At 33.7% G+C, this 72,089-nt stretch overlaps 1 protein-coding gene across 1 annotated transcript; it reads right to left on the bottom strand.

The window, feature by feature from the left end:
* Positions 1-28,682: 28,682 nt before the first annotated feature.
* Positions 28,683-70,128, bottom strand: LOC137926014 (homeobox protein Hmx-like). The gene is made up of 4 exons (XM_068769534.1): positions 70,070-70,128; positions 52,206-52,516; positions 34,581-34,684; positions 28,683-29,323 (listed from the first exon to the last, which is right to left on the bottom strand). Exons 2-4 carry the CDS (start codon positions 52,484-52,486, stop codon positions 28,683-28,685), a joined length of 1,026 nt encoding a protein of 341 aa, XP_068625635.1. The 5' UTR covers positions 52,487-52,516; positions 70,070-70,128.
* Positions 70,129-72,089: the final 1,961 nt, after the last annotated feature.

Genomic DNA, 72,089 nt, shown 5'->3' with positions numbered 1-72,089 from the left:
AGGTTTTTTATTTAATCAATATAAATTTCCCGGAAATCATCAACCGTTCCAGTAATGAAAAAAAATGTTGACAAAATGATGATATTGATACATACTGTAATGCGGAATAAAAAAGTTATTTTAAAAAAAAAAATTACATTAGTCATGTCCACAGTTTCACTAGGCTAACTAAAAACGCAATGTGTGTGGGTAGATGTGTATCAGATGCTTGTAGGAAATAAATTGTTTAGAGTCGACCACGGTTGACTCCGTCCGTTTTGAATATTAATCATTTTATATGTTTAATTGATTTAGTAGACTCGTTATTTCACTTTATTGAGGTCATGAATCATTGTTACATGGTTCTTCCACGTTGTCAATCTAAACTTAAACAAAAGGTTCTATCTCAAAGTACGTCTAAAAAAACATACGGTTTAAAGTATAAAGTAGTAAAGTCTAAAGTATGTCTCAAAGTACTACAATGTCTTACCTAAACGAATATATGATCAACTACTAATTTTAAAATTCTCTGTTTGATCTAAAATGGAACATTTGAATCTAAGCTTTTTTTTAATACACATTTATCCAATATTGTAAAACAGTTTTTCGATTTCAAGGCATTAAGGGGCATGAAAGTTCTATGTTGTTCTTTTGTCCGCATTCATCTTGAATACTGTTACATAAATATGAAATACAAACTACAATGTTTATATTGACAAACTTGAAAGTATTTGGAAGTTCCTGAGATTCATCCAATATCGCTCTTAGAAGCGAAGTTCTTAAACTTACCTTCCTTATTTAGGAGAAGCTGCAAGATACATTACTCCATTGCCCATCATGTACGTAGGTCCATTGCTAGCCTAGACTATATTTTGTCTGTAGGGAAAGATACGGTCGATTATGGCGCGGTGGTAAACTAGCGGTAGAGTACTAAGACTTGCGAATGTAGGTCACGTGTTCGATTCCCGGAACATAATCTTATATGTTAGAGGAACCGAAAAGTAACGTCGCTTTCTTAAGTTAAATTCACACAACAATATTTTAACCAGTTTTTATTTCTATTAAACAATATATTCATCTTCGTTATCAACAACCTTTTGCCATCTAGTATCTTCAATGCCGAAGTGGTAAAAATCAACCGCTTCTTCTGTGAAATTTGTTGACAAATACGACATTACTTTTTGGTCAACCTAATTATTCACACTATGGATATTTTATAGGATTGCTTGCTCATATACTTTATGTATTCATCAATGGTCAAAGTGAAAATAGCTTTATTATATACGATCTTTACAATCATCCTGTAATCGTCAGATAAAAATTAAGTTCACGTTAGTTTCTAATGCGACTTTTACTCAAAAAACTAACAAGAAACTCCGTGGTGTCTGTATTTTTTGATGGTTGTATTAACAACTTTTTTTTCTGATAATTAGAACAATCCACATCTAATCATTTTTATGGTGAAAAACTCTGAATTTGATTAATATGCCTTATGGAAGAGCTAAGTTTAATAAATTTCTTCAATATACCCAGATATAGATTTACTGTGTCGCTTGGTAGATTGTTATAAAATCGAATTTTTATTTTATTATTATAATTATTATTTGTTACGTTGATTAAGTTCACTATTTGTTAACTAAATTTACTAGAATTTTATGTACATTATGTTATAGTATATACATTTTGTGAGTGTAGTGTATGGTAAACTATATACTGTACTCTCACCAGTGTTGCTAGCAATAAATATATATATGTTTCATATAATTCTTCCTGACTTTTCATTTATTTATTTATTATTTTATTATACAAGCTAGTGTTCAACTATTTTATCTCGTATAGTAGCATATTCAAGGTCATCGCAAGACGCTGACGCAGGCTTGATTTCCAAAGGGAACACCGAGAAGCCTTCTATTTGGAAATCATTGGGGAAGGCATATTTTTAGATCAATACGTGTTAGAAAGACTCGTATAAATTCGTGTAAATTTTAGGATATTATCATAGTTTCTGCCTCATAGATTCAAACAAGGACCAGCAGGAACTGATCACGTTCTACCTACTTCCGATGACTTTATCAAGGTAGTCTATTCATCTTGTGTCTCCACTCTTGAAGCTTAAAGTTCGGGAGGCATTTGTTCTACACTACGTAGCATGCCAACTGCCGCCTCAATTTGCCAATCCACTCGGCTATATACATTTGTTTGTCTACGACTCCTACGACTTTATAATCCTAAAAAAAAATTAAAAATGGATCATTTACTAATAAAACCATACGTTGAAGCCATCACGAAACTATTTTCACTAAGATAATAAATGCATTTACATCGTAAAAGGCATACGCGCTGTAGGTGACCATTAACGGCAGATGGTAAGTGGTGTCACCATTAATTTGGACAGTGACAATGTTCCCCCTAATTTGGCTGTTTAATTGCCCATCGCGCACGCTCCACTATAATCCTATTATCGCGGTACGGAAATAAGAATTAATGTTTCCATTTTTCTAATGTCAAATCGAATGACGTTTGTGTCATGGCGCCAATTAATTTCTTTTTTTTTAATAGGCAAAGGTTATCTCGCACCAGTGCCTAAGAATAATGATTGACGAACTTACAAATCGCTTATCCTTTATAACAATTCATAAATTTTTAATCTAAATACTGATTAATCTTTTAATGTGTTTGCAAACACATAATTCGATAACGATTCGGTAAATCCGGTAATTATAATATAGATAGGTTATTTTTTATATTATCGCTAACGCATGACGGCTTTTTATTTATTTTAAAAAGGCACGTCAATAATCACACATACTAAAGAGGTACATTAATTTCTAAAATATAAATAATAAAACATTGTATATAATTACATATGGTTTCCTATTCTAAGCGTACATAGTCCTGGCCATATGCTAGCATATATCTCATTGAGCAATGGTGGCCTAGCAATAAGGACTGAAACATGCGATAGTAGGTCGTAAGTTTGATTCCCGTTATACTTATATAATTATATATTGCCACTGCTCACAAACAAATTTCTAGAAGATGCGCTGCAGTGTTCTCAGCGTATCATATTATTACACTGCGATCACCAATCCGCCTCCCAAGCGTGTTGATGATGGTATATCCCCCCTAGATATCTCTGGAGGATGCCTATGTCTTGCAGCAGGCGTCTATGGGCTAAAATGGTGATTGAGGTTAGATATATGATGTGTCCGAGAAGGTAAACACACGATCTTGTTAAGATGGTTAAAAAACACTAAATACAGACCTTATCAACGGTCTTATGGGAAAAATATAAGGCAGGCTTTGTCCAGTAATGGACTTCCTATAGCTTCAGCATCGATATTATGTGTCTTCTGTTGTATAGGTCTTAAACTGTTACCCGCTCTTTTAGTGGCCTAGCGAATATATTCGCCTTCTATGAGCTTCTATGGGCTGAACAACGAAGACGATATATAAACGTTAATAAATGAAAAATAAAAAGAAAAACAATATTAAATAGCTCTCTAAATAATTGTTACTCGCACATTTTATTAAATTAATTATAGCAATTATTTTACACCTGACGATCTTACAGAGAATAAAATGAGAAAATTGCAACGAAAATTGTAAAATCAACACTTTTTTCGTAAAAATGACAGAAAAATATAACATTCCTTCACGTATATAACACAGTACAAAAAAAATATAACGACATTATTATTAAAGCATTAGAAAATACCAAAATGAATAGTATTTTTGTAAATCGATGTTTGATATTAAAACATATGTTTTTCTAAATAAGAAAGGACCAATATCTAGCCACCTCCGCACATGCAGTGGTTGTCGTGCATGAAAGTGCACCGCCCGCCAGCCCGCTCGTAAATGCGCATGCGACAGACAATGCCAACTACACAACCGCCACCGTAAATTAAAAAAAACACTCGGTGTTTAGCACTAATCTGTGTAACAACTCCTGAAGATGCCCCGTGGAGGGGTGAAACACGTGTCGAGTGAATTTACGGTGGCGGTTGTGTAGTTGGCATTGTCTGTCGCATGCGCATTTACGAGCGGGCTGGCGGGCGGTGCACTTTCATGCACGACAACCACTGCATGTGCGGAGGTGGCTAGATATTGGTCCTTTCTTATTTAGGATGGACTTCCGCAATGTAATGCCTGAATCCATTAAATATGTTTTTCTTCTACTACGAATAACCATTAACTTTTTTTTATTACCAAGTCACTTGAAACTATATTATACTTGGTCATTTATCTTCATTGCTAAAGATTGCGCACGTTCTATGCCTGCACAGGTCTCTATGAACTGCTTTACTAAGTGCTTCAGTTATAGTGATAATAAAAGTAAAATCAAAATCAAAATAAATTTCTTTCACAACAAATAATACACACATACATACACTCCCACACATGCAAACGTCAATACCATTCCGTACGGAACAATTAATAAATGTTTAATGTGCGTGTTATTTTTTTAAATTTGGTTTGTACTTTCAAAAGCTAAATTACTGTATTTATCGTTTGAAATAAATATATGACCCCTATACAACTTAACCAACATTATTTAAAACCAAGTTGTTTAAACTTGACCAATAACTAACCTCTGTCAAAATTTAAAAAACGATAACAACAAAGTAACGGCTGAACGGAATGTTCATTTCGAATATTCATTTAATAATATAAAGGTTGTATGGAAACGGGACTTTTGAACGATTATAGCGTAAAAGCTTTAAAAAAACGTATGGTTCAATTGTCAGCAAACAACTATTAAGATTTTATACCTATTTCTAATCATCCTGTATAAAGCGACCACTCCCAAATGTGTTATATCAATTTAATTTTCCTATTGAAATACGACAGGCAAATATATTATGGAAAAAAAGACTGTTTAACTTAAATTTTTAGTAACTAGAACTTAAAGCGCTTTTTCTTAATAAAGTTATTTATTATTTCTGAAACAAAGCATTTTAAACCCTTACCTCTTTAAAGTTTTTACACCTATAAGCAATCAACCTGTATGATTAATACTATACTATAAGTTGCACAGATAATTTATTATAACTAATCGGAGGTAGGCAATTCGAAAAAAAATTTAAACGTCTCTTCTCTTTTGTACTATTAAAATGTTCCATATGTAATAAAGAGTAAAATAAAAAAACTTTTTATGAGATAGATTCGGTCTAAAGATCGTCTAACACAAACCTTCAGTTCAATACAAATATAATGGCGTACAAATTCACAGTTTATTTTATATCTTTTGTGACTTAAATACATTAACTATTGAGTCGCTTTGCAACATGACCCGATTGTATTTACCTATTCATTTTTCAAAAAAGGAACTTAACGCCCAAATCGACACGTTAATACTGGACAAAGAGAAAAATAAACGGCTTTGTATAAAATCGCAAATGTTTTCTTGCATCTCGAATTTACATAATATATTTTATTACAATGACTTAGAGTTCAATATATATTTACGCAATACACACTTATTGGTTCTAAGTAAAAGAAAAAAAATGCTCCCTTCGTTTTTTAAAATTGTAATTCGTAGGTTCAAATTGCGAATGCGGCGTTCTTATTTCAAAACATCAGTGAGGTGTCATTGGACACTCCCCTAATGTTATTGAGGCAAGAAAGTACTGATAATTTTATTACACTATTTAAATATATTCATTTATCATAAAGAATGGTATTAATATAAGAACACTATTTATTAGTGATCAAATAGACATAACATTAATGTATTAAGATATAAATACAACATTTGATAACCAACCTGTTTCGTCAGAAACGAGATCGGATCGTATGCACAGGGAATGCTATTCCACGATCATACTAGATAGAAGCGTTGCTGGAGTTTTTCTTCCGCCATTTCTTCTCCCAGCGCTAAAGCTTTTAGAAGTGGAAGTTATTACATTAGCCAGGCAATATCAACCTGTCAAGCCAAAGTTCGGCCCTCTCGGGTGCCCTGGTGTTGGAATGCTAGGCTAAGTAGGTTTTAATGGCAAGTGACAGCCCAAGTCAAAGTCTTCAAGTCAGAGTGTTTTCCGAAGTAATCTAGAAGCTCCTCGGCCTCCTGGTCCAGTAAAATAGTAGAATTTAAGATCCTCCGGGAACCCTCGTGTTTAGCTAGTATAAAAGAGGTCTTAGGGTAGGTGCCCTCTGCACTCTGCTATCCCAAACCCGCGGAATTTGCAAATGTCATTTGGGCAGCAATGATAGTCCGGTTCAAAAGAAATTTAAATAATATCTATTATAAAAATTCTATTGATTAGGAAAAGTTTTTATTTTAAATAAAATTATAATTAAATGTCATTCACTTACAATCCGGTAACTGAAAAAATCGAAATATAAAAAAAAAAACGTTTTTAAAATTAGAACAGCTTATCACGGAATAAATGCAGAATTATTTATATCTTCGTAGATATTAATAATAGGAGGAAGTCGCTGGATGCAGGCAGTGGAAGACCGGACATCGTGGCGATGTTTGGAGGTGGCCATAGGCATTGCAGTGGACGTTCATCGGCTGAAAAGAAGAAGACATTAACAAAAAAATTATTGTCAAAATAAACAATATGCATAACTCCATACATAAACTAGATGCAGAAAATCATACACGAAAAACCGCGTTGTAACATGTCTTTTGACAAAGACGACCCTTTTTTTTAATTTAAATCGGGTTGAATAGATTAAAATATACATTTAACAATGACAATAAAAATATTATATAAACAAAAACACTGCACGTATTTTTTATGAACAACTTTAATTTTTACAAAATTCGGCTACAAAATTTGTCAAGTACTTACGTGCGGCTGTGCACAGAATAGCGCATTTGTAATTGGAATCGAATGTTTTTGAACGTAACGCCTAAACTTCGTTCGAATTGTCGTCAACTTATCGCTTCAGATTTCCGAACGCATTTAATATTTGTGAAGTTTATCTCTTAATAGAAACAGCTCATCGGATTATTGGACAAAGTGATTCCAATCATGGAATTTAGGGACAGTTTTTTTTTCTCTAAATGTTTATAAAGCAAAGGCGTTTTAGATTTTCAGTCTTTCGACTTTTCAAATTAATCACGTCATAGTTTATTGCTCTTTATTTCAATTTGGGTGACAAGGTAGATAAATCGCTTACGAATAAATTTTTAATGTTATTATGAACTTAAAAGCCATTTATCTATTTTTATTGAAACTCTTCTTATACAATATATAATACGTCTATCGGCGAACTTAATTTCAAAGGCATTTTATACCAGTTAACTGTGTAGTTGGTGCAGAGATAAATAAATAAAGTTAGGTGATATACATAAATATAATAAAAGAGATATAATCTGTATTTTGTAACCTTATAAGTGTACAGGCCATATAACGTGCAGAACAGATGGTCGGTAGAGCCTTCAGGTTCACAGTTACGGTAATTCGTTCATAAGAACAAAGGTATTACAATGTAGAAACGATACACAAGCGACGTCCCCTAATTGGATTTGACTAATTCGCGTCAGTCCACGCGCTTTACATAAAATAAACATTATCATTCCAGCCCTCGCGCGGATACGACGTGCGCTGTACGGCAGTGTGACAAAAAACTGATAAATTTTAATCATTAATTTATTTCCAAATTAATTTAAAAAAAAACTAAACAAACTTACAAAAGTTGGATTGATAATAAAATATAAATATATACATTTACCTCCTTTAAAGTTTCTACAGCAATAACCAATCATCCTGTAGGTAAATAATTATTTGTTACTTAAAAAGAGAAAACACAGATGTGTGATCTTCTTGAGTGAACGCAATTCACATGAGAACGCTCCTTATAGTAACACCTCTTTGGTAACAATACTTTTTATAGTTAAATCATTTTTACGAATTCAATTTAGATTTAGAACGTCATCAGTGAGACAATCGCTGCAATTGTGTTGCAGTCAAAATTGTAAATATTACACAATGGTAAGCAATGGTAGTCCAGCGGTAAAGGACTGACACTTGCAATCGCAGGCCGTGTATACAATTCCTCGGGATACAATCTTATATAATTCACTGTTTGTGCATTTCCTATATTGGATTGCCACTGCTCTCAAAACTAGTTACCAGAGGATGGGTAGCAGCGTCCGCTGCATACCATAATAGCATATTGCGATCGCCAGCCCGTCTGCCTAGCCTGGCGATTATGGTATATCTCCCCATGTATATATTTTCAGGAGGCCTCGTGTCTTGCTTTGGACGTCTATCAGCTGAAACGACGTCGACACAATTGTTAATAGTCTCTGTATATACATATATACTACGTCCACCTGGCTTTCATATTCCTCGCTAACGAAGAAGGAACGAACGCGCATGGGTGGTCTCTCAACGCCACCTGCTTAACGGGTATGGTATGTAAATTAAATGTACTTTTTTAAAAATGTCCGATGAAAGATATTTTCAAAATGTCACATCAAATGAGATGGATGAATTTATTGCGATAAAAGAACGAAATCTGTACCATACTAAATAGAAAAATATGCAAAACCGAATAAAAAAATTGTAAACAAATTAATAACTGTAAAATAAAATTTTGTAAAATAAAAAAAATTGTAAAAGTAAGGAATTAGTTGACGGAAGAAGGGAATTGGAAGGGAGCGAAATGAAATGAAAGGGTGAGACAGACGAAATGTGGAAAGTAAGAAAAATAATGAGAGAACTAAAGATGAATGGATGTAGAGAAATAAAATAAGATTGAATGTAAAAAATTATCGAAAAGAAATGACCCGAACAAGATGCCCAAAATAGCGGGGGTTCTTAAAAAATAAAAAAATATGAAGGGGGTGTCCATGCAACAACCACGCAAAACGGATATAGCCCGAAGTGTTGGCAAGTTGAAATGCAAAACGAAGAGGAGAGAGTAGCTGATTCAGATATTGCAAGAAATTAAATTGTAAAGAAAGCACCAAAACAGTAAAAATAGTAAAAGAATTAATTAATGTGTAAAATAAAAATGGCGTAATAAATAAAGTGGTGCAAAATTGTAATAAATAAATAGAAAATGTTAATTATAGAATAATTGCTATGTAAAGATAAAATAAAATTGTAAACAAGAATTAGCATGTAGCGGCTGAAGATGGATGTAAGACTAACGAAATGGAAGTGAAAGACTGGAGGAAAACTTTAGAAAGAATAAAGAAGATAGATAGATAATAAGAAATATGCGAGAAGAGAATGAAAATAAATAATAGAATGTGAATAAATCACTAAAAAATTAAAAGTCCCTGTCCCACACAAGATAGGGGAACGAGAGGTCCCCAATAACGGGGGCCATAAAAAAAGTGGAAGTGGCATTGAGCAAGCCATATTGCGCGCAGGATAAATGGCTACTGGGGGCTTAAGGTTAGAGTGGTGACGACCGACAAGCGTAGCATTAGTTGTCCATCAAACAATTGTTTTATTAACACGTTCACTGCGGCTTGAGGTCGATTCAGCCTCATGGTAGACTTTGCACTGGTGCGGCGCGTAAAACTCGTGTTTTCTCTCTAGTGCGGCGGCTGTTTACACTCAACCGTATGAGGTATGACAAAGACAAATATAGCTTTCTTTATGTCTGCGAAGCATTGACTCAATATTGTAAAACAAATGATTGAAACATGAGACAGAAAAGGCCTCAACCGCACTACTAGGAAGTTCAGCTTGAGGCTGATTCGACCTCAGCCGCACCAGCTGAAAGTTCTTCAAAATTGGGCCCGCAGTGAACGTGTTAAATACGTAGCACATTACCCTAAAGGTCCCGGCGGCTACTTGATCTACGCGCTGTATCCTTCTCACTGCTTTTTCGACCAATTCGTTAGGCTGTTAGGTTAGATATCGATTATTTTGTTTCGTCTAGGTGTCTATTCATTCTTTATTCGATTTCGTAGATGAATATCGATAAATAAATCTATACATATATTACACAAATTGGTTTTATTTACACCATTTATTACTTAAGAACAGCCGAACAAATATGACATGTGTTTTTGGATTTATCATGTAGAGTTATGTGTTACAATGTTATATTCCTGAATTAAAAATTACAATCAATAAATTATTTTATATTTACTTCATTGAACTTAATAATTTTGCGTAAATTTCAAAATCCGAAATCTGTTCATTCATCGACTGTTACTCGGAACTAAATTCAAAATCATAATATTCTTTATTGAAACAACCTATTACAAGCGTTTTCGAATTGTCAATCAATAAAAAATGACAGTATTGTCAGTCTTACAGGAAGTTACCAGAGGCTCGGAAGGCAGTTCTGCTAAGAAGAGCCGGCGAGAAAATCAATAAGTAAGAAAAGGACCAATATTTAGCCACTTCCGCACATGCAGTAGTAGTCGTGCAATAAAATGCACCGCCCGCCAGCCCGCTGATAAATGCGTATGCGGCAATGAATGCGAATCACACAACTGCCACTGCCAAATCACTCAAGACGTGTTTTACACCTCCACGGGGCATCTTCAGGAGTTATGTTACACCGATTAGTGCTAAACACAGAGAAACTCAATAGTTGCTCTTCTCAAATATAGTTTTACAATGAATACATGACAATAATTAGCTTCCTGAGTGTGCATCATCATTTAATTCCATACAACATCATTATTCTTAAATAATATACTTTTAATTTTTTATATTAAATCTCTTCACAGACCCATCTATACTGTTTTTGGAATTTTATTATACATACGTAAACCTTTTGCCTTAAATGATATATTTAATTTTTGAAAATGAAAACTAGGAGTAATCAGCTTATTTTTATTTCTATTAAAACTGTGTCTGACAGTTTTTAAATTGTTTTGGGTTTTTAGGACAATTAAAACATTATAATAGATATATTGTGACGCAACCGTAAGAACACCAGATTTATTAAAACTCCTTGCAAATAATCCCGGGCTCCCAAACGGTAAATAGACCGCACTTGTCTTTTTAAATTAAGAATATTGAATCAAGATCCACAGCGTTGTCCTGGAGTAATCATCCAACGGGACAGCTATTAATAAATAAATAGATTTATGCTTTTCTTACTTGTCATCACAAATGGTAAAGAAAAAAAAACATTTTATTACCTAATATTCTTTATTGTACACGTTAGGATACATTTAAATAGTTTTACAATAATATACAAAATAGTACAAAGGGCTGTCTTATCACACAAGGCAATCTCTTACAGACACCGATAGTATGAAAAAGGTAGAAGTACTAATAATGGGTAGTTGATGTGTACAAAACATACGTATTTACAAATAAACGTACAACATACATACATACATATGCACATAACATATATATTTATAATAAATAAGGCATAATACATATTATAAACATAATACAATAATAAATAAAAACATCTAACTTATTTCGACCGCAAACAGAGGAAGAAAAAGAAATGAATTGACAGATAGATAATCATAGGTCTAGTAAATAGTTCTTAACCATTTTCTTGGAAATAGGTAGTGAGTTAGCACGTCTTATATTCAACGGTAAATTAATCCACAATCAAACGGCCTGTTTGGTGAAAGATTAGGCTATAAACAAGTAAGATTGCGCCGGTATTTTTAATTCAAGATTCTCTGATGATCTCAAAGACCTCTCACGTGTATCCTAAATAAATTTTGTTTAAAAAAAAAAAGCTTTTTTTAAATTTGATCGCATTACTCAACCATGCTGTAACGAAGCCCACACGAACATTTACCTGGATATAGCTTCCCTCGTAAGGAAGTTAATTTATTGTCTAATTAGATATATCTCCCCAACTGTCAGTTCGTTGGATTAAATCGATGCAAATTTATTCCCGAAAACAAGAGCCATGCACGCTTTTACGCCCTAACATTATACTAATCGTTTTAAAATTTAAAAATAAACATTCATCAGTTAAATTCGGTTAATATATACATATATATGTCGGTGAAATATATATTGTAAAACAGTATCTTGATTATAACAAAAAAAAAATTAAGTTGAATTCTCTACAACCAGCACTAAGTGTTTTTCAAATACTTTTATAACATCACAGCCAAGAGATGGAACAACCTATCGGCATCGCTGTTTCCAGCTAGCTATAACTTAGAAGTCTTCAAGTCAAGAGTGAATAGGTATCTTCTAGGCAATATTTATATCGTAGACCTCGTCATTACTTATCATTAGGCGAGACAGCGGCCACATTCTTTGCCTATAAAAATAAGGTTTAATTAAGATAAATTTGCAAAATACCGGATGATAGATTATTGATTTAAAAGCTTTAAGGGATGAAGCTAATTTTGCTGACAATTATGTATTAAAAATAACATATAATTAATAACATTTACTACCTATCTCTTCAGACTTAGCAATACCGGAAGATATTAGCTTATCGAATTCCAAAAGTAAAAACAAATTTACGTATTATGAGTTGATCTATGCTAATAAATGAACTATATATTTATTATCTCCTTAAAGCTACACATTTACATCTATTTCTAATCATCCTGTATATATACGAAGAAATAAGTACTGTACAATGAATGTCTCTTGTATTTGTCATTCTGTATATGACATAAATTTTCCATACAGAATAAGTTATTCTGAAAAGCTTTCAAAACAAATTTCAATTAAGTATTGATACTATAGCTTTTTTATAAACAAATATATTTGACTTGCTTAATTTTAATGCATATGTCCAGCGCTGATTCCATTAGACATAATGAAGATCACAGAAAGTCACTAGACGTGAGCAGCGTAGCACACGTCATTGTGGCAATCTTTGGCGGATGCCTATGACTTGCAATGGGCGTTCACCGGCTGAAAAGAAAATATACAGTTCATTTGTGTGGAATGGCAGGCGAAAATCGTGTGTCGATATATTTTTATTTTCCATATTTTGCTCCGTTATTTGTCATTTGCCTATGATTTTAATGAAAACCGTAAAGGCTTTGTGGCTGCAAAATGTTCCAACATGATCATTATTTTACCAGCAAGACATCCATTGCTCGTCAATATAGGCCTCCCCGTAGATTTCATTTTCAGATCAGATTCAGCGTCTTACTAGAACCTTAACAATCTGACCACTTTATGGATGGACGTCCAACGCCATTTTTGCCGGTCCATGGTCTACACCCCACAACCTTCAAATCCCTGCGGCCTTCTGCCAGCTATATTGCGAGCTCACTAGCATTTCGCCTTGCAGATCCGCTGAGCGATATCGGTTATTTTCTTGATGCTGTCAATATTACATTATACAAAGACTTCAATTAAATTTTATATACCAGCATACTGTGTACCAATTATATTCAGCGGGCTGATATTGTGTTACGTATCTAATACAACTATGATCAGGTGTACAACCTACGCTGTTCCACTGAAAAACCGTGGTCGCTACTCTAGAACCTTAAACCCCAAGCGGCTATTTATTCTGTGCGCTATGTAAATTGTCCACTGCTTCTTCAAATTGCTAACCTTTTGGACTATGTCAGTTCTGCATAGTTATGCTGTGTATATATGATAATGATTGATGAACATGATGAACAGATTTTGTTACGTTGTGCAATAGATTTGCTACCGTAGACATATTTGCTTAAATTTAACCAGTGAATTGTATTTTGAAGTTAAAAACATGTGGCTTTCATAATTATAACATCGAATAATCATAAAACAGTTTATGTTTACGTTATTAACAAAATTAATAGGTTATCAATTTCCCGCCAAAAAAGCCATAGATTATCTATGACATTAAAACGTCAAAGCGTAATTCACAGAACCCGCCACCCGATCGCTTCGCGTGCTCGCAACGCATAAATTATGCCTCTTAATATGAACTCGTGTATTTTATCGACGCGTTCATTAAAATTTCGCCCGAATTAAAAAGCATCGGACATTCGCGCACGTGGCCCCAAAAATGTTTTGACCATTATCGCCGGGTCGTTCTGTGTGATCTAACCGCTAGATAGGCGCGTAATGACGGCTTGATACGCCCGTTATTTGAACATAATGCCGTCAAAAAATGTAATTTAATTATTTACTTTCGAGAATAAGTAATGATGCAAAATTAACAAGAATTGCAGTTTGTTTTTGAACATTTTTAATTATAATGTTGATAAATAATTTAAAGGGCTATTTGTTAAAAACAGACTGCCTGTTGTTTTCAGCCCATAAGTGTTCACTTCAAGCCTTCGGCCTCCTTCATAGATATCCATGGAGTATATATCAGCCGCCATGCTTGCAGACAGGACGGCGGTCGTAGTATAGTATTATGGTGCGAGCGAGGACGCTGCTGTCCTCAGAAAACTCGTTTGTGAGTTGTCAATCCTATATGCACAAAGTGTGATATGTAAAAGAAAGTGTTCCGAAAATCAAACCCGTGACCTATGATCGTGAGTCTCATTGCTCGACCACTGAGCTACCATTTTACTGACTTGATGGACTCTACAGACCGCAGGACTTTTATTATTAACTTTTATCTTCTTTATTATTTTCATGTTTTCTCATTATTAGTTATCTCATATAGTTTTATGTTTTACTGTAATGTTTTGTCCAATTAGACTATAGTGAATTAGAAAGCCGTGTTCATATTTAGAAGTTGAAGTAAGACCTACACATAATATGGATGCATGTTGTCAATTTTTTGTTGTTGATTACCTTACCTATTATAAGCAAAGCAGTATGACGAAGGATACCATTATAGACGAGCTGTATTTGATTTTAGTTTTCCTCATATTGGTCTTTTCTGGCAGTCTTCTCATAACGTTCTTTTGTGATAAATTCCATACAGTTTTCAGTTTCTTATAACATCGCTGAATTATCATGTAATTAGGAAAAGTTTATTGAACAAAAACTCTTTTTTTTTAACTAACAAATTTTTTGTACTGTTCTTGAAAGATTGTGTGGCGTTCCTTAGAACGCACCCAAATTTATTATCTACGAGTATGAACGCATCTGTTTTTGCATGCCCCTTCTTACACTCGATACATCTCGCCCTCTCTCTGACGCGCCGCGCTACCGAGCGGACGTGTCGCTTCAACCGCTGTTCAACAAAGAAAATACTTGTAACTCAGATCGAGATTTATTGTTCTGTGATATTATAAATTTAACTATCCGGCAAGTGTGTTTCTTTACATCGAATTATCTATTACGGGACGAGGGGCCCGTACTAACGACTAGTCCTCAATCGCAATGATGACCGGTCCTGCGCTGTCCGCATCAAGCGACTTCAATCGATCTTAACTACGTGGTTAGTCCAACTAGTGGGAAGCCTACCCACGCCGCATATACCGGCTCATGGCTGCCATTCTAGAACCTTGCTGCTGTGTACCCCGCCCACTGCCACTTCAGACGGGCAATTCTTTTAACTACGTCGTTGATCTGGGTTCTTCTGTAGACCTTCTCATTTTTGATTCGATTTCGCGACAGAGCTACATTGCTACCTGGGTGACCTTGAGCCCTCTTATGAAGGCTGTCGTAAGTGACCACGTCTCGGATTCGTATATCATCATCGGCAACTTTTGCATTTTTACTATTACAAGAGACTTAATTCATTAATTGTTCTAATTACTTAAAAAAATTATAAAACTTTGTTGGATTAATCACATAAAATCCTCCCTATTTTGTTATGAGTTTAAAGGTTTGGGATCATTATAGGGATGTTAAATTTATTTTATTTTCCACCAAAATCTGCTTGTCTAATATTCTTCTAATGATGTAAAAAAGTGATCACTACAAATTATCTAAAGCGAATAGAAAGTATTATTATGTTAGCAGATGGACACAATCCAAGACCTACGTTACGCTGTCCACATCCAGTGACTTCTAGCATGTCTAAAGTGGCAGGGCATATTGCTCGTGCAACCTAAGGCCGTTGGGGCTAAAATAACTAACTACTACTACTACTAACTACTACTACTACGGCTAACGAGCACGAGCAGCCGGTAGTGGCAATGTGAATATGGGGTATATTCACGTTTTTATCCAACAAACGTGAAACGAATTATAATATGTATAACTGAATAAGCTGAATTACAATATTATAATATTAAATACAATAGTATCTAAATTTTTTTACTTGAATTAAATGAATATGTACACTAAGTCTACACGGAACGTATTAAAATCTTTTCGATAAATTATATGGGAAAAAATATGAAAGGAACACGTCAAATATCAAAGCATTTATATATATATATATATATATATATATATATATATATATATATATATATGTGTGTGTGTGTGTGTGTGCGTGCGTGTGTGTTTGTGTGATTTGTGTGCGTATGTGTGTGTATCTAATATCACCGTAAGTGTGTGCGTATGTTTCTTGAAACTATTATAGATAACGCTGAACGGGACAGAAAGCGATAATTACCCAATAAGGGGGCCATTAAAAGCGCGACGGTAACGAGCGGAGCGGAATGCCATATCAAAGCACTCCCGTTTATTAAACGAGTGAAAATTAAGCTCACGTTATTAAGGGGACGCCTGTGTTTAATGTAAATCTATATTTCTCTAGCTCTTTCTTTTGTAAATGTCTTTTTTATCGGCGAACATCGAAGTCACTGCAGTATTTTATTTGTATACTTCTGCTTATCACTTACACACACAATATATTATCATCATGTAAGCCGATAGACTCCCATCACAAGGCATAGGTCTTTCGCAAAGATGGCTACGATGGCCGGTCTTGCGCAGACTCGAAACTTCCCGTGTCCTCGACTATATCGACAGGCTACCTAGCGAGGGTCCTGCCAACGTCTCGTCTACCAGCTCGTGGTCATCACTGGAGAACCTTTCGACCCTTACGATCACCGGTAGCACTAATTAAGAGCACGAGTACTTGCCTATATATACATATTGTATTTTAACTGTGTAGTTTATTTATTATCGTCGTCTTAGCCCATAACGCAAAGCCCAGGCCTCCTCCAAACATATCTATAAGGGTATATACAATAATTACCACCCTTGCCAAGCGGGCTGGCAACCTCAGTGTTCTTGTTTGTGAGCTATGACAATCCTATATAATTAATGCACAAAGTGTGAATTATATAAGATTGTATCCAAAGAATTGAACCTGCGACTTACGGCCGCAAGTTGCAATAGATATCTACGGACTGATATGATGACAAAACAACATTATCATTAATTTAATTAAGTAAAGACAACCATATCAATTATAACTGAAAAACGAAAAATTACAAACCTGTTATATATATATATATATATATATATATATATATATATATATATGTGTGTGTATGTATGTATGTATGGATGGATGGAGAAGAGATGTTATTAGCACTAATACGACTAAAAAGCTTTCAAACTGAAAGAGCTGTCCTTACACCGTGCTATATGCGTACAATCTTATAACTCCAAGTACGCGATCACCATCATTTCTTTAGATACAGAAGTATAACGTAATTAGAAATAAATATACTAAAACTAGTTAAAATTTTTAATTGGTTCAGTAGAAACGAGCTCGATATATGATTTAAGGTTTTTGAACAAACCTAACCACGAAACTAAAATAGGATAAACCAAATATTTTTACTTCCCGTCATAACGTTGGCACTCCTCCTTAAATAACTCGATTATAAACACATCGCCGGCACGGAATCCAGTCGTTACTTCTATTTTAATATCGGCCATCTTTCATTTGATGTTGATATAAGGTTATATTTTGTATAACGCAAGCACTACGGTAAGTCGGAGCACTTGAGATGATGTGAAATTGTTATGTTAATTAATATATAACGAAGATTATTTTTAATACTTTGTTTAACAAATGTCCACTTGCGAATTTACAGAAGTGTGAAGTTCGAGTCGGAAGTCGCGGCATGTGTCGGGAAGTCATTTTATGGGGGCTACACAAGACCGACAATTATGGTGATTTATGGGAGAAGCCTACAACTTGCAGTGGGTGTCTATCAAATGGCATGATGATGATAATGATTCCACAAAGATAAAATAAACAATAAATATAGTCTTTAAAATACAGAGAAAAATGTAATTGCAGATTCCTTATTAAAACTCAGATATCAGGAATCTACTTCATTTTTAGGAAACACAAATTATACATAAAACATTGACACGTAAAACGCATGTCATAAACAAAAGAGGCCAGGCGCGCATATATATATATAGTTTTAGCACTGTACTGTATTGATTCCAAAATGAAAATTGTTTCAAATATTTAGCATAAAAATTCTAAATCATTATCATTACCATCATTTCAGTCGTAGAAGGTCCGTTGTACATAGATCTCTGTTAAAGATTTCCAATAACACTGGTAGGAAAAGGCATGCATCTTCTTAGGCGAACTTGATAATATCATCTATCCATGTTATAGATGGACGTCCTGAGACTTCAATTTGTCAAACCGCTTTCTTCTATGGAACTCCTCATTCCTGATTCAGTCAAAGTAATCCCGTGCATACATAGCCCTTTCCACGACTCGACACACTACTTGGAGTTTAATGTAATAATAATACTTCAAGCAATAATCATCAGCATTACTGTATCATCTCATAGTAGCTAATTGCAAGGCGTAGACTTCCCCCAAACATCTCCACGATGACCGGTCTTGCGCAACATGCAGCGAATTTCCACAACCTTGACTATATCCCTGGCCCAGGAGCTCACACCGAGTCCAAGGACTTGTTTAAAACAACGTTAGGTTATATTTAATTTAAAGCAAAACTTTGATTCAAAAACCATATTTGTCAGTGTCAATATATTTTACATATCATTAACCTTAATTCAAGAAAAAAAGTTATAATAATTATACAGATCATTAACTATTTTGTTGCGGTTCAAAAACTATGCCATCACAATTGACACGAACAATTATAATTAAAATAAACACATTTTTAAATAGACAGTAAATGCAGACATAACTGTAGAGAAATTAGGATCATTTTTGAACGCAAATTGTTTACGAATAAAAAGATTAATGAACTATTACAATTTACATGTGTTTTATTTGCATTTCTACTGTTAAATATATTTCATATTGCAATGCAACAAGATATAATATTGAACAATTTTATTTAAAAAACAACATGGTACACGCGTATAAAATTGATTATCGCTTCCTGAACGCATCTGCCGGTCAAATTTCAAATAATTACATGTTTTAAAAACAAACATGGCTGACACGGAACCGCGTATTAAACCAGCTCAGGTATTATCTGTTACGAAAACTGACAGTTAGTTTAAATTATGACGTTTAACGATGCGTTTTATAACATGCTTTTAAAAGAAATAATGATCATCTTTTAATAAGCCAATTAACGAACGAAAACATCGTATGTTAACATGTTTATTTGTTTAAATTTGCAATGAGTTATATCAATTATATGTACTTTAATACGTTTGTTGGATTTGTATTATTAATAACTTGTTTTACATATTTTATTTGATTTGTATAACTTTAATATTGTTTACATGCTTTAACGTATTTACTTTGTATTTATAATCATATTTATAAACATTTAGATTTACAATGACATCGAAGACGGAAGCGGTCTGCATCTGGCGTTCGACGATTCTAACAAGGCCTTCTGTTTAACTTGTGAGTTAACTTCCTTCGCAGCGCTTCTTGGTCCGTGGTCTTCACTCTAGAACCTTAAGGCTCTGTAGCTATCTTTTCTGCGCGCCGCGTGGCTTTGATTAATTTCTCATTTCAAATTCGAACTCATATAGAAATCCTGAACTTGCAAATGAAATCTCATTAGAGAAATATTTTCTAATATATAAATAAATGCATCTATATACTTTTACATAAGTCAACCTATATATTTGTCTATTTAAATGCATTAAATATACATCATATTCTAAACCATCTCGTATCATATCTAAACGTTGCCTATCCTTCCGTTTCCATACTATGATTGTTTGTAACAAACTTGCTCGAATAATACAACCGCCGATTGAACTTTATAGCTGTTTATCATAAGTACGTATTTCTTACTGATGTCTCGCATACAATAGTTTAAAAAAAGAGTATCAATTATTATTTAAATTCAAAGCATCTTTGTTCAAGTCGACATTTAATTACGCATTTGAATCGTCGATTTTTATAACATTATAAGTAAGAAGCTACCACCGGCTGAACGCTGATATGTTGCGAAGAGCCGGCCAGAGAGGAAAAAGAAACAGTTTAAATTATCATGTATTAAACGGAATCAGGCGTTACCTTGCGGAAGTCCATCCTAAGTAAGAAAAGGACCAATATTAAAGAGTCATCTCATTCTGTGTTTGGCACTAATCGGTGTAACATAACTCCTGAAGATGCCCCGTGGAGGGGTGAAACACGTGTTGAGTGATTTGACGGTGGCAGTTGTGTAATTCGCATTGTTTGCCGCATACGCATTTATCAGCGGGCTGGCGGGCGGTGCACTTTGTTGCACGACTACCACTGCATGTGCGGAAGTGCCTAAATATTGGTCTTTATCTTACTTAGATTATCATGTTTACCTATACGATGATATTTAATACAATCTTTAAATTTATTCATTAATAAGGTTTAATATACATTTGTTTAATTTTAGTTTAAAAACGTTGAGCATTTTTATCCACGTGAGACCAGTGAACACTTGGGAAGACTGCCTGATGAACCCAATTTGTTAGAAACAAAATTTGATGAATCGAAACAGATTGAAATTCCCTATAAAGAATCCTTCAATTTAAAACTTCGAGGGATTCGTAGGCATCCTGATCTGAGAAAATTCTATAACAAACTCAGTCGAGTTTCTTTTGTCGTCTTTTAGCGTAAGCGTTAAGATAACAAAACTCAGACGGGTTTTTTAAAGTCGCTTTTACAATATCCTTAATACAATTATTCAGAACATCATTCCGGGGCTTTATCCCTTAAAACTCCTTTACAGTATAACTTGTTAAATTTTGTTGTTTTAGCTCATTGAAGTCTGCAAGGAAAGGGTTCCCCCAAAGATATCTATGGGGGGATATACTATAATCGTTATGCTTGGTACGCGGTTTAATATCGCAGTGTGGTTTTATGGTTCGCAGAGGACGTTGCTGCCCACCACGCAATTTAAAAAAAAATTAAAATTAAAATCAATTATGGTTATCAATAACTAAGGATATATAAATACCATCTTAAATGCACGTATGACGAGTTTGTAAAACTGTCGAAATTTATTTATGTATTTTGTTAAATAAATAGAAAGTTCATTTATTTAAAAAAAACACTAAATTGAACAAACCTTTTCATATTTAAAAAAATTTAAATGTTACATTTGTAGCATTTCACTAAATATTCTGTTAAGTTAAAAACATTTAAAAGCCATTGTATAAACTGCAATCAAATGCAGACATCACAAATTCAATTTTTATAATTAAATTGCAGTTGATAACAGAGTTAGAATCCCTACAAACCGAGTGACAATCGGAGTGTGGCAACACTTTGAGGCACGCGCGATGCCGCGATAAATACCGTTCCAAATTTAATTAAATTAAGATTCCTCAACTAAATAAATTAACTTTACAATTCGATAGATGGCGTTGTTATAATCATTTAGCTGAAATAAACCTTATTATAACTACCTTAAGTCTTAAAGTTCGTTGAAAATAGCAATGTTACAATGATCATTTTATGTATAGCTTGTTGATAGAAAGTATGATTTAAAACAATAAAGCTAAGAATGATTTTAGAATGTTAAGGGAATGGCGTGTTATAACAAAAACGTATGGCAGTAATTAGTGGATAGTTGCGATAAACCAATGTAATCTCTATAACAGGGCAATAAAATCCAAATTGCTTTATAGCGGCGGCGTCATGGCGTGACGCGACGTCGTTCGCGCGGCAAAAGTCTGTATTGTAACTTTTTTACGAGGAGCAATAATCGAATTAATATCTTGAATCACTTAATTAAATAGATATCTTTACAAAACGCCAGTTTTGTTGGGCGATTATTGTGTATTTACGAATTATTTGAAGTTATTTAGTGATTATCAATCCATTTACCCGATGACACTTTTGAAGTCTCTTTTCAATGTAAGCATGTAAGAGAACCTTATTACGATTAAAGTAACTTTAATAATTTAAGGTTTTGTTGCCCTTTATATAGGAGTCCATGTCTAGCAATAGATATCCTACTGCTGAAATAAAAGTAATGATGATTTACATTAATTTTTTTCTCTTATTAAAATATCGTGATATTTTTTAAAAACCTATTTGGAAATTAAAATATTAGTTTTTTATATATGAAAGGAACTTTTTCGCAAGAATGATTACCAAAAAATACACAACTCATTAAATTGGTTATTTATAGAGAGGTAAAAATGCGTTTACATGGTGGAAATTTGTCTACATCTGTCATTTGTAATTACTCTACGACTTCGTGTTTTTCAGGATTAACTTCTATTATGAGTAATTTGTGTTTTCTCGGAAAACGTACCAACTTACAGAATAAGAAGACAATTTTTATCAATTGAGAAAACGATTGTTAAAAAAGTATTCCACATAAGTAATGTAAACGCATCTTTACATTCTTTTACGACTGCCCACCGCTTACTTGCCTTCTTTCGTCTTTCACAAAATCTCTTATTCTATGACAATGTTATATAATACATACTTTCCATGCATCTTTCGTCACATTTTACGAAATACTGCATTGATATTTTAATTTTGTGTTTATATATTTTGGCATTTTAATTACATTATCATTATTATTGATACAGTTTAAAACATCTTTATTTATTTTTTAATTTTAAAATATTTATCTTCTTATTTGTATACTAGCTGTGCCCGCGACTGCATTCGTGGAATTTAACATTTTTTGTAGAAGATTTTTTTAAATAAAAGTAGCCTAAGTTACTCCTTATTACATATGCAACTTGTCATTGTAAGTGCCGTCAAAATCGGAGCAGCTACTACAGAGATTATCCGATACATATAAACAGACACGTAAAAATATAAATAAAATGTAATTTTTGGTACATGTACCGTGTATATATTAATATGCATATAGAATTTTATTTATTTGTGTCGATCACACATGTATGATTTGACTCCAAAATAAATTTGAAGCCAATCTCACTTTAATATTTATTAAAATTATAATTTTCATTACAGTTACACGCTATTACGTTCTTTGACTCTCTGACAATGTGTTTTTTTTCAATCAAAAGTTACCATATAAAAAATTGATTGAAATATATTATCACACTTTTTGTTTACTGTATTGTAGGATAACTATGGGATATAACTTGTTAGATATGAACTGTAATCAACACTTTTGTGAATATGATAATTTGTGTTTATGAGGTATCCCAGACAATTTTTAATAGGTCACGCGGTAAGAAAATAAATAAAAGAAACACATTCGTTTACCGCCGTGCCCGAGCTCTCACTAGGACGATCGATGTTTGCGAGCACCGACGTCATCGATGCTCGCCGCCTGCGCACACGACTCTACGCTTTGCACCCGACCTCGTTCACGGCAACTCCGCTAGATGACACAGAGTAACACGGTTGCCACAATATCTTCTGACCTTATAATTCTAGTTTATACATATTTATAGGTTTTATTATCAGAATAAACTATTATACGGCAAAAGGACATTCAGAGAGCAATGAAGAGTGCTATGGACGGAGCTTCGCTGTAATATCGAATCAAAAATGAGAAAATTCGCAGAAGAACCAAGTTCACCGAAGAGTAGCACATTGCTCGAGCAACAGACGACCTTTAGGTTTTCATAGTGCAACAGTTTCAAAGTGGCGAAGATGAACCGGTAGAGGCATCAGCGATGCTCCTTTCTGGGTGGTACGACGACATATTTAACGTCAAGGGAAGTCGTTGAATGTAATACAAAACTGGTCAAAATGGGGATTTTTGGGCGAGTCGAGTAGACATACATCGGCAGATATGATAATTAAACTATTATTTTTAGTTTTAAATTAATTTTGTTTGAACGTAGTTATTTTTATTTCGACTAATTACCACCTTCATTACTTTCTGGCAGTATTGTAGGAAGATGGAACTGCATTCATCGTATCACATGAGGAAGGCGATTGTGCCGCTTCCAATTACCTTTTCCATCTTCAGCTCACAACCAGTTTTACAGCGTTGAAACACATGTGTATCACACTTCAGAACTCATAAGGACGCTAACAGTTCCTAAACTGGAGAGATTCCTACGTGAAATCATAGCCCACATGGGCAGTTGAAATAGCAGTAGGCGGGTCACAAGAGCACATACAGGACAGGCACCAAGCACAGTGTCGGATGTTTAACTGTAGTGTGGTAAATAATAAATAAAATAAAATTGTAAACCAGAATTAGCATGTAGTGGCTGAGAATGGATGTAAGGATAACGGAATGAAAGTGAAAGACTGGGAAAACTGTAGAAAGAATGAAGAAGAAAGAGAGATAATAAGTAATATGAAAGAAGAGAATGTAAATAAATAGAAGTGTGTGAATATATTAATAAAAAATTAAAAGTCTCTGTCCCACACAAGGTAGGGAAACGAGAGGTCACCAATAACGGGGGCCAAAAAGAAAAAAAAAACTGTAGTGTGGACAGGTATTTTGAATGTTATCGGAAGTCGCTTGATGAAGTCTGCTTCCAAATGCTCTTATTGGAAATCTATAGTAGATACCTAGCAGTTAACTTTATTTTTATTTATTAAAACTAAGAAGAAAATCATCATTACTTAATTATTAGTCAACATAGTGGGACTGGAGTCGAGAAATCAGTTAATAATGGTTTTTAATTACTGAATAACTTATTTTACATAAAAAATATAATAAAAAATTTGTACTAAATAAAGTATCCTATCTAAATCAAAATAAAATACCATAAATAAATAGAAAAATATTATCTGAAATTGGATAATATATCCCAATTCATTAGATGTTGAAATAATTTATAATTGTTTCATTATCTGCAAGACTATTGGAGTCATAAGTCAAATTATTGTACCGTCATGTTACTGCAAAAGCAGAGATCGTAAATATATTATAGCAGCGCTAAATAGCTTATTCATCAAGCGATTTATACAGTTGTAAAACTACCCTCCACTTCCTGTCCGGAAGTCTGCGGTGGCGGACGGAAACGGCGGAAGTGGGGACGGCCCTGACGCCTAACGCGTGCCTGCGTTTAGTACACCCCTATCGATAAAGCTTGATGAAATAATTTATATAGTCAGATAAGGAATGGACTAATTACTAATGGCTGACATGTTTGAAATATCTCGTGGTAGTACGAAATATTATAGCTTGTTAAGGTTTTTATAGTGAACTGTTTAATCTACAAATTGATATGGCACTTCGGAAAAATATACGCATACATCAACATTTCAACAACATCGTGGAGTTTATTCCTGCTTCTTTTCCACAAAGTTTCTTTTCTTCTTCAACTCCGTCAAAAATATAATAAATCAAACTATATATAGGTAGTAAGTTGACGATAAATAAGAGTTCCGTTAAAATTTGCTGTGTTACTTTATCTTTTATGTTTATCATAGTACGTCTAATGCTGGAGATAGGTTTTCATTATAAATTTCAAAAAGGGCTGGTTGGAAGGGGCCTGTATCTCAGCGTCTTTTAACGACCTTACCTAAACAAGAACCTTTGTCTCTCCTATGGGTGTACATAGGGCTTACAATACAGAGCTGAAATCTGAATACTGGTATTTGATATTTTAAATTTGAAATATCGGAATACCGGTATTAAAATCGGTATTATTATCAAAAAATTACTGGTTATATTTTCAATTACCCGGTTGTTATATTGACTTGTTAGCAAATATTATATTAAATCCAAGAAATATTGTATATAAGCAGATATTATTTACTTTATTACATACAGAGTAGTAGATAGAAAAAAAGTGCAAGTAAAAAGTACATAAAAGCATTACAATACTGCATCGATATGCACATAGGGCTTACAATACCGAACTAAAATCTTATTACCGATATTTGATATTTGAAATACCGGAATACCGATATTAAAACTAGTATTATTAGTTAAAAAAATTACTAGTTATATTTTTACATACCTCAGTTGCCATATTGACTTGTTGAGAAATAATAAATGAAATCCAATATTAAATGCTATGTTACATTTTACATATAATAGGCTCGTATGGCATTTTATAATTAAAGAAGCAAAAAATATAATTAAATTGCAAGTATTTATGAAATAGTATTAATAACTTGCGTTTTGTATGTATAATGTAATACCAAAATACCGGTTTTTTACATAAATACCGGTTATTAATAAAGGACAAAAATCGGTATTCGGGATCCCGGAATCCCAGTATTGTGAGCCCTAGGTATACGTTCTGCACTACGCTTGTCCCTTCATAGTCTCAACTCCAGAACCTTACAAACCCAGTGGCCATCTGTTCTGCGGATTATTGCTTATCGTACTATGTCGATTACTTTCTATGGATCATTTGGTTATTGATTCGATCTTGTAAATAGAACCGGAACTTATCCCCTCCATAGCCCGCTGAGCGAGCGTGAGTTTGTCAATGAATCTCAGAGTGAAAGATCATGTTACTATGCAATTTGTTGAAATATGTTGACATATACTCGTAGTCCGGAGAGCTGATGGCGGATTGGTCTTCTCACAGTGACAACCAGGTTACGCGCTTCGGAGAACTTTTGCAAAAGTTAATAATTAAATATTACTAGTATATGCAATAACTATCATAAGTTAACATAAGTTTTTACATGGCTCCCACGAGCTGGCACATGCGACATGAATAAGCTCCCGCTAGGTTGACAGATGACATAGTCAATGTCGTGAGATGTCGTGAAATGTCACTGGACGCAGGCAAAACCAGTGGTGATTTTTGGTGGAAGTCTATGTTTGCAATTAGCATCTATCGGCTGATATGGTGATCATATAATTACAATTATTGAAAAAGTGTAATATTACTCTTTAGTGTGTAGCTATTTTTGCTTGTTCACCCACGCATAGTTTATACGCGAGAAGATAGATATACCATAGGAAAGTGAATTAGACAAATAACCTACAATACCCGGCGTTAAATATTGCACATCGACCTTTGGAAAAAGACAATCGGCTAATTTCGACCGTTATCTATGTCGCACGAAATACAACGACTGAAAAAACTTCACATAGGTAGTGTGAGACAGAGATACTATACGAAGCTGAAATTAGCTGATAGTCTCTTTCCAAGGGTCAATGTGCAATATTAATCGCCGGGTACTGTACTAGTACATTACATAATACAAGATAGCCTTGAACAATCAACAATACGAAAATATGCAATTGGTAAATAATACAAGAGATTAAATAGTCGGTGACGTCGTATTCAATTTAGGATATAAATTTTGTAGATTTGAGGTTATGAATGTTTATATTTTTTTTGGGTAAAACTAATGTAATTAACATAGTTCAACGGATTGGCCAGTTAAAATGGCACTAGGCAGGTAAACTAGTGCACAGAATATGTTACTGCTCGGATTTTAATATTTTGTAGAACAAGAAAAGGCAAGTTCGAAGGAAATTCATTCACAAGAAGGAAAACGGGTTTCTTGAAGTCATCGGAGGGAGAATACAAACCGCATCCTATTGGAAAGTGGGAGATTAATGCCCAGCCGTGGACGCAGCTGAAACGATGATGATGATAAGGTAAAGATATATAAATAAATTTTGCTAAACAAAGTACATTATTATAGCGGTGACAAAAAAACGTATTTTATTTTTATGTAATTCTTTTATTCGTTGCCTTACTTCAGCATAATTATAATATTACAATGCAATTTTTACGAAGATCTGTCAACTACTATCAATAAATAACATGAATATTTAGAATTAAGCATCGTTTAAAGTTTAACCATTTAGATTCGCGCCAAAAACATCATTCGACGCCATCTTTGAAGAAATGTCAATGAAAAATGGCGTTACCGTTTTCTTCGTACTTATCTAAATATTTATTATTATTTACAAAAGTAAATACATCTTTTAATTTATTAGATTTATTTTGCAAAGATTTTAACCGACATGATTTTACTATATAATTCATTTAATTCAGTTTCAAAAATAATTAAAAAATATGATTGTAATATTTCGAATAATCGTTAGCATTATATTGATATATCAAACAATAAGTGTTTACAGATTGATTTTAAAAAATCAACTTGTAAGTCTATAAGTCTGAAAATAAAAGTATTTAATTAATATTTTTATAATCTATGTAATCTGTTAAGATTTCGCGTCGGCTCTAAAATCTTTGAGCATTATCTTTGAAATGTTCAATACAATAAATGGCATGGCCAACTGATACCATGACCAGAAAAAAATATTAAAAAAAAAGAAAATTTAAAATGACAGCAATGAGCAATAAAATTATTTTACATTTAGCTTGCAGCGAAAACAACGATTCCAAGGAGCGGCCCGTTTTCCAGCCGCTATATTTATTTACAATTAATTAGCTAGCACTTAAGTGGAATAAATACAGAAAGATTTATTTTATTAAAACATTTCTATTTACAATAATATACATAAATGACAACATTTGTACGTTACATTCACTATTCGAGACCTATTTCAACAAAAAGTAAATTAATTCTACATATCTTACGCTAGACACATTAAGTATTATTTGTTTTGGCATTCACTGACATGACTAGTCCGAACTAATTCACTTTCGTTTTATATTTCTTTTTAAAAAACGAACTTAGTATTGTCTATCCGCCGCGCCGTCTCCTTCAGCGGCTTCAAGCGGACACTACACTAAGCTGGACAACGGCGCTCTGGACGTCACAGGTGACGCTGGAAGCGGTTGCAGCGGCTGTGGCGCTTGAGGCGGGAAGTACACGCCAGGTTCGTTGGAAAACTGGGGATGTATCGGCAGCGGCGTGTGAGGAATAGATGGTCTCGATTCGTGATACAAAATCGGTACACGTACCAAGCGTTGAGCGGCGTGCGCCATATTAGCTGCCTCCAGCTCAGCTGCCAGCTGTCTCTTCCATTTATTGCGTCGGTTCTGGAACCAGATTTTCACTTGGGTCTCCGTCAAATGCAAACTCGCCGCCAGGCCCGCCCGTTCAGAACTGCTCAAGTATCTCTTCATGTCGAAAGTGGATTCTAGTTGAAATACTTGAGAACGTGAGAAAACAGTGCGAGTTTTCTTCTTTCTTTTGCCAAGATTCGCGCTGGAGTCACGTTTTTCATCTTTGTCGAAGTCGTCGCTCTCGTCTACGTCTGGATCTGAGTCTTGGGGGTCTTGTTGCTGTGGGTATAGAGCCGGATGTAGACGTGGAGACCTGGGTGATGAGCGAGATGGCGAAGGCGGAGATGGCGCACGAGGAGGACTACGTGGCCTGGGGGATCCTCCCGCTGATCCTTCTTCATTCGTTATTGAATCCTCTGTAAAAAAGAAATCATATTAATATATTTTCAGAAATCGAATTTTTGTTAATTAGTTTTAATGCGATACAACTATTCTTTCTTTTGGCTACCTGAAACCAGTGGACGTAACGTGGTAAGCCCACCATTGGGTGAATCGACAACATAGTTGCGGGGTGATTTTTGGGGAGATGTATGCCTTGCAGTGAACGCTTGATGATCATAATTTATTCTCTTTACTCAAGGAGACATTTAGACGCACGTTTGATACATGAATTATTTTTAACATTATAAAAAAGTCAGTGTATATAATGCGTATATTATATACATCACTGACTCAGAAAACTGACCTGCTCAAAAGTGCCAGCCAGAAACTTGACTAGTTGATCTTTTTAAGTTGATTTTCCAAAAAATATGTTAATGAAACATATTTTTTCAGTTTCAATCAGTGTAAAAGTTTTAATTTTTTTTACAAATGGGCTATATATTCCTTTTAAAGTACTACGTTAGCCTTTTTATCATTATAAATCAAATCAAACAAAATATCTATTACAAAGACATATCGTGTATCAATTACTAAAAAAAAAAGAATCAAATTAACCTGGCAACACCTACCCGGGTGATTAAGTTTAACAAGTAAGAATTAAACATAATTAAACCAAAAAGGTTTCATTAATACAATACGCTTTGCTTTCAATAATGTGCCCGATCCAATTAATCCGACGTCTATTTAGTCCACGCCTATTCAGTGTTTTCCCCCTCCTATGATTTAACAGATTTCCGAACAGTATTTATTGTAAGACCAATGTGTCATATATGTAAAGACCAGTGATAGCTTTCAGCACTGACACCTGGTCTCTCACTTCAGATCTTATTGGTCAGCTTACAGTCGACGAGCCATGGAGAGTATTATCCACGAGATCGAATTAAACGAATGAAAGTGACGGACTTTGCCAATCGGATTGGCAAAGTTGAAGTGGCATGGGGATAGCTGACCGATCGACGAAAGACATTGGATATGTGACGCTTGCAACCGATATTATATATATATACGGATATTTTAAACTAGATAAAAAATTGTTTTGTGGTTTTAAATTTTTCTTAAACTACTATTAAGCTTTTTAATATATATTTCAGTCACAATAATGCATACAGCACATGAAACAATGCAACTATTATGTATTAAAATGTGCAATAAAAATTATATTATAATATAATATCTGACATACTCTATATTACACTAAAATCAAATTTAATTGTAAATGAGTTTGTTGTTATTAAACAAGTTTTTTTTTATTTTACTAAGATCTCGATGTATGCTTTTTGCTCCATTTAATGGTTTAAAACCTAAGATAAAATGGCTACGTTTTAAAAAACAATAAATTATATGTGATTTTTAGTCAGCATAAATGTTTTTCGAAACACTAGCAGGGTTTGAAACTTAGGTGCAAGTGCCTGTGTGATCAATTTTAACCTAAATCATCGCATTTTACTAAGCATTTTCACCGTGACGTATATAGGTATATAAAAACATAGCACATAAAAAGACAGGAAAATACTGGCGTATTAAAAAGAATAAAGCGATACGCAACGTCAAAGCGCGCCAAAGCAGGTGTTTTTAATCTACATTACATTTCGCTCCAGTGAACAACGTTCGAAATTCAAAACCGAAATTCAAACATGTCATTGGCGCGAAGGCGAATGTCATCAACGCCGCTGAATGAATCACTACAACCGAATCGAGAAGACCTCATCCGGTGATCTTTCAAAATTGCACCTTTATACATTTGCATAGGGTTTACTTTCGATTGTCTTGAGACTTTTCTATTACGTTCTTTTGAATTTATGGCAGATTTATGACCAGTGTAACAAGAGCCGGTCGTTGTACAAGTAATTCTTAGTTGTTAAAGCTCCTGTTATGTGGGAATGTGCGAGTGCAGCAGCCAAGGTAACTTGACCCCGGCGAATTAATGATAACGCTGGGCGTCAAAGCTCTTGTTGTGTGGTCGCCGTTCGCTGTGATTGGAATTGATTTTAGAAGCCGTAGTAAGCTAATCCTTTGTTAACGTTGCTTTCTGTTTACACAAACGCTTACTAGTTAAGCAGTTTATGAGTTTGTTGGCAAATTGCGTTTAGAAATTATTCAATAAGCATTTGTTTTGTTTCGCGGCTTAAGTTAATTGCGCATTATAATTAAATAAGTGTTTTAATCTTTCATTTGCGTACGTAACACTACACTGAACCAAATTAAGATGAATTTTAATTTACCTCGGCTACATATTATATATACATGTTTATATTATATTGGATACTAACTTTTTAAATTAGATTAAGGTATGTACATAAATCTATATATTGTTGTTCTTATTTCTATTTTAGAAAATTGTTTTTTTTTAATCAACGTATGGCTACCTATTTTTGGGTTGCCTGTCATTCAAATTTGAAAAAAATGTTAATACTGTTGGCAATCTTTGATAGACTATGGCTCCTAAAAAGATAACTGGTTATATAAACGGTGTAAAAGCCTTAAAGGGGTGAATGTATGTGTCAATCACCCTGTATAAATAATATAAGTGATCATTCAGAAATTCTACTGGAATGTGACAGAACAATAATTGAGGCAGGGATATGTAGTGAACAATTATTAATTTAAATATGTACTAATGCGAATTTTGAAAACTATTTTTATTGCTATACTTTCATTATGTTATTTATTATTTATGAACCCATTAATATGAAGCCAATAAAGCAACAGTGACCATAAGTCACCAAAGAATAGTCTAATGATGAGATAGATATATAGATACGGTAGGTCCACTAGGTGGACATGGTTTAGGTTGCGGGAAGTAGCTGGATGCAAACAGCACAACCCCGGTCATCTTGGAGGTCTATGGGGGAGGCCTATCCCTTGAAGAGAGCATGTATCGGCTAATATAGATGAATGATGATATATTATTTTGTATTGGTGAAAGAATCACACGCACAATAATACTAATAAAAGTTGTAAAAGAAATAACATTACTTTGAATGTTTTATAAGAAGAGCTTCTTTTGTGATGGCATGTAGGAAATTTCTAATGTATCGAAGTTTCCATGAAAACTGAAACCTTGGAAAAAAATTTTCTTTTTACTTTTAATAAATCATATATTTTTACTTTAAAGAAAAAAATCCCCAAAGCGCATTGGCATGGGGTGGGGATGGTTCGTAAAAAAATATTGTATTGGACATTAAAAAATACTGGTCAGCTTTCGAGAATTAGCGTGCAATCAAAAATGTCTTTTAATAAATGGTTTCCATTTAGTTTATTTATTGTGAAGAAATTTGTAATATGTTTAGTTATTAGTACATTATTTAAAGTGTACATAAAATGTACCTAACGAAAGTTGGAAAAACATTTATGTTAAAGGTAAAAACGAGCTGCAATAGCAAAAAACCTAGATTTATTCTTTTTACGTAAAAAAAAATCCATTTCCAATTTTCAAATGTGGAATCTCCAATGACAAACGTCATCGATTGCTATAAAAAATAAAAGGCCAACAAATCCACTAAAAGCGTAACATCAATCCGAACAAACCGCATTCGGGAATTAAAACAACCCGCACGCGGCAACACCGAGTGCATGCAGACGTAACGTTTGGCGCGAAACTGGAAGCGGGACTGCTTCGCGCGTGCAAGCGGGACAGAGATACCTTTGACATTTCACCAGTGTTGCTATACGTAGATAATTGTAGGCGGATGGTAGAAAAGTATTGTTCGGTCGGTTTGGACCGCGTGAAATGGCGTCGCCTTTGTTTCGCTCCGAGATGGGTTTTGGGAAATTAAAGCGAAATGAGTGGGGGCTGAGAGAGCGTAGACGCGAAATGACGATTGCTTGTTTACCGTAAACATGTCTTTTACCGTATGAAATGTGGAAACGTATTTTCTGTTCCATTTTTTTAAAAGAGTTTATTTAACCAGAAGTTTATTATGGCGAATTTTTTAAACCACAGTTTAGTTTGTTAATGTTTCTTTGTTTACATTGTTCTCTATTATACTCTAATTTGCATTACTGCGACGTTCTGTAGTTATGAATCCGTTGCGAGAGGACTTTGTATACAAATTTTGACATGAAAAAATAATTATGCCTCGAAAGATAGTACATAATTACTTTTGTGTTACAATTTGCAAAATATCAACTTTAAAAACAAAACGAATCATAGTAGCATAGCGGTCGAAACATATTTGACGTACCGTTGTTAATAATACACGGGAAATTTTTGTTAAATATTAAACTTAAATTATGCTTATAAAACATATCAAACAAAATTAGCAAATATAGCACAGCGGATTGACAAAAATGCCTTTGAGCAAGTCATATAGTGACAATAAATGATGGCCGCTAGATTCTTAAACTTCTGGAACGAAAAACACCGATAGAGAAGTGAAGTGCAGTATACCCACTCGTAAGATACGGCCTTGTTAAGTTCGTTGGATGACGCTGGATGCAGATTAAAAAATAATGCGAGAGGACTATGACCAGCTGTGGGCGTACTACGGTTAAAATGCTAATAAAATAACTGTTACTTCACCGGACATGGATAAATTGGTATATCGCCTATTCTGTCCCTGTACATAATGTGACATTAATAAATAACTTAAGTTAAGAGTAATATATTTGTTCTCTATGTATATTTCTATTCGTAATTATAACAAAAACCGGATGTTTAATTCAACGAAATAAATATACACATATCAATTAATTTGAATTTCGAATCTGCATGTTTCTAGTTCGATCTCGTTGAGAAATCCCAAGCTTAGCTCTTTCCCTGTCTCATTGAGCGTTATTTCATAATATTTATAAACTGTACCATCGTGATAGAGCATATATTTAAAATTGGAATTTTTAATTTTTAAGCTGTGCACGTTTTCAAATCACAGGTGTAACCCGAGACATACCGGGATCGATTAGAATAGTGACGCGCCGCAACGAGGCCGTACCAGTGCGTAATTCTCTTGGTACGGTGACATCATTCCGCGATGCCGAACGGTGTTGCCATATGAAGTATGAAATTCGTAATTCATAATATCTTTATTTTAATTCACATGCATTTTTTAATCATTAATTATATTTAACAAAAGGTCTGTGTAGCATGAGCGGGTAACCATAGGCTAAAAATGCTGATCTAAAGAAGCAAGTTCCAAGATATAGCTTCAAGAACCGGCAACGACTACAGCGATATAAGGATGATGTATTTTTTGAAAATTTTTGTGATTGAAAATGAACTATTTTTTTACTCACCACGCGGAGGTGTTCTCTCATGGGGCCGTTGCCAGTACCAAGGTGCAGGCACCAGACCCCCGTAGCGACCGGCTAGGGCGCTCCACTGCGAAATGAGACCCAGCCTGCAACAAAATCCTTTGTTACCTTCACACTCTTACCCTTACACTACACTACAATCTTTAAAAGACTACAATAGACTTATAGCGTTCGTTTGAGATTCACTGTCCACTTCTGTCATCAGCAGGTTGAACTCATAATATTTTTTGTTCGAATTTAAATTCGAATGTCTTTTTTGAATTTAGAATATTGCCGAAAGCTGTCATACTCTCTCTTCAATACACTAGCTATTAACTCCTCGCCAAAGAATGAAGAAATATATGCGCTGTTTATTATTTTTCCTGACCTAATCTTTAGTTGGGTGAAGTTTTAATGTCTTATCGACACCCAACATTTCTAAGCTTGAGTATGAATATTATTATACATCATCGTATCCTTGTTATAAAAGCGCATGATTGTTACAAAATTAAGACATATTTTGTAAAGAATATGATTATTTATAAATGGTTAAATAATAAATATTTGAAATTTTCGTATAAGGGTTTATAAATATCAGCACAGGGGCTGTACCAAAGTCAATGCTAAAACCGCCACTGCGTTCGCATCTCTGAAGACATTATAACGTTGTTTGTTAAGCATAATACGTTTTTCCGATCTGAAAATTCATGAAACCGAATGAGGAGATCCGTAGATCTAATAGAGTCCAGCGAATTGGCAACTTGAGGTGGCAATGGGCAGACCACATAGCGCTAATGGCTTCTGGCACCTTAAGGTTCTGAAGAAGAGATCACGAAGAGGCAAGAGCAAAGTGAGAGAGCTATCCACATGGTAGACAGACGACGTTGTTAAGCCTTGTCAGAAGACACTGGATGCAAACTGCGGGTCCTATTGTAAATCTTTAAGGGAGACCTATGTCCAGCTGTGGATATATTATGACTGAAACTGATAAAGGATAAAAACTTAACAAGATTAGACAACTATCGACATTCCACGTTGTTCTATAATGTCCTTGCCAGTCCTGGGTATCTCACTCCAAAGCCTTATAACACTAACAGATAACTCTCTCTCACGGCGAAATAATGGTTATTGAATAACTGTTAATATAACTTATTAATCTCATTGAAATTTTAAAGCACGCAATATATTTTTATAAACCGAAGAGAGAATTTTAAAGTTTGAAAAGGTATCATAGACAATAATGGCCAATTGTTTTTAATCAACCGATATTTTAAAACATTCAATACAAAGAGTATAAAACACTTCGCTTTTAAAAAGCCACCTGTTTTCTTCTTATTTCATTGGAAAACTTCCTTTGTGCGACATAAACAAGCCACGCGCTTAGACGATATCGATATCGGTGTATAAATATCGATTGTCGGGAACAAAGAGGATTGTAGCCTTGCTTCTGGGAGCGCCTATTGCTAGTGATGTGCCGTGATGTCGATAAACCGTTTTATAATGTTTATTTTTAATTCAATAGAAACTTAAAAAAATCTTGGCCCCTTTTTAATATTTCATTTGTATATATACACTTTATACTAAGACATATTATATGTTATTTTATTTGGAATACATTGGTAGGCCCCTTAACAGGTGAACAACATAGTCTAGGTCACGAAAAGTCGGTGAATGTGGGCAACGAAAGACCGGTCATCATGGCGATTTTAGGGGGAGGCCAATACCTTTTAGGGGGCGTCTATCGGTTCACATGATGATGAGTATGATGATTACGTAAAATAAGAAGACATTTATGTTATATGTTTTGGTGCATCATTGAAACATTAATATACTTATATATACTAAGTTTCACATAGCAGTTATCCGAGTTATTTGATATTATTAATATTTACAAGGCTGTGCAGAGGTGTATGTTCACCCTTATTTTTACGACTTTTAGTTGTAGCAAAGAGCGGATATAGTTTTTCTCACTAAATTATTGTAGGAGGCAAAATCTCATTCATATTATTTTTCAATTAATTCAATGAAACCAATCAGAATAATAATAATTGTGCATAAAAGGCCTTACGCCTTAAATGTTTATGATACCTTATTATAATTTTACTTTGCAATAGAAGCCTCTAAAATAAATTATAAGCTATGTTAATATTACAAAATTCCTTAAAAAACCTGCTATAGCGTATTTTTAATTATAATTTTATGGTAATAGCATTAACGTTTATGGATAAGTTACTTATTTCATATACTTTATCATTTTACATTACACTAAATGATTCGTATTGTATTTCAAAGTCACAAAACATGTTCCGTATAATATTTTATTAAAACCGTAGCATATTTCGACATGGATATGATTTTTATGTTCTATTTTATAATTGTCGTAGGTGTGTAGCAAACACGTAGCTACTTCGTAGCAATACGTAGAGTTACCGTAGAATATAAATCATCATCTTCCTCATAAATTCCTCCCTCATTTCAATAAGACCCGTTAGAAGTGGCTTTTATGTACTATCTTTCGAAGACCTTAACAAAGTCGTTTACCAGCTGCTTACTATATCATTTGCCACTTGAACTTGCTTATCCACTATACTGTCCGTTACTGTTACGTTTGTTTGTCTACGGATCACGTAGATAAATGCTCAGTATACTCACTATATACACTCAGTATACCACACACACTCACATACATATATACACACTCACCATGACTCATTTAGTGTCTATAAATTATTAAACCGAAAGACCTCCAGAACATTCTACGCAGGTAATTTAATTAACATTTCAAAGCATGGCCCTGTCCATATCTCGAGTATCTGGTAGCCTACCCACTATTATGTTTATAAATATATAATATATATATTACTTAATATGTCCATTAAACGAAGTAATTGTCAACAAAATAATAAAATGCAATTATAACATATAAAGGTATTTTTTAATAATATCCAAGAACGATAGCTTAATAAGCACATCACTACAAAATGGTGCGCTGTTGCGCTTTGTTTCGTATCGACATTATAAATAACGATAACGACCGGCACCTTTAACGGCAATGTTTCATCGACAAAAGCCTACAACATAGCTGTTTCTAATGGGAAATTTTAGAGCAGGTATTGTCGATATCGGTTTATTAAAGATTCTGAACCATATTATATTTTTTTTTATTTCTTTATACACTTAACTAAGAGTAAATTTCAAGTAGGATTATAACTCCTGACTAATAGCTCTATTAAGGATCTGAGAGTAATGGAGAGGTGAAGGGAAAAAATATAAACAAGCAAACAAAAATATCTAGTTTCAGCCTATAGACGCCCACTGCAAGGCATAGTTTTCCCCCAAGGACATCTATGAGGGATATATCATAATCGCCGCGCTTGGCATGCAGGCTAGCGATCACAGTGTGGTATTATGGTACTCAGAGAACGCTGCTACCCATTCCCGGGAAATTTGTTTACGATTGCCACTGCTCGCTATATCAATCAAATCATAAGTTGTTAATTATATAAGATTGTATCCCGGGAATCAAACTTTATCAAGATAATAGGTCGCGGGGACCTGCAATCGCAAATCTCAGTCCTAACCGCTGGGCCATCACTGCCTATAAAAAAACAATGCAACTATTCAATGTTTTAAAATTAGTGTTATTTCATTAACAGTGTTACTAATGCTTTTGGCTTTCTGTTAAACACTATTCGCTTTATAACTACACTATTTAAATGCATCTGCTTCTTGTGAGACCTTCTAAATTAATAAATAAACTGTATACGACCCCATCCACTAATGCTACGAAACGACAAACGCTACGTCTGCCGCTACGCGGGGTGCTACGCTGGCCGCTACGCAATTGTAGATGTCATATATTTTTATAATTTAATATTGCTAGAGTACAGTAGTGATATTAAAATGTTTATTAAAATATTTTGATATTGTCATATACTTACTGGCAAGTATTTCATTCAGACTCGGTAATCGTCCATCCATTTTAATAATTCTCTGTATCCATAACAGATATTTAATTGAGTATTTTTAAGCACTTTACTTGAAGAAGATTGCGCGCTGAAGGAAATAATTTAACATTAAAGCTTTTTTGGTTGTAAAAGACGTAAGCCTGACGTTTTACTTGTTCGCAGATATTTCATGTTTACCTTTTATAATACTACTTACTATTGATACGGCAACTTTATATTTTTAACTCATATGTACTGCTAGTGCAACTAAGTAAATAAATAAGTAAACCACTTAACTACAACGATACTTGTATTAGTATTACTTTCTACGGTTTCAAATTAATACATAAATGTACTTAGGCAGTAATATAAACAGAATCAAAAAATAATTAACCGGACGGAATAAAGAAATACTTCACCGCGATTTCGTTGTAAATTCTTATGATGTATATGTGTAGGGTTATTAGTTATAGGTGTAAAAGCCTCAAAAGGGTGAAGATATAGCTCATTTGCTGTCAAATAATGTGATGTACACCATTTAAAAAAATAATAGTTGCAGATCTAATAACATAATGATAATTTTGTAAATAAACGTAGTCAAAATTTATATTACTATATATTAATAATTAGTATTATTTACCATCTGTCCCAAGCTTTATACTGCCAGTATTTACTGGCGTGTCGCATTCTAATAACAAAAATAAATTATGATACATTTCTTAGAGTTATTACTTTTTACAGGTCCATTAGAAATGATTAATTTTAACTTAATTTTTTTAACTTATTAATATTAATAAATTATTAATAAAAATATTAATTTTATTAACACTTTAAATTTTTTATACCTATAAATATCCTATATCCTATGTTGGAAGTATGTACCTTTAACTTAATTTTACCTAAGAATATTAAAAACCAAATGATTGATTGCCATGATTAGTATTCTATTTTTAAATACCAAAAGCAATTTTAATGGGAATTAAATCTAATTCCAACTAATTCAATTCATATTACAAACGACGCTCAAATAAAAAAAAATCGAATCCAACTCCAAAGAACTACAAAAGTCGATAATGGCACAAAAAAAGAAGATCTCAGCCGCATTACCAATTTGCATTGGTCCCGCATTTAATCCCCGCTGAGAAGTTCCAAACTCAAATTCCATTACACGATAAAGTACTACTTCCTTTAAAAGCGGAAAGGAAGAGACGGCGGCATGATTGGTCGGCTCACCGAGCCCCGATTGGCTCACTCGGGACCCCGCCCCCCTGGAGGGTATAAAAATCAATGCGCATCACCCGCAAGCTCTTTCACTCGCGGCGCGTCTGTCTGACACTACGCTCTTCTCACTAATAATGGCGTTTGTACTTTTCTTTTATGTTATAAAGTGTTTAGTTGTATCCGTTGTTCGTGGAAACGACACGGGCGCCTTTTGTTGGCAACAGACGGGGCTTCGGACGCGTTTAAAAGCGTCTCGAAGCTATCTTTTCACTTATCTCACAGGTTTCACTGCACCGTCTAACGGCAATTTTTCTAGTCTTGAGAGCTTGCAACGCTTATATAATGCGGTCGCATGAAATGCTCTGTAACGAAGCTATTGTGCTTTTCAAATAATTCAATTTAAAAACGTAGGATTTGAATTAAATTACTTTCAGGTCAATTTAACACATATGACTAGTACGAAAATACGAGTACATTTGGTTTAGCAAAATTTGAAAACTTTTTTTACTTGCATACATACGTTGTTAAAAGCGGTCAAGAAGATTTTTTTCATTATAAACTTCAGTGTTTGATTTTGATTGCTGAACATAGACTCCCCCCTAGATTGCCTTTAAGATGCGTAGAAAAGTAGAACGATCCAGCAACTTCCGACTACCTTAACAAGGTCGTCTGCCTACCTTGTGGGTGCGCGTTCTAAGCCGTTCGTAGTCTGCACTCCTGAACACTCAAGACCCAGTGGTTATCAGTTCTATGGGCTATGTGGCCTACCTACTGGCAAATCAACTTGCTATTTCAGTAGATTCTGTACGTCAACAAAAATTTGTGTAACTTTGCTAATATTTTCTACTTCCTTGTACGATCAATAATTGATGGTAAATAATCACTTACATAAATCCCGAAAATCGCATCTCATTAATCATCAATCTTTTCTCGACTCCTAAATAAAACATAATTGCTTAAACAGCCTAATATTACTAGACAGTAGACAGTAGGGTACTAGACAATAACTGAGATTATTATACAAACTTTATATAATTTAATAAAATATTATAAACATAAAACGTCAGCCGTGATACAAAATTTTCGCGGAGAATATTTTGGCAATAGGAAGTCAACTGCTAGACTTAGACCTTTTCAAAAATTTCAAAAAAAGCGGCCTGAATCCTTCCGACAACCTCAACAAGTTCGTCTCTCCTTTTCTAGGTTCTACGCTATGGTCCGTGGTCTTCCCGTCTAGAACCAAGCCTACAGCGGCCACCTATTCCGTGTATGACCACTGCAACTTACCACATAGTCCGTGGCTTGTTGAACGACTCTGAGATATCCAATAAGACCCAGTTTTAAAGTATCTGATATTTTTAGATATTAAAACCGCAACATTGTGACATACATTGAGACATTACCTGGAGTCTACAACTAAATATAATATGAAGTGAACATTTTCTATTATTATAAAATATCATAATAAGATATAATTTTGGTGATATGAACAACAGAAAACTATTTGCCGTCGGGTTGAAATATAATTTACCAACATTCCTAAGATTTACCGTATGAGTCTCTGGTCCATCAAGCCGAGTACGGTGCCTGTCCCGCTTAGTTGGTTTAAGAAGGCCTTCATGCAATTTATTGGACCTTCACCTCGTCAATTTTCAATCGTATTTTAAATGAACTTACCTTCACCGCGTATAAATGCACTATAAACTTCATCATTTCAGTTTATAAACGCCCATTGCAAGGCATATGCCTTCTCCCAAAGATTTTTGAGAGAGATGAGGTTATACGATAATCGCTAAGCTTAGCAGCCGGGCGGCGGCGATCAGTGTGGTGTTACTCCCATAGCACAAAAGATAATTTTTATTTTTACTAGTTTTCGTCGCTGTTGGAGCCCATAGACGCCCACGGCAAGACATAGGCCGCCTCCAAATATTGTTTTGGGTTATAAGTTCATAGCGTTCTTATATTTTCTATTATTTTACAACGATTTATTTGTTGTTTGTTAAATAGTAAGTATTCATTCGATAGAACTCTTTCTTCTCTACTAAGTTAATAATATTTTTAAGTTTTCTTTTTTAATTTTTAATTATTTTAGAGGCTTAGAAATAGAATACTCAAGAAGCAAAAATTAACATTTTCGACAATCTCTTCTTTACTTCTTTTTTTGATATGCGACGTATATGGTAAAGGTGTCATAGGTGAATCTATAACACGGAAATGATTAGAAAAGTTTAAAAATGGCGACTTTGAGGTTAATGACACGTCCCGCAGTGAAAGGCCTTCTGAATTCGATGACGACAATGTCAAATCTTAATCAATCGTAAATTGACCGAAAAAATTAACTGCGACCATAAAACATTTCTCAATTACCTTCATTGAAAGGGATTTACTGAAAAATTGGGAACCTGAATGCCTCACGAGCTCAACAAAAAAATGAAGAACTTCGTCTTAAGATTGCTCATCAACGTCTCGCTCGCCATTGAGTAATACGCGGGTCACAAGCAGCTTTTTATACCAAATCGTAACGGGAGATGAGAAATGTCGCCTAAATACCAATATGAAGCAAATAAAGAAGTAATTGGCTCCAGGAGATATGCCAAAGCCAATAGTTCTGCCGGACCTTCATTCAAAGAATAGAAGAAGAAGAATATCATCGTATGTCTTTGGTGGGATTGGAGGACATGGTGCACCAGGAAATGCTCGAAAAGAATTTCAGTCAACAACAAGCTTTACATTGCCGAGCGACTTCGCGTAAATTAGGCAATTCGACGGAAAAGACCTGATGGATATGATCAAACCATACTAGTTTACATTAACGCCAGACCCTATGTTGCACAAGTCATAAAAACCGCAATCCAAAACCTAGAATGGGAGTTCCATCATCTGTCGTATTCTCCGGACTTAGCAATGACCAAATACCATCATTTCTACCCCGTGTCAAACCATATAAAGGGCGTTAACTTCTATAACAAAGATGTCCTTAAAAACTGGCTCTGCAACTACTTTGATGCCAGACCAGGCGATTTTAGCCAAACTGCATCAAAAAATTGTTCGAGAGGTTGTAAACAGCAACGAAAAATATATTATTGATTAACTTATTGATATAATTATTGTTTAAATAAACGTATTTAGTAAAAACGCTGTGAATTAATTTTCCAATCCAATATATATTTAGTAAGACATACCATATATACGCAGTAGTATTGTGTACGCAGAAGAAGCTGCTGCCTATCTTCTACTAACTTATTTGTGAGCAGTGGTGATCCTATATAATTAATACGAAAAATGTAAATTATATAAGATTGTGTCCCGGGAATCGAACTCGCGTTCAACCTATCTAGGCTGCCACTGTTCAACTATGAATGTAATTCTAGTTATTTAATTGACTTGGTCTTAGTACTTGTTCATCATCAAGGGGGCTACAGGTAATTTTTTCCAGAGGAACAGTTAGATCTATTTAAAATTTCATTGTTCTTGAAAAAAGAAATAATGGTTTACTAGTATTTGAAAGAACGGCAGTCAAAATAGTCACGAAAAATTTTGAAGAACAACCTACAATTAGATCTACAAGTACTCTATTAATTTAAGACTGTTAATCACTTTAAAAACGTTAAAACGTAAAACCTTAAGTTATTTTAAGAGCTTGAAAAAAATCCTTGCACATATCAGGTTACTTAAACGGATAAGTAAGTAGATGGCTCCCCTAAACAAGTCAAGTACATAACTCGAGTCCGGAGCCTATGGTACAAATACATAAGCGGAGCGTGAAGCGATAACGTCTATAATAACCATAAAACCATTTTATGATTAAGAATTATTTTCATGAAATACTTCAAATTTCTCATTGTTTTACTTCATTACGTTAATTATATAAAACATAGTATAATGACAGAGCTTCCTACGACTTTTCGCAACCCTAAATATATTGTCAGTCCACCAAGCGGGCAGCCTGTCAATGGTTTTATAAATAATAACATAATAATATAATAATATGTAAGAAAAAACAGTGTAAAATATTGTTTACTATGTCATAAAAAAATTTATTGTATACTATCTGTCACTGCAGAATTTCTACTACCAGAAGTGATTAGCCTGTCGCATTATTTAATAATAATATTAATGTAATATTTTTAGAGTAGTCATTTTATATGTGATAAGAAATGAACTATACATTCCCTGCATACAAGCTTTTATATCTATAAACAATCACTCTCTATATACAACAGAAATACGGTCAATATCATATGTTTGTACAGTTTAAAAGCACATGTATAAAAACATAACAAAATATTTTATAGATAATTTTATATGATTAAATAATTAAAATGTATGTTATTTATTGTTTCAACACATCAGGACTGCGTTTAAAATATGCATGTAACTTATTTCAATGAATATTTAAACTTAAAAATGTGCTTAAAAAACCGGGGAGAAAACAACCGCTTATGTTTTGTACCACAAGTTTGAATTATTTATATTTACGAGGGAGCAAAGTAGCTCCATTGCATAGCCCTAAAGACTCGCAGCCAAGATTTAGGGTGAAACTTACAGTTCTTTAGAATTAATATACTGAGACTGAACTGAAAGGGTGTTTACCCACGGAAGCGTTCACTTTATGTGTACTTCAAACCATTCACTTAAGACTCGGATTAAGTTTGAAAAGCTTTGGTTAAACAAGAAATTATACGATGAACGAGCACAGGCATCGTCATTGTATTGAACTTGATAAATTCGTACCGTTACTATCCAGTACAATAAAGTGGAACTGTTTCCTTACGATCTTTACTATAAGCTATCTTTTTTATGTGACGAATTTATCAATAATAAAAATTATGATCTTAGACTTATACATGTCTGGACACCGAGACATCTACATATATGTATATATATAGGTGACAACTGAAAAAAAATATTTTTAAACCAATTTAAAAGTCAGGTTGCGAAGGATAATGTGCACACGTTTTAATAACTCCTAGTAATTTCGTAGGGCTTTGAATCATTTTTTTAATGTTATACTTTTAGTTCCCTTTCACGGCTCTGAACTAAGCTGAGTGTACATGGCATTTGATTTGGCACATCTGATGTTTTTCGTTGGAAATCTTTTATGAACATAATTTTAATTGCTCTATACATACATGATAATGATAAACAGTATTAAGAACTCTATTGTTTCAAAATGGTTAACATTTCAGAAGTACCGTAACGAAATGGCATCAAGTGGCGAGTATATACGCAGCAATTTTAACAAATGTCCAAAAATAAAAAGAAATATTACTTCAAATAAACAATCTTATTACGGCTGTAAAAAGTCAAACATGTTATTTTTATCGGCTAAAACATGTATTTTTAGTAAAAAAAAATTTGAAATTACTTTGGATGTAAGTGATACTGGCAACTTTTTCGCCGTGTCTCTTAAAAGTCGTTTTCAACAGCCCCTCTTTAATTGGTCTAATTAGAGAAAAAAAAGGAAAGGAAAATTCCCCTAAATCTTTTAAACATTTAATCAAAGAGCTGAAAGAATTATTGTGTACTTTATTTCTAAGATTACCTAATTAGCTTGGCGAAAAGGCAGGAGCGGAGCGAATAAAAAGAAAAAAAAAGTTGGCAAGATGGCTGCAAAATGACAGATCGTTTACATGACAAGAAACGTTCTGACAACACCGTAGGCGTAATTAAACAAAACGGGGGTGGCAGTCGAATGACGTTTACAAATTTATTTTATCAATTTAAAAGAAAACTTTCTTTAAGACTTTCTTAAAAATTTAATACGAAGCTAATTAGTAAATTGTAAATTCAAAATAGCTTTATAAAAAACGACATTTAAATGCACTTTTAACTGTCAATTATTTTTACATAAGTATGTAAATTAGAAGTGACGACCAAAATAGCAACAATTGCACTTTTGAAATAAAATTTAACAATATTTAATTCATACATTACTATTATATATCAACTATATAAATGAGTCTGCAAACCAAATTTATAATATTCATTTAATAATATAATTTTAATTTTTGATTTTAACTAAGGAAGGGAATGTTTAATATATGTTATGGAACTTTATCAAATTAAAAATAACTTTTTATACCTCTACAATCACTTTGGGTGAAGATTAAAATATACCAAAGCGTACGTTGTTTCTTTTACCGGCATAAATATCGGTGACAATAATTTCGAAAATTTTTAGATTGTGATGATTTAATCGCAGTACACATTGTAATATACATAGCTTACATTAAAAACCTTTATTTCATTTATTAATTGGTATTCTATTAATTAGATTTATATTAATTCAGAGAAAGCATTTCATTACTAACATGTCTTAAAGTACAGTAAAAATTCCTTTTTCTAAAACAAAGTCAACACATCTAAACTTGTCGGAATAATGCTAATAAACGAGACGTCAAGATGTCCGCCGTGTCCGACATGACAGTTGGCCGTTCCCCAATTTGTTTCCCGCCATTTACGCGCTTCTTCGGCTTTTACGCGCGATGTTGCCAGATAAAAGGGTCGTTTCGCCCCGTAAAGGGGAAAATGCTTGTAAGACCCTCTTGATTAGGTTCGGTAATGATGTTTCCTTTTAGGGATTAGACGACTAAAAAGATAGTTGCAGGTTTTGTTTTATTCTGTTTGTTTGGGGAATAAGTTTATCGGATTAGTTTGTGGTTTATTTTGTTTCCATGTGGGGCGGAGTTCATTTATCAATAAATATATCTACATTCATTCCAAGATTTACTAACTAAATGTGGCTATTTAGTAGCAAGCTGACAATCGCTCAGCGAGTCATGGCGCATAGATGGCTGCAAAACCTTAAGGTTCTGATGTGGGGACGCAGCATAGAACGTCCACCAGAAAATGGACAACTTCGTAAAGATTATACCACAACGGGTTACAGGCCTCCTATTGGCCGCCCATCGGTCTTATACGAAGTCTATAGACAAGGCCTTTGTTCAGTAGTGGAGTTTCTAAGGCCAAATGATGATAATGATACTATATCATCGAATTATCTGCCAGATGAATGTATATGTTATTTTAAAAGTGAAAGATATCTCAATTCAAACAAGGGCATCCTTATTGCGAATCAATGTAAGAGAAAGACTATTTAAAGTCCCATTAACTTCTCGGTATATTATAAAAGCCATAATGATAATTGATGAATTTGGTGGGAACATTGTCATCATCATTTCAATCATAGGACGCCCGCAGCTGGACATAGGCCTCTAGCGTGAATTTTTAATAAAACCGTATCAACCGGCGGCCATTTTTAGTAAAAAAATTTTATAAAACAAATTACACACTTTTTGCTTTCATATACGCTACTAAAGAAATAATAATATATCGAATATTTAAATACCTATACACAACTATCTTTATCCAAATTGACTATTTTTACGTGACAATGTAAATATAATTGCATTAGTTGCAAATCTTGTGAGGTTAGGTTAAAAATATTGTTGGCGACCGACTGGATCATTTAAAACCTCTTTATATTATTTATTTTTTAAACTTTCGTTTGTGTCGCAATGCAGTTTCGCATGTTCGTTTGTTCTGTCAGTCTACTGTCATATATTATTTTACAGCTACCTATTTTTGTAAAATTATATTTAAATTACTACCATCGCTTGAATGTATTAAATCCGTTTATACATTCCACACGCTCGCTAACAAATATAAATAGAATATATTTGTGCTATTCATATCGACGAATGAACTCCTTTACTATACTTTATGAGAATACTGTTCCAATATTTATATAACACTTACAACGCGTGGAAAAGTACAATATATGTAGTTGGTTATGGGAGAAGGATTCGTATCACAGTATCATGTGCAATGTATTGGCACTGCAGTGACTGTAACGTTTACGTGAGAACTCCCGGTATTACTAATGGCCGCTAGCTATTTTTTTAACTTATACTTCATCATATTTTTGTAATAATTTTATCACTTATTATTTTATATTTCATTCTCATCTTAAATTCTTTTTAATTTCCATACATACATCGCCTACACTTCTGAATTCTACATGAAGAAAGCATTTTAATACTTTATTTCTTTGATTTCACATTTTTCATAATTTTTTTTTTGATAAATTAAATTCCTATTCTCGTTCTTACTGCCCATATCATGAGTTTTATTTAGTTTGTTTTTTCACATTCATTTGTACTCATTATTTATTTACTTTATTTATTTTTCTTATAACCTTTTTGACGGAAATCCAGAAAGATCTAGCGATTTTCCTCGTTGCTTACCAATGAAGCGATGTTGTTCTCTATTCTCTCTGCTAGCTGAGACTAAAAGTTAATTTATGATTGCGCGTTCGAATTCTAATTCAAATTCCTATTTGAATTCGGACACCATCAGTATATAGTCGCCGCCTTTGTGTTTTGGGTTAAATTGTAAATGGTCTTTGTAAATATGTAATATACAGCACATTGATCATTCCTGGTTTTCATTTGCATCAAGAAGGAACGAATATGCGCAATGAAGATTTCTCACCGCATCAGCTTATCGCGTGTAGGAATATATTGTACACAGCATTTATTTGTGTAATCACTTCACGATGTAAGGATCGGATACAGAGTTAGGTAGTTGTTCATAAGCAGCGCGGTAAATGTCAGTAATAGCGGTTGGGCGGGCGGCGATCGATCAGGCTGATTAAGTTGCGCGCCGACCGCGGCGCTCCGGTCTCTGCCGGCGGTTTGCTTACAAGTGGCCTCTACACCGAACCACTCGAGCGCTTCGCAAACTTTGCCCCTAAGCCAGTTTCAGCTCGTTGCCAATATGCGGTAATCCGGCCCGAGCGAGTTATGTACACTATATTAGAATTTATCAATTTCAAATTCTAGAAGAAGACGGCTGCAGATAGCTGGCCATCTGTGCGATATTCGGGGGTATTTTTCTTCTCTTTCTTCCTCCATATTGGGTGAACTGTGATTATTTTTTTACTTAATTATTTATTCACATACATTTTTTATTTACTCACTCTTCTTATGTCGTTCCTATTCTTTACTCATTCTTCATTTTTTTACATTATCTTTCACTATTCCTCTTGAACTGTTACTTTACATTTTTCTGCTTTATTCTCCTATTACTTATTTAACATATTATAAGATCTATATCACATCGTCTATAGCACAAGATTACATAACTGAAATTCTTTTTCACATTTTATTACCTTCTTTTCTTTACCAATGTACTGCGTTCTGTGTATATTTTGATAATTACCTTCTAGCAGTAACTTATGAAGATCTGGCGCCGAAGGTCGCGTAACGTGCTATATTCGGGACAGCCGGTAATTTGGTGCACCACAGTCTGGTCTCCCGCAGGGTCAATGGTGCACAAGGGACTGTTCTTGAGTTTTAAACCTATGGAGGTACTCAAGGAGTCCCCTGAATCTCTTGAATCATCTTTAGGAGTTGGCCTATTGCTCCTTGTATCCTTGCAGTGAGCGTCTATCGACTGATATAATAGTAATGGTGATGATAAAACTTATTTATGGTGGAAGCCTAAATGCAGCATAGATGTTCTACGGCTGTAATTGGTAAAGCCGTAGGAAAGAGTAATGCCAGTCGGAGATAAGAAGAACCTTTGAGAATAATACTGTATTAGTAAATACAGAGTAAAAAGGAAATGAGATGTTGAATAATAAAATCTAGAAATGAAAAAAAATCGCTTTCCAGCTATATTTTCTTTTATATTAAAGTAGGCTTTCACACTCACGTTATCACGTTTCAGTGCCGTAACTCATCACTTGTAACACATATTGGTCGAAGGCCTTTGTCTTTAAACACCAAGGGATCCTCCTGGGTATTTTTCGTTGATTTCAATTACGTTTTAGTGATGGCCGTTGTAGCCGGAAGGTTCTTTAGTGGTGACCTCGTGCTGGTAAACGACATAAAGAAGATCAATGAAGTCACTAGATAATTTTTCTTTTTTTTAACACATTAATTAAGAGAAAACTCTTTCGTTAGTAAATTGTATTAAGCAGTAGAATTTATAATCAGCATTGTATTTATGTATATCAAAAAGGATATATTAATGTGATTTTTCTTTACAAATACCAACGGCAAAGTCCACGGAAGCCTTCTCGTATTATTAAACAAAACGCGTCTCTGTTGCGCAGTGGATGCTGTAAACTTCTCGCTACGGTCTGGCTGTTTGTCTGCTCATCCATTGTTTCTCAGCTACGCCGTAGCTCAAGAGCTACGAGCTACGAATCGATGCTACGCGATTGTTTTAAATCCAAACTTGTATTTAAGATGTCCTTACTTCCCCGAACACTCGAACGCCTAGTTGATTACTTTCAAAATGCTCTTGAAATTTTCCGTTTCATTTTCGTCTCTTTTAAATTTATTTATACCTTTAGTTTTAGTAATTATTATATTCATAGTATCATTATAAATAACAAACAATAATGTCACTTTAATTTAATCTTATCACAATTGTAACGGCGAACGGAGGAGAATGACTACAAGGTCTCTACTTCTACCTAGAGTAGTGTAGAGATGATAAGTAAGCAAAACTTCAAAAATACCTGTATAATAAACAGGATGATTGAATATACGTAAAAAGTTTAAAGTTAACTTGATGAGTATATTGCTGACTATGTAGTTAGCAATATAATTATATCTAATCAACCTGTATAAAATAATCACTCTGTAATATGTTACATTAATTTTATTTCTATTAGATTTCGATAGGCCGATAACTACAGTACAAAGTCTGCAGGGGTAGACAGTAAACAATATTTTATTTTATATGTATTCTTTTTTGTGCATATTTTTGTGAATTCGTATGAATAAATAGTTTTAAAGCTTCTAAACATATTTCCATTCAATTTATATGAAGTGATCACTTTGAAATATAATATAACTAGAATATTAATTATTCTTTTATGTAAGAATACGACTCGGCAATAACTTTTTCAGTAATAAGTCTGCGGGAACAAATAGTTAAAAATTATTAATTTGATGTATGGTATTTTTGATGAATGTATAGCTTATTTATTGGTAAAAAGGTTTAAAGGGTCCAAAACCTATTTTCAAACATCCTGTGTAAGGATATTCGTACACTGTTAAAATTCCTTCCACACGCGCTGAGCATTTTACTAATACTTTTATAGTGCGAACAGCCAAGGAGTGGAACAGCCTACGCCGTCATTGTTTCCAGACAATTATTGCCTAAGAGTATTCAAGACAAAAGTGAAGAGGTTTCTTCTAGGTTGTAGCATCATAGATCTCCTCATCGCTTAGTAACAGGCGACATATAGTTCAAAAACTTTGCTTATATAGAATAAAAAAGGAAGAAATAAGTCATATGAATGAAATAAGCATGCAGAGGCAGATATTAACAATAATTAATATTTACATGTATTCCAATTTTTAATCTTTCTAAAACTATTGATTGTTTTAAGGTCTGTTCCACACATTATTTTTTATAAATTAGCTATACATATACTATTATAGCTTATACACCTATTACCAATCATACTATAGTATCAATGTAACATGAAATAATTTTACAATAATTTGTTACGACGATTATCATTATCTACGTAATTGTAATTTGATATTAAGCTCTGTTTCAAAACTATTTGCTTATTATATATTTTATGAACTATTATAAAATATTAAATTACATACTTATTTTAAAAAAAAACATGTACATTCATTAATTAAACCAAATAAATTGTTGTAAATACTTTTTTAATATATAAATTCATTGTTCTATATCGTATAACATATAAAACAATGAATGTAAATAGAAACATTACAAGTTAAATGTCATGCAATATTCAACCAATTGTTTATACGTTCTTTTTTATGTGATTCTGTATATATTTTTAACAGACAATAAAACCACAACTGTTATTATGTATACAATACTTTCTTTTTGTAAAAAAAAAAATAATTTTTGTAATCTAGTTCTTTTCAGCTGAAAGACGTCTCTTGCAAGACATAGACCACCCCCAAAAATATATACAGAAGAATATATCGTAATCGCCACGCTTGTCTGGCGGTTTGGCGATCGTAGTGTTGTGCTATTGTACACAGAGGACGATGCTGCACATCTTACAAACTTGTTTGTGGGCAGTGGCAACCCTATATGATTAATTCACTAGTGTGAATTACATAACATTGCATCCCTGAAATCGAGCCCGCGATATATGATAGCAAGTCTCAATGCTCTACCGCTGTAATTTTAAATATTTAGTATTCTATAGAAATTGCAATGGGCAGGCTACATTGTACGCTGAACTAATAACCGCTAAGGATCCAAAGTTCTGAAGTAATGACCACGGAACGACCAGTGTACAATGACGATCACAGACCTTGTAAAGATCGTTGAAAAGATTTGGATATAGATCCTATTGTAAATCTACGATAGAATATTCTATATGATCTTATGATGAATATTATTATTAGGATATTTAGATACATTTTATATAACAAAAACTTACCTTGACAGCATAGCATCATTCGAACCAAAGTGATTTGCCGCTAAAGCCGCTTCTAGAACATTCGATTCTCTTCTCGGCTCCGTTCTATTAAGAATGGAACTAATGGAGAAACTTGTATACGGTGCACTTCCCGTCGCCTTCTCTTCTTTGTCCTTCTTCAATTCGTAGAACGGGCTCTTCTGTTCTTTCCTAGACGGTGAGGACGTGATATCGGGACTACTGGCCCCGGAGACCACGTTCACTTCAATATCATTATCCTGGGACGAGACTGGCGAGTCCATTTTGTTACTAACTCTTCATCTTACGATAATCTGTAAAATAAATACTTATATTAATGTATCTATACAGGATGATTCGTTATACGTGTACAAATTTAAAACGGTGCATGTATAGCATAAAACTTTTAAATTTTTTTTAATCCCATTATAGTGTTAAGAATTATTTAAGTGATAATATAGCCTGGGAATAACTTACTCTGCTACAGAATTAGGTATATTGTGAAAGTGACCACAAAAAAATCTGAATGTGTTTGTTGTGGGCCCTTCTTATATAAAAATGTGTTAAATATAATATAAATATGATAATTAAATAAGACATTCTTCTCAAGACGCATATAAGTTGTCACTTTAAATGATCCTATATTAACAATATAAATAAATGAATTAAAACTAATGTTCTGTCAACTAATATATGGTACAACCTATACAAAAATCAATAGTTAAAGATAAAAATAAATAAAATAAAATTCGAATTACTACTTATAAAAGTTAATTACTGTTCACCATCTATCTCTGCAGATTTTGTACTGCTAAAGTTTAAAGGCCTGTAACATTCTACACGAATTCCAGAGTGTTCACTTTATACGAGGTGATTGTACATACGTGTTTAAAGCTTGCTGAAAAATAAGCTATAAGGTAACCCCGATATGATGTCATATAACTCACACTTTATGCATTAATTATATTTGACTGCCACTGTTCTCAAATGTTTCCAGAGGATGAGTAGCACCTTCCTCTGCATACTATAATATCACACTGCGATCGCCAACATTCCTGCCAAGCGTGGCGATTATAGTAACGTATGGATATATTGTGATTTCAGTGAAACAACGACAATTTTATATTAAGTTATTATTTGGGATAATAAACATTTGTTTTAATAATAATTAAGGTAATAACAAGTTTATCAAAACAAATACAGATACGTAAATAGAATCTTTATTTTATTATACAAAGAAAATTATTGATATAAAATGTCATTTTAAAATTTATTTTAACATTAAAATGTACTATTAAATAAATCCTTTATAGATTATATTCCAGCACTTGTAGCTCTGTTAATGCTATGATATATAAGAGGATCCTTGCGTAAGTTTATGTGGAGGTTCTATAAGCGAAACCTCAAATATATAAACATTCGACACATCATCTTATTACACGAACTCCCTCCCTATTTAAACACAAAAACCTTAAGAATCCCGCTTAATATGATTTACCGGGAACATTAAATGCTTCCCCGGTAGCTGAGTACATAATTCCCCATTATTTATTCACGGCGGAGAATAATAGAGGGGCACTTCCCTCTCTTAATATTATTCCAATACCCCCCGGGACATCTCTAAATAACAGTAAGAACAATAACGCACTTAAGGATACTGAATAATAAATAATGTTAAACGTCTTAAGGCGTGGTTTATTTCAGACTGGGGTGTCTATGCTTTATATAAGCAATTTGGGACAAGTGGCTTCAAAATTTGTTTGACTCTATCATAATTAATTTAATTGTAATAGTTTTATGTACGAGAAAGAGGTCAACCGTCTAATCTATCTCGGCTAAGCGTTCAGAAACAAACAAAACATCTCATCTCATCTTTTTTTTAACAAGTATGTATATTTATTTATTTAAAATACTTTTTATACATTTTACGTATAACAGCGAACTTAATGCTGAAGACATTTTGTACCAGTAAACCGTTAAGCGGTACAGAGATAAATTAATAAAGGTAGGTGAAACAAGAAAATAATTTAAAAAAGTTAAATCAAATTGAGAGGGAAAATAATCGCTTACACACTTTAAATATACTAATGGATACTACTATAACTATACAGAAATATACCATAATATATAGTTTAATATCTATATATACTATTTATATAAATATAATAAATAATAAAACTCATATCTTGATGATTCCGTCGGCTAGTCAAGTAACATCTTTCGAACCTTCGCTCTATAGGCGCAATAATTCCATAATTTCACAGATATTATCATCCATACCTCTTATTTTTACAATTACATTTAATATTCCTGAATTGTTTTTTGCTCACTTTCTTACTTATTACAGTATTCAGTCTCTAAAACTATTTACTAACTTAAATCGTAACCTATTTAAAACTTAGTGACTTATTACGAAGGTGTGTGTATTCATGCCATGAGCAAAGTCACAATCACTCAACGTGCCATGGAGAGATGAGGCTACGTTCTGGATTTCATTTTTAGAAACAGAAATCAAATTAGTAGGGTAACGAAAGTTAATTATAAAGCTCAATTTAATGGTTAATTGAAACGTAAATTCCACAAAGCACAGATAAGCACTAAGACATTATTTTCGTCATTATTAAGTTCGTCGTAAACCGATGAAGTCGCATCTAACCGGTCCTATTGGTAATCAACGGATGGGGTTCATGTAATGCTGTTGTTACCCTATAAGTAAATAAGGTCTGTAATGTGCAGTCGTATATCCTGATTCCATCCTTTGCATATACATATTAATCAGAGAAACAAAAACATCTTGAAAACCCGAAATAACGTTTGACAAAAATGTGTTATATATACATACAAAAAGATATATAAATATATATAATACATATATATAATGTAATAAATAGATCTAAAATGAGGAATATAAAAAGCATATAGATATGGCGGAGCATAACTTTTATTTCTCTGTTACATTTATTTGAAATACGTGGTACGTTTAACACCAAATGACGTAAGTTGATTTAAAAAGCCCGTGTCGATGGCACTGTGCTGATTACGCCCGGCGGCCAAACGCAGCCATCAATTAACGATAATTTTGACACAAAATTCGGCGGGAAATATTCACTACGTCCGCCATAAACATATTAATTTTTTTTTTTTTTTACACAAATCATTTAAGACTTACTGATATTTGGCCAGTGTTATAAAAGTCGTTAGTTTTCGAGCAAGAAACTATCCGTACTCACATTTTTTTCTTCATTTTTAGATAAGAAAATAAAAAATTGTAGAGAGCTTCTAAAATATTGAATCAACATAAACCACAGCGGTCTGTCGGCGATCGAAATGCAACCGGCGTTTCTAACTACAAACAATATATTTATGACGACATAATACATTCATTTCAGGTCATAGACAGCTACTGAAAGATATAGGCTTCCCGCAAAAAAATCTATGGGAGGGCCACTATAATCGCCACGCTTGGCAGACGGGTTGGCGATCTCAGTGTGTTGTAATGATTCGCAGACGACGCTACTACCCATGCTCTAGAAACTTGTTTGTGAACAGTGGCAATCTTATATAATTAATGCACAAAGCGTTAATTACATAAAATTGCATCCCGGGATTCGAGCTCGCGACCTACGACTGCAAGTCAAAGTCCTCTATCGCTGGGCTACCAGGTTGACGGAGAATGCCTATCAGGCACTAAGTCGGCCATTATACTGATTGGACAAAAAGTGAGCAAATAAATGAATATAATAAAAAAAAATGATCTTTGCGGCCAGTATTACTATTATTTGTAGAGTTCTCACTTGAACGCTACGGATTCAACAGATAGTACAATGGTAAAAGGTTCACTAGAAGGCATCGGACGCATTTTTTTTTGGATGTCTGCTCATAAGGTAAGATGACCTTTTTACACGATATTGTTTGAATAATATATATATATATATATATAAACAGAGTAAAATATTAGAAATTATAATTATTCGTATGTTATTCGTTTGCAGCCGGAGATCTGAACGTAAGAGGAGGTAATACCACGCTCTCTTCCAACCTCGGTAGCAAGACCTTGGAGGCCAATTCAGGGCTATCCGCCACAAGCACATCCTGGCTCCACGGTGACGTGAGCTAATTCTGCTCGCGTCTTTATAATAACTGATGAAGGACTTCAGTTTTACCCTAAGAGATTTAGGCGCTGGGCCACCGCTGTTGAAACTACTGAAGTGTGTGAAAATTTACTCGGAATTTTGACAAAAAGGCTTTAAAGAAGACTGTGGGGTTTTACCCAGTATCCCGCATAACCCTTTGGTTATCCCTAGAAAGGTTGTTTATCTTTCGAGACAAAAAAAATGTCACCGAAATTTGTAAAACCTTAAGGACCTTTTTGAAACCGTCAGAAGATTCTGGATGCAAGCCACTTCCCTCTCTCATTTTAAGATTTCCAATAGGACTGTTAGACCTATGTGAAGTAGAGTCAGATATAACGCCTTGTTATCTTTTATAAATAAGCACTCTGTAAAGTTTTACACTTATTTCCATCAGCCTGTATAACCTCCTTCACGCAATCAATTAGAAAGTGCTTTCGTATTAAAAATGATTATATCCCTAGACAGTTTATAGCAATAATTGACCAAAACAATTAGTTAAATTGCGCAATAATTTTATCTATATACCATTTTAACTGTGCTCTAAAACGATATTTCAAATTATACATATCGAACAAAATTCCCAGCGGTATTGTCGACGGCTATGAGTCATTACAGCAGACAAATTATTAAAGGTTAAAACTAAACGGCCAATAAATTATGGTAATTTAAACGCGATAACATTCTGCTAGCTTTCGCAATTAGCATCGCTATGGAAATATAGCTCAGCTAATTGCGAAAAACGTTAGAATGAAATCGCGTGTTATCGTGAATAATACAATGAAGTAAATTTATTTGTGTAAATTAACTTCATTATATTATTCATAGTATTCGTATTTTTAAGACGTCTTAACAATATTTCATAATACTATGTGTAAGACATATGTAAAAGATTTAAAGCGATGAATGTATATTATACCATATCCAAAAAATAATAGCAAAAAGGAGCGTTATCGAAATTCGAATTACGATGTAAATTTAAAATAATTATTGTATACTATCCGTTTCTACAAATTTTGTACTGCCAGAATTTATTAGCCTATCATTCCCAAAGAACAAATTAATTATAACATATTTTTAAGTAATCACTTTATACAAAATAATTGTGAATAGGTGTAAAACCTAAAAGACTTTTTACTGACAAATGAAGTAAACATTCACACCCTTAGAGCTTTTACATATATATCCAATAGGCTGTAAATTTACATATTGTATATTTCTGCATGTTTGTTATATACAAAATATATAGCCGTATATAAAAACCTACATTGATTATATATGATCAATTAGTTAAATAATTTGTTGTATCACTACTCGTAATTAAAACTATTTTGCGGTTACGTTCTGCGAAAGCATGTTAGTACGTCAACAATTTGGTAAAATGAATGTAATGAGACACCGAGATAAAATCAAACGGAACAGCCGGCTATTTGTAATTCAATGACGCATGAGAGTTGTAATCGATACGTTTTCGAATCGATTAACTTTTTAAATATGGAATTTTAAATGTGGTATGTTATCTGTGAAGTTTTTGTACGTTCCCGCGGTTTGCTTTCTTTGAGGTTATTTCAAGCGTCGATGATTTTGTCAAAATATTATTTTAAATGGAGAGTTTAGTTAGGGAGATGTTTTATTATAATGTAATGCTTTAACAGTAAAATTTAATTAATTTTATAATTTACCAGTATTTCAGTGCTTATATTTAACATTTTACAATCGTTCTCTGTTTAATTATAACAATAATAAACATTTTAACAACATAGTGTAAAATATTGATTGATATTCATAGTGAATATCGTAAACAATATTATATTAGAATTTCCTTTCATCTACGATATTTCTCTGTTTCTAACAAATCTTATAAATTTTTGGCCAGTATTTTATTCCCTTTAATTACGATCTCCGCAACACATAGTCATATATCAATTGTAAATTGCGCAAAATCTAGGTACCTGTCATCTAGTAATTTTTACGTCTAACAAAAAAGATGTCATATATTATACGCTATATACACGCGAGAATTAGTATAGTCAACTGAAAAAAACAGCTGCTCATGAGCTATAAATTAGCTGTAGCATAAGCTATTTAACAGCTATTATTTTATTACGCAGCCATCTTATAGCTTCTTCCTTTGTGTCTTCAATTATATAATGTTAATAAATATGCTGTATAAGATGTTTTGAGATTTGAATTTATGATTCCTATCTATATCACATATTTAATTATGTGCATACATATTACATAAAATATTATTACAGTATCAACAAAGAGCTATATAGGAACGCTATCAGCTAAATGATATTACCTGTTACTGCTAAATAGCATCTAGTTGATACGACACTATGTACTGAAAATTTAATCTCGGACACTACTTAACTGTAGATATTTTTTACCTGTTAATGTTTTCAATTTTGGAACACAAGCCACTTCAAGAATTCATAAGGGCCTATATTACTATAACTATAACTACATAAGCTACGTTTCATCATCATAACCCTAAAATGCTCACTGTACATAGGCTTCATTTGGAACGGCCTACATCCAAAGCTTTTTGACAATCTTAACAAGGTCATTATAACCTTGTATGTGTCCAACGCTGCGCTTTCTGATTCATGGTTTCCACTCTAGTCCTCTGTTCTGCGCGCCATGTGCCATGGTCACTGCCACTACAACCTACCAATCTGCTGGGTTATGTCGACTACTTTCGTTCGTCTAACGTTCTCTCTTCTTAATCGATCTCATAGAAAAATCTAGAGCATAACCCTCTCTGTAACTTTTCTTCTTAATATAATACAGAACAATTAAAAACTTTATAAATATTATAAAGATATTAAAAAATTTAAATCAATAAAAGTGTTAAAAGTAATATGCTTATTTTATCTGTATTTATAATTAAACCTTATGTAAATTTAATTAGTGCGATGCGTTAATTAAAAAATTAAACTTCTTTACGACAAATGGCGGGTCGTTGTTTGAGTATCAATATATATAACAGTATCGAATGACAGATGGCCACTTACAGATATAATCTACCGGCTGTAAAGTTTACGGCGCTGTGAAACCAAGTTAACCCTTTGCATGCTAATCGAACACCGCGACTGATAAACTGGCCGACTGTTACACCGTACCGTAACAATTTCAAGTTCGGTGCACCAGACCGTGGTGCACCTAACATACCATCCCAGCCGACTTCGAACTGTCTTTGAGACGGAATTAAGTAAAAGTGTAAAAGCTAGTAACATCTCTCTAGTGAACGATGAAGTGTCGCCTTGTGTTCATAATGTTTTGCAAGGCTATTATTCTGAGTGTTAATACATAGAAATAAAGCCTAGTTATGTAAGCATAGTCGTGTAAGATCCCACAATCAAGGAGAAAAAGTTACTGAGATAATATATCATCAAATTAGAAATTATAATTAATAAATAGCAAAGGTGTTCACAAGTAAAAAGTAAAAAAAGATACGTATAAATAGTAACTAAATCTGTGAAATAATACATTGGAATTTTAAAAATAAAAACTATGATACCTGAGGAAAGTTAGTGAAAGATAAATGGAGAGATTTGAATTTGTAAAGCAAGAAAAATGAATAACAGAAGAATAAATTGAAAGAATGGAAAGAGGTAATGATAATAATAATTTAAACCTAAACAAATTATTAAACGTCTGTAAACCAAGCCGTATTCCATGTGCAGAGGTGAACGGAATGCCCACATAATCGGAGGTCATATAAAGATCAATTTCAAGTTATAACATCACTGCAAATATACACAGTATAGATAAACACTCGCTGCAAAGCATAAGCTTCCTCTGAAAATCGCCATCAATAGACAATGACTGTTAAAAACGATATTTATATCTCATATGCATAACAATAAAAACATTTGATTTAAACCAAGAAGTTTAATTAAACAAAAACACTCGTACATTTGTAGATCGCAAATCTGACAGCCGCCGTGACGTTACCTGTCAAATGTCAATCCTTACATCCTTCTATACTAATGCAGCCCGATAACCATTTTTCTCCGACTCGGCCGTCCTGCTATTCATCTGTCCCAGATGAACTTTTGCTGACATCAGCTGTTACCCATGGCTTCATAAAATCAGCAGAGCTGGAATTTTTGATTTGTTCTTCACTGATATCAAATTTTCTCAATAGTATCTATCTTTTCGTTTTTTTCACAGCTTCATATGGACCTATGTATTTCGGTTGTAATTTGCAGCCTTGCATCAAATTGAGTTCTTTTAATATCAAATAAATCCTCAATATTATATTCCCTAGCTTTCTTGCAACTTTTGTTATAATTCTTCCTATTCTCTTCTTCTATATTCTGAAACTTTTTTTTTGCTTTTTCCTCAAATCTTTTCTTCGTTCAATTAACTTTTCGACGTTTTTTTTCATATATGGTTAAGTTACTTTATCTTCTTATATTTGAACTTGCTCCTGTATCGCTGCTAGTCATGTTTGTTTCTGTAAATTTCATCACTGCTGTCATGTTAGCTATCGGGCACTCACTGACATATTTAGTCTAAATTTATTCTTACCAGGAGTGCCAACCTTTTTGTTAATAAGACTTAATGTAGACTTCGTTCTTTTTCAACTGATATATATTTGCTCTATGATCTACTAGCTTTAGCTCATGTTGACTAATAAAAATATTATTTAGAAGTAAAAAATAACTATCACTGTTGGTATGGATAAAAAACAATTATTTCGATATAAAAGTTCTTACTTTAGGAATTAACACATATTTGTGTCATTAATTTCACAGAATTGAAGAATTTGTTGCCTCAAAATTTGCTACGATCATCAGTCTTACACTGCCCGTATCCAACGACTGATCGCAACGTTTATTATGTCATCGGTTTACCTAATGTGAGCCTACCTACGTCGCGTCTACCGGATTGTGGTCAACATTCCAAAACCGTACCCCATCAATCCAAGCGAGCAATTCTTAAGGCTAAGTCGATTAATTTATTTATTTAAATAAAAAATTATTCAAAATTCGAACAATTTATAACCACAACTAAACGCTAAAACTACCATCACAATCTTTTTGAATTGGTACCATTTACAAACTAAATATTTTATGTAAAAAGCTTCAAGAAATAATCGTATATTAGGCGTTAAAATTTCTTTTTTTTGAACTAACGGTAATATCTAATGCTGCATGCCAGCCCAATTTCGTGTTCAACCTAACTACGAGAAAGTTTAGTGTAGTATATTGTAATGCAGAAGTTTATATTGTAATTTCATAAGTTATAGCATTGTACATCAACATAGTGCAGTGGTAGCCTAGCGTTAGAGGTCCAAAACTTACGATCGTAGATCGCAAGTTTAATTCACACATTTTGTTTTAATTACAAACAATCTAATAGATTCCGCAATATATAGCTAGCTATAGCCTAGGGCCTAGTCAGTATGTAGAGCACTTCATTGCACGACTACTGCTACATAGCGGAAGTAGCTATATATTAGTCGTTTCCTTACTTAGGATAAACTTCCGTAAAGTAACGCCTGAATCTATCAGATATTTAAGATTAGCATGCGTAGCTGAACAGGCGCGTTTGTACATCAAATTAACTAAATTACATCGGGTGGCAGCTCAAAACGTTTGGTTTAACTAACAATGCAAGCGGTTAAATGTAGCACTTCATTGCACGACTACTGCTATATAGCGGAAGTAGCTATATATTAGTCCTTTTCTTACTTAGGATGGACTTCCGCAAAGTAACGCCTAAATCTATTAGATATTTAAGATTAGCATACGTAGCTGAACAGGCGCGTTTGTACATCAAATTAACCAAATTACATCGGGCGGCAGCTCAAAACGCTTGGTTTAACTAACAATGCAAGCGGTTAAATGTAGCATTTCATTGCACGACTACTGCTATATAGCGGAAGTAGCTATATATTAGTCCTCTTCTTAAATACAAACAAGTTTATGTAGTTTATATAGTATATCTTCCATAGATATATTTTGGGAAGGCCTATACCTTTCAGTGGGCGTTTATAGAATGAAACGACGACAGAATATAAAAAGAAATCAAATGAACTAGGCAATAGATGAAGTATGAAGGGCGATCTCTATCTGTCGATTTCTTCCAGGCATCCTTTGAATGTATTTGTATTAATAGAAGTGATTAGAAATATACGTACATACGTATAATGATATAATTATAATATAGAGTATAAAACAAAGAGTATAGTTATAACAATAAACATTTTTCATCATTTTAACTGTAAGACGTCCTCGTAGACATAAGTCAATCCGCTACTTCGAAAATAAAGTCTAAATATCAATAGTATAGTAACCTTAAAAAATTTTAAAATGTAAATTTTTGTTTGGTATAATAGCTAAATAAATGACGAAGGAATTAGGAGTACGGTGTGACATGCGGCCGCAGCGAGCCCTCAATGCGCATCTTAACGATGTGAAAGGGTCGAATTTTGACTTTGTAATATTTTTTACGACGCCAACGTTGAGTTAAAAGTTCATTTAGATATGAAAACGGACACCTTTATATTTAATTAATTGCTTACGTTACTTTGTTCGCGCCACATTTGCTCTTACATGAAATATAACGAAAACATTTTGAAATTGTTTTTAAATGCACAACTTAAGTATTTATGTTTTAAATTACAATGAAAACACTCGCTCAATGAGCCGTGGAGTGGGTTACGTTCGAAATTTCCCAACGAGATCGAATCAGGAATAAAAAAATCTGTAGAGTAACTAATCTAATCGACATAGCCGAATGGATTGACGAGTTGAAATGGCAGTATGTAGTATAACGCGCTAATAACTGCTGGGGCCTTACCCTCCGAACATCTCTTCTGGTAGACTGGAGACCACGGACTGGGAAGCGCAGAGTAGGACGTCAATCCACGAGGTAGACCTGACCTTATTAAGGTCGTCGGAAAAACGTTTCTTTTGGAAATCTCTAAGCGAGGCCTATGTGCAGCAATGGATGTTGTACAGCTGAAATGATACTAATAATACGTTATATATAACACTCAATGTATTTATAATTTTATTTAAGAGTACATTTGTGACGTTAATAAGAAGCATTGTTAAAACATAGTAACATATATAAACAAATCAAAGCCTTGTCAAAAATCTCAATTGTAAACAAATAACATATACGTACTCAGTGAAAATTTGTTTTATTAATTGAAAACTATTTTTAATTGATGTTGAAATAAGTAACTCTTCTGTTCATCACAGGGACAAACCCTTCTCGTTCATCAGGTCCCAAGCCCTGATGAATGAGGAGGGTTTGTCCAAACAAACAGCTAAAAATAAAACAGACAAATTCTACAAATCTGTGAAGAAGAATGACACAGCTGTACCCTCAACTTGCATCAGACAGGCTTACAGGCTCAGGTTACTGGATCAACAACCGTAAAAGCCATAAGATACCTTTAAAATTATCTTCGTGTTTCTTTCTCCGTGTCTTCGTTATTTTGTTTACATTTTTAATTCTTATTTCTTTTTATTATTTGTGTTACAATTTTTTTGGATAGCCTAAGGAATTCTGGTCGCATCTCATCGTTCTCAATTAGCAAAGCTATTGAATACTCGCTGATCTTAGTGCTTAACCGGCATTCGGAGTCGACTCGGAGTTCTCCTAACGCGGGACAGTGGGCTACAAGGTTGACCAACGTCTGGTCCTGGTTCAAAGAAGCACGACGAGTCCAAACTTAACATTTAGGAGGCGGAGTTTGGTAGCGGTTTTACATAACGTGTTCAAATATTTTCTTACTACTTACGTATGTCATGAATAAATTGACGCAAGAGCCCGACTTGATACAAACTAGAATCAGATTGAACTCCCTTATGAAGCATGATTCAACTTAAAGCTATTGGGGAATACAAAGATCACAATCTAAGAAGAGTCTTCAACAAAATTTGAAGCATAGGGCTCCCCCAAAGATATCAATGGGGGATGTACCATAATCGCCATAGGTCTCCTCAAAGATATCAATGGGGGATGTACCATAATCGCCACACTGGGCATACAGGTTAGCTATCGCAGTGTTGTATAATGATATGCGAAGAACGCTTTTACCCAGCTTCTGGAAACTTCTCTGTGAGTACATAACGTATTCAAACATTTTCTTGATACTTGTGTATGTCATGAATAAAATGACGCAAGAGCCCAACTTGATACAAACTAGAATCAGATTTAACTCCCGTATGAAGCATGATTCAACTTAAAGCTATTGGGGAATACAAAGGTATCACAATCTAAGAAAAGTGTACAATAAAATTTACAGCTTCCCCAAAGATATCAATGGGAGATGTACCATAATCGCCACGCTTGGTAGACAGGTTAGCTATCGCAGTGTTGTATAATGATATGCGAAGGACGCTTCTACCCAGCTTCTGGAAACTTCTTTGTGAGCAATCCTATATAATTAAAACACAGAGTGTGGATTACATAAAATTGTATCTCAGGAATCGAACCGGCGACCTACGATCGTAAATCATGGTTCTCTGCCGCCGAGCTAGCGGTGCTCAATGATGTTATCACTTGTTTTTGTGTGATACTTTCACAATATCCTTAACTATATATAAGATATTCATTCCCAAGATTTATTATCAATAAAATTCATTCAGAATGTAAATAGTTTTTGTACCGTCCACAGCTGCCGGGAATATTGTGACGCAGAAAAAGTTTAAAATTTAGAAAAATCTCATTTTCCCCTTTTTACTTTCTTGGTTAACAAACCGTACATCGCTATATTTTCTTATGGTGATTAATATCGTTGCGTACATTGACCAGATTATCATATTATTCTTCTTTTAAGACCATAAAAGCCCACTGTAGGACTCAAGCTTCCATCAAAGATCGTCACAATGACAGTTCCAGCGCTGCCTTCATCCTGCGACTGATCACAACCTTAACTAAGTCGTCGGTCCATCTTATGGAGGGCATACCCTCGTAGCGTTCACCAGCTCGAGAACCATTCGGCGTAATATTAACTCGACCTATAATATAAGATGGCTTTTTCTTCATGAAGCTTTTCTCTGAGAAATCCTTCAGTTCTCATATTAAAATTTGTACAAACAAATATAAATAAGTTTAGTGAATTTGGTTCTGTCGTTATGTATATATAACCTTTGCCATAAAAAAGAGTTAAAAGTAAAAAAAAAAGTTATAATTCTAACATTGTACTAAACGGACAGAGCTTTACACTGGTAATGCCGCATGACTTAATTTACTTAAGTGACACTGGATTAATTACTCAGAGGTCACGAAAATAAATGTTACAAATGACGGTTGAATAATAACAGAATTAAGGGTGCTTAAACATTAGGGTGATGAATTTTTTTGATCAAAGATTACCGTTGAAATGTGATCACTGCTGATTTAGTAATGCAATGAACACACTAGTCTAGTAATACCCTATTTACTAATCTCGTTCTATTGGGACAAAGTTGTCAAAGAACATTTGTTTGCTAGGGCTTATTAACATAATTTTCATCGTAGAACATAGCACACCTTTGGAGTGATATGGTGGCCGCCATGCTATTACAATGTTTATGAAATTAAGTAAAGATAATATAAAATTAAAATTCATTTATTTAAAATTGGAACTTTTAACAGAACTCTTATTGATCGTCAGTTTTTTTAACATATTTTATTTTTTACTCTCCTTTGCAAGTGTTATTATTGTGGAGAAGAAGCAGAAGAAAACTCCACAACAACACATCCTTTAATAAAGTTTAACACAAATGTACATACGTATACACTTTATCAGATATAGCCTAAATGAAATTAAAATAATCAAGCGAAATCACTGCCAAGGATTCTTATCATTTGAGTATTCGTTTATTGAATTATATGCTTTTTTCGTCAATTTACTTTCAATATGTTTTGAATTTTGTAAAAGGTAGTCCAAAATGTTATTAAAAAATTGATTTCGTTTATTGCAAATGAATTATAGACTTTTTGCAATTGAAACTTTGGTACAGCCTGTTTTTCACGGTGTCTTGTAAATGCACTTTGACATCTCCTTTTTTAATTTAGTATAATTATTGTAAACGTATAAAATATTATTATAAAATATATTGTGAAGCTTACAGTGCTTACAACATTGACATCTCTGAACCGATTTATCAAGGAGATTCCTGACTAAACCGTAAGTAGTAATTTTTTTATTTAAAAAAACACAGCCCTGCTTATTCTTTTTTCCATTTTTATCTCAGGTCAACTTGACGCATACAAAAAATGTATAGCATACTATGACATAACATATTCAACATTACCAAAATTTATTTTCCAGATCCTTTTCATATCAAGTTATTATCTGAACTGTGTTCAGATATTGGATAGAAATATATTTAACCGATAGGAATATCACCCAAGTGTCACTTCGTCAACAGACAACAGAACAAATAGCTTTAAAGGCTAGTAGGTTATTTTTATTATAATTTTAATACTTAAATTATTAAATATTGTTATAAACAATGTTGTATTTAACCCGTCTTCTAGTTAAGGGCACAAGGGGTTATCTTATTTACAACAATAACATTCCTTTTATTATATTTAATGTTAATACTTACACTTACTAACATACCGACTGAATATACACGGATATATTTCGTTTTACTTATAATTTCTTTTGATGATATATATAATAACTGCAGGTGATTTATTAATAAAAAATGCGTAAATATCATTATTTGTTCAGAAATAACTTATCCAGTATAACATTTGAATATAAAAACCTACGCAATTCTTGTAAAATTATTTATTCTTTGGTACCATAATATTAAATAGAGAAATCGATTGTATAAATAAATTCTCATATTATTCTTAAAATTCACGTATTCATATATAGGCTTATATAATTCATTTCACAAATGTTTTTAGAGTCATTTGTGACGACTTTATCGCACGCTTGATATTGAATGTTCAATGTCCAATGATACTCCTTCACGATTACCTTGAAGAAACGCGACACATATTGGAAATAACTCATTGTTCGATTGTATTGTGGATCTATGTAACACAAGACAAGTCAATATCTATCCTAGTTTCATTACACCGAAGTAGAAGACGATATCACATAGTCTTATTGAAATAATCGCTATACTACTTAGATAGTAATTTTAAAAATTATAATTACAAACACCCTGTAGATAACCAAAAGATGTAATAATAAGTCAGTGACAATTTTTCTAAAATATTATGTACAAAATTAAACTTTTTTATATAATACCAAGAGAGCATATATCCAATTGAATAATACACAATAGAAGATGATGGAATTTCTTCCGCCATAACTTCCGTCGCTGATGCTTCTTGGAACGGTAGTCAACATTATTACCAATTAGATAATAGCCAGCTCTGGCAGCTTAGATGTATTTTGAAAAATGTGTATATATAAATATTAAATAGGTTTATATAGTACTATAGATAGTAAACAAATTTTCAGAAATTATAATATAAATCCCACAGGGTGTACAATGTTGAAGTCATCCGACAGAAAAAATAAATCACGCTGTTTTAGCTCTTCGATCAAAGTATACGTATTTAATGTAAGTACAAGTCATGGTCTTCTCAAGGTTGCGCTTGGTCTATAAAACAAACCTAGGCGACTAAGAAACTCAGCAGTTTTTTCCGATGGAAAATTTTTCATCGGCGCGTGCCGAGATTCTCTCGGAGTGAAAACGCCGAGATTCTCACGGAGTGAAAATGCCTAGATTCTCACGGAGTGAAAATGCCGAGATTCTCGCGGAGTGAAAATGCCTAGATTCTCTAGGAGTGAAAACGCCGAGATTCTTACGGAGTGAAAATGCTTAGATTCTCTCGGAGTGAGGAAGCCGACATTCTCACGGAGTGAAAATGCCTAGATTCTCTCGGAGTGAAGAAGCCAACATTCTCACGGAGTGAAAATGCCTAGATTCCCTCGGAGTGAAGAAGCCGACATTCTCACGGAGTGAAAATGCCTAGATTCTCTCGGAGTGAAGAAGCCAACATTCTCACGGAGTGAAAATGCCTAGATTCCCTCGGAGTCAAGAAGCCAACATTCTCACGGAGTGAAAATGCCTAGATTCCCTCGGAGTGAAGAAGCCAACATTCTCACGGAGTGAAAATGACTAGATTCTCTCGGAGTGAAGACGCCGAGATTCTCACGTAGTGAATATGCCTAGATTCCCTCGGAGTCAAGAAGCCAACATTCTCACGGAGTGAAAATGCCTAGATTCTCTCGGAGTGAAGAAGCCAACATTCTCACGGAGTGAAAATGACTAGATTCTCTCGGAGTGAAGACGCCGAGATTCTCACGGAGTGAAAATGCCTAGATTCCCTCGGAGTCAAGAAGCCAACATTCTCACGGAGTGAAAATGCCTAGATTCCCTCGGAGTGAAGAAGCCAACATTCTCACGGAGTGAAAATGACTAGATTCTCTCGGAGTGAAGACGCCGAGATTCTCACGTAGTGAAAATGCCTAGGTTCTCTCGGAATAAAGATGCCGAGATTCTCTCGGATTGAAAACAATAAGTCCTTGATCAGTTTAGACTGTCTCTTTACTAAGACATCACAAAAAACACACTAGAAGTTTCTAGTAAGAAATACCTACAAAGGTGACACGCCCATTTTCGATGCCTTCCGTAAATCCCGTATTCAAGTAGAATACTGTTTAAAACAGAGTTAGTTATATGAACGGCATCAATATCTAAATATATATATATGACTAACATACTATGTTTCAAAATAAACAAAGACTCCCTTTCAACATGATCATCTATATATCAGCTAATAGATGCCCACTGTAGGGCATAGGCCTGCCCCAAAGATGATCAATATGCAACGATTTCCCGCGCCCCTTATTACTCTCTAAGAAACTCGTTATTATTCACTATTCATAATTTCATAGAGCAACTATTGTTACAGTAAACAGCCTTTGGAGCCTTAAGGTTTTGGAAGCAGTGTAGAACCTCCAACTATAAGGTGGACGGACCTTATAAAGGTCGATAAAGTACTGCATGTCGCTACAAACTGATCCTATTGAAAATTTATAGGAAAGTCCTATATTAAGCAATGGATGTTGTAAGTCTGAAGTAACTTTTAAGTTTGCTAGGAGGTCATATTGCTTATTTAACACTGAAGGTTCCGTCGCAAACGACAAATAAAAGTGGACGCTTTATGTTTTTTCGTAGCGCGTCTATAAAGAATATTTAAGATATACAGGGTAATTAATTACAGTTGTATAAGCTTTGAAATGGTGAATTTATTGCTCATCTGTTAGCAAAAAGCTTTAAAACTTTTAGACATATTTTCTTCATCATGTAAATCATGACAGGCTTACTTCTGGTAATATAAAGTCTACAGGGACAGATAATAAATAATATTTAATTTAATTATGAAGTAATCCGCATTATTTTTTAACTTTATAATCATTAATTTTTGAATGTAGTGTACCATACATTTATTAACATCAAATGAGCTTTTACATCGACTGCCAATCTTACAGTACAATAAAGTAGAAAAATTTCTTTTAGTCTTGTATAATATTCACACGAACTTTTAAAAAGCATGCAGTTTAAAATGTACGTACAAGTAAAAAATCAAAAGAATATATTAAAGAGGTTTATAAAACTATCAATCACGCTGGTATTTTATTGCCAAAAATCTGTTGAAAACACAAATAAACACAAAAGATCAAGTTGAAATTAAATTAGTAAAACAAGTTAGTTTAAAATAAGAATTTACGTGGACGTGTACCTGAAAACTTCTAAAATTCCTTATCAATTGTGAAGCACAGTCAGATAACTTTGCAATACATTTCCACCTCACTTCAACAGTACATGACACAACGCGATCCGACACCGAAGGAGCCACTCAATGTATGCTCTCAGTCCACAAATATCGCAAGCGTTAGCGGTAAGGGAGCGTGTGTACAGATCAACAATATTGCATAGACTAACAACCACCCCTACATTTTGGGGCGGCACTTATCCGAGGTGCCACCCCTTGCGACCATGCCCCATATCCCCATCCTCTTCACATCTACCAACCCTTAACGGTCCACAGAAAAAACACACTTAAAGACACTCAAACAGTTGAAATATAAATACAATTTCGCTTGAAACTACTTGAGAATCGATCGTCAAAGAGAGGTAATAGCCTAAAGTATAATATAATTAAGGGTCGGTATTTAACACTGGCGCGGTAGGGCCCGATTTCGTGTTTGCTTTGCGGTAAATAATGCGTTAACAGTTAAACTAATGCGAGCTTCCATAAGACTAACGTACAAGCTTTTGGTTTACATTTAAAATTATTTTTCGTTTTGAAAACTTTATTTTTAACTTTAGAGTGCTTACCGTGTCCCTTTGTGGAAGATAGCTTGAAGCTATATAGCATGCTTGTGATGTTATGGTATGCGAACAGTAAAAATTTAAGATTGTATCACATTAGGCGGCAATCGATAAGCAAAAAAAATTAAGCTGCGACTTCGATAATTTTAACTTAACTTTAACTTTAACTTTATACAAGGCATTTAAGTGCGTTTTTGAATCGTCGATTATTATAACATTATAAGTAGTTAGCTACCACTGGTTTGTTGAGAAAAGCCGACCAGAAACTCTTATAAATGAAATTTAACAAATTTTCACGCCTACATTATAATATCAACAATGCAAATGATTCAACAAACCAAGTTTAACACATTTCGATCAACTAAATACTCCTTAATGCTATATACAATAAGATTTTTTAATAATATACTTTTAGTTTTATACTTATAACTACGAAACAGAAGGTCTAAGATATCTTGTGGAACTTGTGTAGACCCATGAATAATTTGTTAATTTTTGAAGGCGAATAATTTATGGGTTAGGAGTTTTTTTAATTTTTTATATTTATCTTTGTCTGTCACTATTTTTTATTTAAGATTTTAACAACGGCGCATAAGTAATATATAGCAAAAGATATCATACGTTGAAAATAACTTAAATATAAACTGTGCTTTTTCGATAGATTAAAAAAATATATAAATATTAATATATACCCTTGTAATTTTATATTTAAGGTTTACTCGAGTAAAACTGTTTTATCGTTTATATTATTTACCCATTTAGTGTGTTGAAAATTATTTACTTTTAATATTAGAAGTATTTTTATCGTTAAGAAAAAAAAATATTAAAAAGTATGAATAGAACTCTCGTCAATTCCGAACCCTTAACGGTATTTAACAAAAAGGGAGTTCACCTGTTAGACATTATCGTGGAGAAAATAAAAGAAACTACTCTTTATATCATAAACGCTCCACTATTACTAAATACGAGTAGTAACACCAAAGTTAATAACTATAGTGTTAAATGTATTTCTTTTTATCGTGTGAATAAGATTTTTTTGTATGACTTTGTATGATCATATTTGTATGACTACACTTTATTATCATTAACATCATCATTTTAGCAATATGACGTTCATTGTATACACGCCTAGAGCCAGGCCTTCGTATCGGCCTATACCCAAGGACTTTCGACGACCAGTCATTGTTCCACCTCGTGTTTCTTTATCTTATGCTGTCACTGCCATTCCGTGGTCCTCCAGAGCTCCAAAACCATCAATTATGCGCGCCATATAGTTCGCCCAAAGCAAGTAGTTCCGATTTAGTAGATTCTTTCGTTATGGAAAGTTAATAGAACGTTTTCGAAAATAAATTCCATTTTTTTGGAATTACAATTATACATTCTCTGGAGTTTAAGCGGTTTATTAATACAGATAAAATACAAGTTTG

This window comes from Battus philenor, unplaced genomic scaffold (assembly GCF_028537555.1).
Source record: "Battus philenor isolate CCGP_79_NKW_IND1 unplaced genomic scaffold, ilBatPhil1.0.hap1 SCAF_28, whole genome shotgun sequence".
Taxonomy (NCBI): Eukaryota; Metazoa; Arthropoda; class Insecta; order Lepidoptera; family Papilionidae; genus Battus; species Battus philenor.
The sequence above is the reverse complement of the archived record's forward strand: the minus strand, read 5'-3'. Positions and strand labels throughout refer to the sequence as shown.

Bases quoted from the DNA above. Each gene is read 5' to 3' on its own strand.
- LOC137926014 (XM_068769534.1), bottom strand. From the start codon at position 52,486: ATGGACTCGCCAGTCTCGTCCCAGGATAATGATATTGAAGTGAACGTG. The intron at 34,685-52,205 runs GTAAGTTTTTGT...ATTTTGTTGCAG, and splicing joins AATGATGCTATGCTGTCAAG to GCTGGGTCTCATTTCGCAGT. The intron at 29,324-34,580 runs GTGAGTAAAAAA...TCTTTTTTACAG, and splicing joins TGAGAGAACACCTCCGCGTG to AGGATTCAATAACGAATGAA.